Source organism: Lynx rufus, unplaced genomic scaffold, assembly GCF_022079265.1.
Source record: "Lynx rufus isolate CCGP_SWC_20201006 ecotype Redwood Valley unplaced genomic scaffold, mLynRuf1.p SCAF_8, whole genome shotgun sequence".
In the NCBI taxonomy this organism is placed as follows: Eukaryota; Metazoa; Chordata; class Mammalia; order Carnivora; family Felidae; genus Lynx; species Lynx rufus.
The window spans coordinates 16,164,305-16,235,219 of record NW_025814896.1 but is presented as its reverse complement, the minus strand read 5'-3'; the positions used below and the strand labels follow the sequence as shown (position 1 = coordinate 16,235,219).

The following is a 70,915-nucleotide window of genomic DNA, read 5'->3' as shown; positions in this document are numbered from 1 at the left end:
GGCAGAGCTTGGGAGGGGTGGGGGGTAAGGGTGGGTAGGTACGGCAGGGATAAAAGCCCGGGTGGGAAGAAGCAGAGCATACTGGAGGATGAACAAAAAGGTCAGGGTGGCTGGAGAGGGGCAGGAGATGACGTCTGAGAGGTGGGGGGCAGGACCAGGTGGGGCCTTCTAGGCCACGAGAAAGATCTTGGATTTTGTCAAAATGGGAAGATCTTAGAAGCTTTTTAACAGGAAGGTGATGCAATATGACTGTGTTCTTTTTTCTTTTTAAGCTTATTTATTTATTTTGAGAGAGAGAGAGAGAATGAGCAGGGAGGGGCATAGAGAGAGGGGGAGAGAGAGAATCCCAAGCAGGCTCCACGCTGTCAGCACTGAGCCCAACCCAGGGCTCGATCTCACAGACAACAAGGTCATGACCTGAGCCGAAACCAAGTGTCGGACGCTTAACAGACTGAGCCACCCAGGCATCCTGACTGTGTTCTCAAAAGGTCACTCTCTGCTGTGTAAAAAAACAGACAATATGGAACAAGAGCGGAAGCAGAAAAGCCCAGAGGGGCTGTGTGCCGTGGTCCGGGGGAAAGAGGACGCAGCCTGGACTAGACATGGTGTAGGGAGGTGTCTAAGGTGACCTCAAGCCCGTTGCCCCCTGGTCTATACACACTATGTCTCAATTATTCAATCAGAAACTAATCTGGGCACTGCTGTGAAGGGATTTTGCAGATGTGATGGAGGTCCCAAACCAGCTGACTTTGTGATAGGGAGACTATCCTTGGTGGGCCTGCCCTAAACTGCTGAGCCCTTAAAAGGAGCTGCGCTCTTTCTGGAAAATGAAACGAGAGGCGTGAGAGGGATTTGAGGTGGGGGACATTCTCCACGCCGGCTTTGAAGATGGAGGGGGCCCCATGGCAAGGAATGCAGGCACACTCTAGAAGTAGAGAGTAACCCCCAGCTGTCAGCCAGCGGGGAAACGGTGACCTCAATCCTACAACCATGAAGAACTGAATTCAGGCAACAACCTGAATGAGCCTGGAAGGGGATCTTTCCCCACACCCTTCAGGTAGGAACGCAGCTCAGCCCAGGTGGGAACACAATCTTGACTTGGGCTGTGTGAGACCTTGGGCAGAGAACTGTGCCATATGTCGTGCCCAGACTTATGACTGGACACTGAGATAATCAACGAGTGCTGTTTCAAGCCACTAAGTCTGGAATAATGTGTCATGCGGCACTGAGGATGAATACAGGTGGTGGTGGGGAGACGTGGCCAGATTGGAATTCGGGGAAGTGGCACCACCAAGAGCTTGCTAATGGGTGGGATGTGTGAAGAAAGTAAGATAAGCTGTGGTACTGGTGGTCCTGATCATTGAAATGAGGAAGACTGGGGGGGCTGCAGATTTGGGGAGCTATCGAGTTGAGGAGCTATAGGTTTGGGGGAACTATAAATTTGGGGAGCTGCAGAATTGAGGACAGCTATAGATTTGGGGGGGCTATACATTTGGGAGACTGTAGATTTGGGGGAACTGTAGATTTAGGAAGGTGTAGATTTGGGGCTATCGATTTGGGGGAGCTATAGAATTGGGGGGACTATATATTTGGGACTGCAGATTTAGGGACCTCTAGAATTGGGGGGCTGTCGATTTGGAGAACTATAGATTTAGGGAGCTATAGATTTAGGGAACTACAGATGTGGGAGGCTGTAGATCTGGGTTAGAAAACAGAGTTCTGTTGGAGATGTTTTGTTTGAGATGTCACTGACACATCCAAGGAATCATTGGATATAAAAACCTAGAGTTCAGGGCAAAGTTGGGCTGGCGAGAAGTCCAAGTCGTAAGCATAGATGTAATTTAAAAGCCAAGCGGGAATATTGCTCAGTAAGAAAAAGGAGCAAACGGGTGATCCGAGCAAACTGGATCTCAAATGCATCATTCTGAGTGTAAGAAGTCAGGCCCCAAAGTCTACACACAATAGAATCCCATCTATATGATATTCTGGAAAAGACAAAATTCTAGAGTCAGGTACTGTGGTTGCTAGGCGTAAGGGCTGCGGTGGAGGGTTCAATGAATAGGACGGGGCATAGAGGGAGGGGATCGGGTAATGAAAAGTTCTATTTCTCGACTCTGGTGGCGGTTACATGGCTGCACACACTCGGCAAAACTTGCCAAACGATACATGAGAGAGAGTTCAGTTTTAGAATATGGAAATTATACCTTATATAAAAAATGGAAGAAAAACAACCCCTTGTTGGAACTCATTTGAAGAGGGAGTGCAGCCAGCAGCGATTCAGGGGAGGATTTCCCTCTGGACCACTCCACCCTCCGTGGTGAGGGAGAGGGATTCACGCAATGTTGGTTGCAGGCCTACTGCGTGCTAAGTGCACTGACAAGTTCATTGTCTGGTGGAACCACCTCATTGAGGCAGGGAGGCAGCTTAAATCGACTGTCCTTGTTGTACAGACGAGAGGAAGCGACTTGCCCCGGGTCCATACAGAGCATGTAATAGTGGCAAAATGAGATCCATACTGGGGTACCCTGCAGTCAGTTCCCTGTTTGTTGAATGAACGAATGAACAAATAAATATCACTGTGCTCCAGGTGCTGGAGGCATGACCACCAGGTTCAGGCTGAGGATATGAGAACACGGTATTTTTTAGAGAAGTCGGGGCCATAAAACTTGTTCCGTTTCCCGACTTGTGCAACGCCCAGCCCCTCCCCCCATGGCTCTGAAATTGCTCCCCGGCCTTGGGAAGGGATCCCGGGCTTATCTCAGGGGGAGAGTGAAACTGTAAAAGCCTTTATGGCTTGAGATCATGTCTGGCAGGGGCAGTGATTGTTGCCATAAACCTGCACAGCCCTGTGAGGGCGATGCCCTGGGACAGTTGAGCAATGCCTAGGGACAGCCACTACCGAGCTGGGCACATGGGGCCTGTGGTCAAGACTCGTCACACACTTACCATGTTTTATCCCCGCATAAACCCCAGGAGGTTGCAGTTATTGTGATATATTTCTAGGAAGCACCTTTTTTCGCTGAAATTAGGATGTGTCTGCAAGTCAATGGCATCCTGCAATCACTGTTGGTGAGGCGGGTGGCACTCATGACCTGGTTGGTTCTGGTCGTTACTTCCAGTGGCCTGGCTGGACAGCTACACACCCTCTATATTTCATCACAAACAATTTGAGGATCTTTGAGGAAGGGAGCTGAGTCCTGGTCGTTTCCCGAAAACCTTCCATTGGCACCTTCTGATAAGGGCAAGAAAGCACCAGCCTCCAGCTTGCAGAATAGGAGCAAGCAGTTCGAAGAAGATCTTAGAGTCCGCAGTGGGACATTCTTTCAAGAAATGTGTGATACAAGCTTTTCATGGTATGGAGGGTAACACTGTGTGAAAACCTATGGACAAGGAAGATTCCAAGGGGCAAAGTTATCTAGATGAGCTGGATGCTGACCGTGAGGAAGCTTTAGGAGTTCTCTAATTCATTTATCTCACTTATATCTTCCTTTGCATTTATGCACAAGGGTGACATGTGATTTGTAAAACAATCGAAGTAAGTCTCTGAGCTCTTTATTCGTTATAAAATAAAAAAAAAATCCTAAGTCATAAGAAAGCGTTATGTCACAATTTAATTGTCAGTGTGTTTTCCTTCTTAGTGGTATGCCGAATGCCAGTGTCTTTTGCAACAGAAGCATCTTAGGTTAGATTCTACCCATTTCACAGAAGGGAAAACCAAGGACACAGAGCACAGGGCAAGTAAGTGGTGGAGCCAGGATTCTCTTTGACAACAGACTATGTGCTCTTCCTGATACCCAAGTCTGTCTCAGCAACCCCAGCCTGACCAAGCCCGTGACCCCAACCTTCGGGCTCTCTCTAGGACTGTGGTGTATGTGCCCAACACAGCCCCACTTTTATTCACCTGGTCTTGCTCCAAGAAGACTGGACTCTTGCCTCATTTTACAGATGAGGAAACAAAGGCCCAGAGAGGTTGCCTGACTCTCTCAAGGTCACACACAGGTCAATGTCAGGAGAGAGTCTAGAATCCAGGGCTCAAAATCCAGTATTCTTACCAGCCTCTCAGATTTCCTAGATCCAGAAAAGTCAGGCAGAGATGGGAGAGCAAGGCTCTCAGAGTGGGTCAAAAGAAAGGACAATTATGACAAGAAGGATTTCCGAGTTCTGAACACATAGCAAAATAACGTAAAATGTCTTTACCTAGGTCTCGTTAATACCAACAAGTTCTGGGATCGCTGTGCATAGAGGGGCGGCAGAAGCACTGTCTTGCTCAGAGGAGGGAGCCAAACTACACCAGGCACCTCTTCTATCCCTACCAGATCCGACCTCTCCCCCTTAAGACCCTCCAGTGGCTTCCCACCATCCCTAGAACAAAATTCAAACCCTTTACTGGGCCCTCAGGCCCTATATAACGTGGCTCCTGGCCACCCCTCCAAAGTCATCTCCTACCACTCTGCCCCTCTGTCACTTGACTCCAGCCCCCTTCGCCTCCTCCCTGCTCCTCAACACACCAAACCTGTTCTCATTTCACAGGCTTTACCCTGACGTTCCTTTTTTTCTAGAACACTCACTCTTTCCCCAGCTCTTCCCCTGGCTGCTCCCTTCTAATGATTCAAGTCTCTGTTCAAATGTCCCCTTTTGAAGAGGCCTTCCCCGACCAACTTAGCTAAATATAGAAGACTCTATATGGTCTCTGTTGCAACTGCTTAAATCCGTTATAGTGTGAAAGCAGCCATAAACAATACAAAAGTGAATGGGAGTGACTGTGTTCCAATAAAACTTTATTTACAAAAGCAGGCAGCAGGCTAGATTTGGCCAATGACCATTGTTTGCTGACCCCTACTTTAATTTATTGTCTTGTGTGATTTCCTTCATGCTTACAACTATATGAAAGTATCTATTTATTTGTATATTGACTTATTGTCTTCTTCTACCCTTCCCCCTACACTGTTAACTCTAAGAGCATGGACTTTGTCACTACACCACCATGGTAACCAGCCTCCAAGATGGCCTCCAATGAGTCCCACTTCCTGGTATTCACATATTGTGAGGTCTTCTCCCAAATTGAATAGGGCTACCCTGTGTAATCACTAGGATACTATGGAAGTGAAGGAGTGTGATTTTCAAGACCAGGTTAAAAAAAGCATTGTGACTTCCATTTTGCCATCTTGGATCACTTGCTCTGAGAAAGCCAGCAACCGTGTTGTAAGGACACTCAAGCGGGTCCACATGGGGAGGAGCTGAGGCCCCCCTGTCAACTGCTAACGACGTGGACGAGCCCTCTTGGCAGTGGATCTTCCAGCCACAGTGAAGCTTTCGGGTGACCATGGCCTTGATGGACCTTCTGACTGCAACCTCACGAAAGACCCTAAGCCAAACTATCCAGCTAGCCACTCCTGAAGTCCTACCACATAAAAACTGTGACATAATAAATTGTTATTGGTTTAAATCAGGATAATTTGTTACGCAGCCATAGATAAAATACAATTGCCAGCACAGTATCTGTACATTGTATACACAATAAATATTGGCTAATAAATAAGTTGGGTGCTTAATACATATGATAGAGGGACACATTATAAAAATCAACACGTGAAAGACATCAGTGTAATAGTATATACACATATGGAAAAATAGAAATTAAATATACAGAAGAGCACAAGTAGGGCTTTCCTAATCCACTAACAGTCCTTGGACGAGTTGCCTGTACAAGGATTCTTCCAGCCTTGCGATCTTGCTTCAGGGAGTCTCGGTTCATGTTTCTAACGCTCTCTAATTTGATGATTACGTGATTCTGAGATTCAGGTTTTTGCCTCACCAAATCCGTGATTCTCAAATTTGGGGATTCTGTGATTCTAACATATTATGATTTATTTAACAATACATATCTTTTTTCAGCAACTCTTCTCTGCAGGCACACTCCCAGGAGCTACAGGTTCAGGAGAGAAAAGATGACCCCTGTTTCTGCCTTCCTGTAGCTCATGTGGCTGATGGGGACACAGGTAAGCACATGGGCGTATGTGATACATAGTGAGCCCCCGTGTGGGTAGGCACAGGAACCGGGGTGGGGAGGGGCTGGAAGTGGAGAAGGAGGCACAACTCAGCCTCTTTGAGAGGGGCATGAGCAGAAGTGGCTTCCCAGAGGAGACCGGAAGAGAGAGGGAAAATCCCAACCAGAGAAGGGGGCACTGGTGCACGCTGTGGTCCAAGTGGAGGGAACAGCAAGTGCAAAGGTCCAGGGGTTAGGAAAAGGGAGAGAGAGTGGCATATCTGGTAAGATGAGGTCGGTATAGAGTTGGTGGAGGGGTGCTGGAGAGGAGCAGAGTCGCAAGAGACTATGGCCAGGTGACAGAGGACCTAGTAAACCATGTCAAGAAGTTTGAACTTTATCCTGAGGGCAAAGGGAAGCTAGTGAAGGGTTTTAAAGGGAAGAGTGGTACAGTGTGCTTGGAGTTTGGAAAGGTGGCTCAGCTGCTGCGTGCAAGTTTGGAAAGAGGAGAGACCAGAGAGAAGGCTGGACCGAGACCCCAGGTGAGAGAAGAAGAGGCCTAAACAGATGGGAGAGGGCCAGAGAAAGATGTTTTATCTGCAGTGTGTTGAAAGGACGGGGGGTGTGGATTACGGTGGTAACCTGTGAGTGTGGAACTCCTGGACTTGATGACTCTCTGATTCTTAGATCTTGTGCTCAACACTTCACAATTCTTTGTCACAAATTGCTTGTTGATATCACTATACATTTACAATCCCTGACCTCACACTGCCCTGCATCCCTCCTTTCTGAGCCTGTTTCCCCTGTTTGCAAAGCAGGGGATCATCAACACCTTCCTCGAAGAGCAGCCAGGGGAGTGAGAGCTGGTGTGTGGTCAGCACCTGCATGAAGTAGGCGTTTGGTCCCTGGTAGGTATGTTTGCCCTAAGCGCTTAACATATAGGCATTGTCAGGAAAGAACTGGGTCTTGAGAGCACAAGAGAGATCAGAATTGAAGAAAAGAGGCAAGGAAGAGCTTTGTTTTCACTGGCTCCTAGCTGCTCCTTCTTCCCTGCTTCTGGCTGGGCGTCTGGTTCCTGGATTTGGTTATTTGCTTCCAGGCACTGACAGGTGTACCGGTGGGCTGTGGGACTCCCCATATCTGTAGCTTGCTGGCCCTCCAAGCTCCTCCTCCTGGTTCCAAACTCTCCCAAGGGCTGCAGACACCAGCCAGGGGTAGCCAAGAAGGACCTGGTCTTCCCTGGGCCGGTCTGAGCCAGGCCAAGTACTCCCTCACTTGCTCCCAACCCAGCTCACCCTCGAGGCCATACTATAGTGTTCCCTTCTTCCTGACTGTTCTGTTGACTCAAACAAGAGCAGGCCTTTGGAGACAGAAACCTCATTTGTCTCCCCAAAACAACAATATGTAGTCTCTGGAACCACACCCAAGGCTTACGTGTGCTCCCGTCTTACAATGTGTTTCTGGCCAGTGGTTCAGCTTCAATTCAGTTTAATCCATAAAACACAGTTGAACAACACAACTGTAGGCAAACCCCACGTTGGTGGCCGGACCCTTGGAGACTCACTCCTTGCCTGGAGGAGGAAATGGGAAACCACACAAGGTTTAGTGAAGGGTTGAGCTTAGACTCCAAAACCAGAACTCTCCGTCCATTTCTTTACCCACAGTAGGGGTTCCACAAACATCAGTGAAATTAAGTCAAGTTAGAAATTTAAGTGACACACGTCATGTACATTTACCAGCTAGCATTTGCATTAGTAATTCTAGAAGGTGATAAGAGACCTCAGAGAAAGGTGGCCTCTGGGGAGGTGAGCTGGGTAGGTGGGGTCAGGGGGTGGGGGGGGGGAGGAAGACCTACTTTTCATTTTATGCCCTTTTGTACCATTTTGAATGTTTTATTTTCATCCGGTGCTCGTAGATCAGAGTCAATCGATCAAACAAACAATCATTAATTAAATAAACAATTAAGCGAGCCAGGCTCTTTTGTAACTCCATGCCTTTGTACATGCTGTTCCCTCTGGCTGAAATACCCTTTCCCGGTTTGCTCCACCTGGAGAACTCCTATGCCAGTAACAAGACTGAACTCAGTTGCCCAGTGTCTGGGGCCTGTTGCCATGTCCCCGCGATGGTTATTTTCCATTTGCGCATCACCTCCACATGTCCTCATCTGCCCTGCTCTGTGTCCCAACAGGCACCCATGTCTCCTGGCTTCCCACTGGGTCCCTGGATCCCATCAAAGGGAGGACTCAGTATTGGATTAAAGGGCAGGAGGAGAAAGAAGTGGGGGTGTTTACGCTCCCCATCTCGCCCCTGTTTTGCCTTAATCTTAACAGGGACTGCGTTTCTCCAAGGTCCCCACTCTTGTCTTGGTCTGGCTTCTACAGTTCCAGCCGTCTCTGGGAGTGCTAACACTGTTCCCTCTCTTGTTCCTTCAAGCCTTGGGGCGATAACAGCTCCCCACTGTTTCTAGTCCCTGGGTGCCTCCATATTCCTTAAAGTTTCCCTCAGCCTGTTCACGCCTCTGTAAATACGCCCTTCATTAAATTTGCTTCAGTAAAGCCGGTGCTTCTCTACCTGTAATAACGTTGCCCCTAAGAGGACAGTTGGCAATGTCTGGAGACACTTTTGGTTGTCATTGCTAGTATGGAGGTAGCATTCTTGGCATCTAGTGGGTGGAGATCAGGGATGGTGCTGAACATTCTACAGTGCACAGGACGGCCCCCACAGCAGAGAATTGTTCAGCTCCAATTAATGGCGCCAAGTTGAGAAACCCTGATTTACACCTTTGAGATGCCAACTGCTCCCTGCTTGGAGCCTAAGAGTTCATGGCTGGGGGGTCTGGACACCCGCTGCCCGCCCTACACTGTGATCTACTCATTTACGTGCCTGATGTTGGCCTGCTCTCAATGGCAAAGAGATGAAGAGACCCAGGCTTTGTCTTCAAGCTACCTCCTGTACCGTGGGGAGAGAACCTGGTCAGCTGGGTCCCTCACCAGACTCGAGTCCTTGAGGGCAGGGTCTCTGTGTCATTCGCCACATAGCCCCAGCAGTAAGAGACATTTGCTGATTGAATCAAATAATCCTTCAACAATGTCTTAAAACAGGCTCCAGAAGACAAGGGACTAGACTCAATGACTAAACAGGACCCAGGGAACCTGGGTGGTTTTCTCTGTAACAGAAGTTCCAAGGAAACCACAGTTAGGCAAACATATACAGCGTGAATGAATAATGAATGAATGATAGGCCTGGAGACATGGGTGGGTGGGCAGGATAGAAAGCAAGAAGGCAAGAAAGTATCTCATCTCTTAAGTGGGTATCACAGTAGAACCCACCTCCTAAGATGACTGCCAGAATAAAATTAATGGAAAGCACTCAGTGTGTTACTTAGTGCCTGGTGAGCACACACACAAAAAACCCAGTATCTATCAGCTATCTGGAGGAAGTGATGGAGGAGAGGCTTCAAGGTGGGGGCTGGGGAGGAGCGCCACTAAGAGGGGCTCCTTTACACCTCTGGGCATCTATAAGATGGGCAAAATACAGACAAGATTGGTGCTTTGCAGAAACTGTATCCTAAGGGATGCTTTAGGGGTTCCACGACGTGACCCTAATACTATTTTCAAAATCAAATCTATAGGGGCACCCGGGTGGCTTAGTTGGTTGAGCGTCCAACTCTTGGTTTCAGCTCAGGTCATGATGTCACGGTTCGTGAGCTCGAGCCTTTCATCGGGCTCCACGCTGACAGTGTGGAATCTGCTTGGAATTCTCTCCCCTTCTCTTTCTGCCCCTCCCCTGCTCACTCTCTCTGTCTCTCTCTCTCAAAATAAATAAACTTAAAAAATTAAGATAATAAGTAACTAACTTATATTGAATACTTATTATGTGCTCGGTGCTTTCCTAATGACCTTATAAGAATTATCTCATCTACTCTTCATAAGAACCCAGTGAGAGAAATATTATTAGCATCCCTCTTTGTCCAGTGGCACAGAGAGGTTCTGTAATTGCCTGAGGTCACACAGCTCCTGAATAATAGAGCCATGATTTGATTCCAGGTTGTCTGGGCCCAGAGTACCCATATTTAACCATGACCTCTATTACACATATGACTATATTTTAAAAGAGCTTTTGAGATGAGATAATGGCAATAGTAGTAACGATAGGGAGGAAGATGGAAATATACATCTAAAACACTTTTTTGAAACGGTAATAATGGCAATAAATTTTTTGAGCACTCAGATGTGAATTCCAAAGTTCAACCCAGTGGAGACAACTTATATTCTAACCTGGGCTGCCAGATCCACTTATTGTGTGGACCTCACAATAACGAGCCACCTCTGCTGAACTACAGCTGGAGTGGAAGACTCGAATATTTACAGGACCAGCTGGGCTATGTTGGTGGGTGAGGTGGGCCTGGGTGTAGTGCAAAAGGGGGTGGTGGGGACTGTGGCAAAATGGGCATGGAATGCACACAGTGACTGGGAGCAGCCATCCCTCAACTCTGGGCACGTGAAACTGAGGGCCCAGTAATGGCAGACCTTCCAAGAGAAGCCAGACATCCACCGTTCACAGTTCACATGTTTAATGTTTATTTATTTTTTTGGGGGGGGGGAGGGGCAGGGAGAGAGGGAGAGAGAGAATCCGAAGCAGGCTCCAGGCTCTGAGCTGTCAGCACGGAGCCCGACGCGGGGCTTGAACTCATGAACCGCGGGATCATGACCTGAGCCGAAGTCGGACACTTAACCGCCTGAGCCACCCAGGCGCTCCTGTACATTCTAATTTCTATAAAGTTCAACAACAGAGCAAATTCATGGAGGCTGTTAGGAGTCAGGACTGTGATTACTCTTGTCAAGGGTAGTGACCAGCTGAAAGCACAAGCGGGACTTCTAGGGGGCTGGACGGGTTCTAGTCCTTCATCTGGGCGCCGGTGACAAGGTGGTGATGGTGCTCTCTTTGTGATGATTATTGAGCTAACGTGGGCTTTGTGCATTTTAAAAACGTGTATTTTTTAAACGACATAAGAATTTCAAAGCACACATGCACACAGATTGTTACCATTTGGAAATACTTGTCTGGATGGAGCAGGATTGCGTTTTGATACGAAGGAAACCAAATGCTGGAATAGTTGGATTTGGGGGGCTGGCTTCCCTGCAGGAGGCGTCTGCTGGCTCTTTGATGGATAAACGCAAATGAAGCAATCGTCAGGTGTGCCCTGTCTTGAAATTAAGGTGTTTAATAAGACGCCTTTGTTTTTCTCAATGATTGCTTTGTATATCTGTGCTGAGAATCATGTCTGTTTCGATCGTCTGGTTTACCCAAGTTCTCAGGTGTTTGAAGTTATAAAAATAACTTTGTACACATTTTACATATCAGGCTTTCATGGGAAGCTTAAGGTTCTAAAATGCTGCCTCTCAGAAGCAGGCTCCCCAAGGCAGGATGGCTTCGGGGGTGATTCACCCACGGGGATGGGTGGCCCGGGAGTGCCGGCACTTGAGGACGGAGGGAGCACGCAGGAGTCACCGCAGCCATTTCTCCAAGGGCGTGTCTCCGTTTACAAAGGGCCTTTTCATCTTTCGTCATCCCTTCAGCAAACATGTCCAAGTGCCCACTCTGTGCCAGGTTACAGGGTGTAACGTTCATCCAATAATCACAAAGACGGAGCTACCAACAGTGGCAACAGTCGTGAGAGTGCGGGCCGGAGACCCTTGCTGGTCTCCGCCCTGCACCCCAAACCACCCAAACCCGCCCCTTCTCACGACCCCACTTGGCCACCCTGGCCTGGTCTTCACCATCCCCAACTCTGCAGTCGCCACCTCGCTGCTCTCCCTGCCCCACTCGGACCCCTAAGTCCATTCCCCACAGTGTTTTTTTTATAAAGAACAAATCAGAAGACCTCACCTCTACCCTACCCCCAACTCGAGAATTATACCCACCGCCGCACAGAGTGACACATCTCCTCCCCACCAGCCCTGTGTGGGCCCTGATCACCTCGGCTCTCCTCTCTGCCTCCCTCCAGGCATGCGGATCCTGCCTCAGGGCCTTTGCACTTGCCCTTCCCTCTGCCTGGATTCCTCTTCTCCCCCATCTTCAAATGGCTACTGTTTCTCATGATTCAAATGTTGCCACAAATGTCACCCACCCCCAAGCAACTGGCAACATAGGAGCCTCTTTGGCTGGGTGTTGTGTGCTGCCTGAATTTTGTACCATGTGCCTGTTCAAATAAATTGTTAGTTCAAATCCAAATGTCTCCTTGGAGAGGCTTTTCTGGAAAACAATCTTCCCCACTAGAATTTTCCCTTATGAAGTACTAATCGCCTTGGCTTTTTTGTTTTGTTTTGTTCTGTTTTTAATCTCTTTTTAGTTTATTGTCTATTTCCCCTTCATGAGAACATGGACTTTACCTTGTCTTACCTGCTATCCACTATAGTCCTGGCCCATAGTAGGTGCTCAATAAATATTTGTTGAATAAGTGACCAAAAGAAGGGAGGCTGGGAGGGAAGGAAGGATGCCTGCGATGGTAATGGAGATTTAACCCGACAGAGCTGGGGGTGGGAGGCTTGGGCTTAGCTCCAAGCAAGGGGAACGGTTGGCAGTCGGAGGGCTTCGAGAAGGCTGGGCTGATGGGACTGGAGATGAGAAGGCCAGGGTGTAAGGCAGGCAAGATACCTATTTTACAGATCAGGAATCTGAGACTCAGCAAGGGTAAGAGACTTAACCAAGTCATCCAGTAGGCAAGGGTCTGGGTTTAGAATTCAGGTCCCAACTCAAGGTCAAATAAAACCTCACAGTGATTGAACATGTGTATGTACTAACGTATGAGATGGGTACTATTATCATTTCCTCATTTGACTAATGAAGAAACTGAAGCACAGAGAGATTGAGCAACTTGCCCTAGGCCATCCAGCTTGGCAGTAGCCAAGCCTAAGGCCTTTCCCTGGCTCCCAGTGGTTCCCAGTTTCCACCTCCCAATTCTCCCATAGCCTCTGGCCTCACACAAAGTTCCAGTCTGGACACGGAGGGGCTGTGAGTTTAAACACTGACCCTCTCTGGAGCTTGGGGCAAAGCCAGAAACCTTCCAGGACATGGGTTCCCCTAATTCCAAACCAAAAGAGAGTACAACTAGCCCTACCTTCAGGGCTGCTGGGAGAAAAAAAAGTGATAACAAATAATTATAGGACTAGTAAGTGATAAAAATAATTGTAGGGCTCCTGGCAAACAGCCTGAGCTATAGAGATACTGACTAACGATAGCGGGAATTTATGGCCCTGTGGGCCCAGTCTTTTAGAGGCTGGGGTGATAGGAGCCGGGGTCATGAGTGGGGTCATAGGCAGAAAACTCCCAGCAGCCCCTTCCTATCCTAGCAGCCCGGGCAGGGAAGCAGAGGAAGCAGAGATGAGCGCTCAAGAGCACAACTTCTGCAGCCAACACGTCGCAAGCTAGCTGTCAACTCTCTTCTGCCTCAGTTTCTCTAACCCGCCAAAGTGTCCAGCGGCGGCACCTGGCACCCAGGGCTGTGAGGAGCACTAACTGAGGAAACTACTAGAAGGGCACTGATACAGCGCAATTGCTAAGTGATCCTTCTCAGAAAATGCTCCGCATACGCGCACTACACCTGCTTGCGGTTTTAGAGCCTGATTTTTAAATAGACCCAACAAGATATTGTAGGCAGCTTTCCACGTCTGCAAGCTCGTTTCTGAAAGTAAGGTTTTAAGGGCTGAGCAGCTCACTCACTCCAGAGCCCCCTCCTCGCTGCGGATCCACACTGCGCCCTCTAGAGGCTGTTTATTTTCTGCCTGCGTCTGCCCTAAGAGCTTTCTGCAGATCCCTAAGGCAATCCTAAGGCATTGAAACCAGGCCTCGCGGACAGCAAGGCACTCAACCGGGGTCGCAACGCTGGGATTGGCCTCTAACATTTAGACTCCAGGGGCAGAACTCAAGACTGAGAAGCACTGAGAAATTCAAAAGGGTTTGGAGTCAGGGGGACATGACTTTGAATTCCCGTTCTGCCAGTACTGTCACCTTGGGCCAGCGCCTTAATCTCCAAAACATCAGTTTTCTCATCTGTAAAACGGGACTGCTGATAGCCATCACACAGCGTTGCCACAGAGACTGCTCCAATCTGGCAAATAGCTGCTGTTTCTGGAACGGTAATGCGTGTGGGGCTCCGTGTTAGGTGCTTCTCAGACAATATTTCATTTAACTAATAAGCACAGGCAAAGCATCTTGCAGGCAAACAGCAATGTTAGCTCTCCTCGAATGAGCATTTCATAAGGGCAGGGGCTATGGCTGTTTTGCTCCCTGTGTGACTTCAAGGTCTAAAACAGTGCCAGGTGCACAGTAGATACTCAACAAAAATTGTTGAATGAATAGAGGACTCGAATGTAGCCGATATCAGTGACGAAAGGGCTCTGTTACTTACTGGGTAGGTGTAAAGACTCAAGCCTCTACACCTCTGAACTTCAGTTTTCTCCTGGGTCTAATGGGTACAATGACACTGGCAGCTTTATTGAGCACCAACTGTGTGCTGGGCCCTGTTCTAAGTGGCTCATATCTCCAAGTGGTAATACCCCCGTTAAACCTTACAACACTCTTTGAGGTACTGTGATTAGCCCATATTAAAGTTAAACTAGCAGAGGCTCAGGGAGATTGTCACTTGGCTAAGGTCTCATGAATAGAAGAGGTAGAGCTGGAATTCAAATCCCCGAGGCCTCTGATGCACCTGCAGAGTGCACCTGCTGAACACTTCTATAGTGCCTTTCTTTATTATTATTATTATTATTATTTTATTAAAAATTTTTAAGTTTATTTATTTATTTTGAGAAAGAGAGAGAGCAAGCAGGGGATGGGCAGAGAGAGAGGGAGAGAGAGAATCCCAAGCAGGCTCCATGCTGTCAGCACGGAGCCCGATGCAGGGCTCAAATTCATGAACCATGAGATCATGACGAGAGCCAAAACAAAGAGTTTTGACTGAGTCACCCAGGTGCCCCTATAGTGCCTTTCTAAGAGTGAGCCTTCCTCCCCCAGCATCAGTAGAAAGAGTAAATACACGGAGGTATATTCGTAGAGGGGAAATACTACACAGTAATGAAAAAGAGTAAATTACCAGTGACTACAACAACGTGAGGGAATCATACAAGTACGTCGAAAGGAGCCAGCTGCGAAAGATACTAGAGTTGCCAGATAAAATACAAGATATTCAGGTGAATTTTCATTCCAGGTAAACAATTAATTTTTTTTAGCATAAATATTTCCCAGGGGAAATTCCAACTTAATTGGCACTCTGGATTTTTATGTGCTAAACGTGGCAACTCTAATATTATATATGTGTGATTCCACTTATACGAAGTTCAAAAACAAGCAAAAGGAATAAATGGTGATAGAAGTTAGGATAGCAGTTGCCAGGGGCGGAGTAAGTAGAAAGGCTGTAAGAAAAGTTATGTATCAAGGCGCCTGGGTGGCTCAGTTGGTTGAGTGTCCTGCTCTTGATTTCGGCTCAGGTCGTGATCCCACAATTTCTCTCTCTGCCCCTCTCTTGCTCATGCTCTCTTTCAAAATAAATAAATAAACTTAAAACAAAAAAGCTTTTAAAAAAAGCGCTGTATATCTTGATCTGGATGGGAGGTTACCTGTGTATACACACTTGTAACAATTCACCAAGCTGTATACTTAATATTTGTACATTTTACAAGTTTTGTGAATTGTGACTCCTTAAAAAAAAGGTTTAAAAATTTTGAAGAGCAGTACACCCTATTTAAACAATCTTTAGTAAGAGTATCTGATGGGGTGCTCAAAAGGATAAAATGGGATAATATCTTAGCACGTTTTAGGAGCTCATATTAAGAACTCAATGAATGGAAGCCACTGTTAAAAGTGACAACATTCATGTTATTATCACCCCCTTTTGTGATTTTCTCTATTGCAGATTGATTGGAGTGCCCTCAAGTGTCTACATTTTGTCATAGCACCTCAGTTACTGCGAAGAATACCCTTTACCCAAGTTTGGAGTCTCAATTCTGAAGGGCAGTGCTTTGCTTTTGCTCCAGAAAGCAGAAGAAAGTACCCAAATTCACACCAGACCAAGGCTCCCAAGTCCAACTCTAGCCCTGCCCATGGTAGTCCCCTGAAGTTTGTGAGAAGACAGGCAGAAGGGGACGCACAGGGCCCTATATTTCACTGTCGGAGCACAGTTGCAAACATCTTGTTCCCAGGAACTCACATGATCATATTTGAAAGCAGCATTGGACGGGCTACACAAGCTTTCATGTCAACAATCACGGCCGCTTCCACGTGGGTGCTTTCAGTGGGTGCTTCCTATGTGCCAGATACCATGCAAGGAAGGAGATATATGTCCATCTCCCCCCTTTTAATCCTTAAAATGACCTGTGAGGCACAGATTGTTTGTAGCCTTTTTTCCTCTTAAGAGTATGCCTTGGGCATCTTTCCATGTCAATAAATATAGCTGTGGCGGTAAGTACTTGATTCAAAGGCTGAGAAACTTAGTCAGCAGCCACTGCCCAGGTAAAGATCAATAATAGTTAACATTTATTGAGTGCTTTATTACACACCAGGCCCTACGCTAATTGTTTAACACGAACTATCTTTCATTTGATCCTAGAGGCAATCTGGAGGTAGCCTCTAGTATTATTCAGATGAGGAATCTGAAGCTCAAAGAAGTAAAGGAACCATCCAAGGTCAGACAGCTGGTGTAAACGGCAGAGCTGGGATTCAAACCCAGGTGGGTCTGATTCTGGTGCTGGGCTCTCCACCAGCATATGGGAAGGACAATACGGGGGAGAACACAAGGGAAGGTCCCAGAGTGGAGAAAGGAGCCACTGACAAATCCTGAAGGCAGAAAGGCAGTGTAGACCGAGGCCAGGGGAAAGGCAATTTCTGAAAAGCCCTAGATCACCATGGAAAGGATGGAAGGCTTCCTGGAGGTGATATCATTTCGACTGACTCTATGTCTCCAGCCAAGAAAGGAGGGCTTTTAATAACTCCCAGCTCTTCGGTGGTTTCACATCAGACACACATGGCTTCACATACTAATTGTGCCCCTCTCTAGTTGAAACACACACACACACACACACACACACACACACACACACAATATTGAGGTATCATTGATGTACAATAAACAACTCCTATTTAAACTGCATGATTTGGGCCACCTAGGAGGCTTAGTCGGTTAAGCATCTGACTTTTGATTTTGGCTCAGGTCATGATCCCACGATTCGTGGGTTCGAGCCCCACGATGGGCTCCGTGCTGACAGTGCAGAGCCTGCTTGGGATTCTCTCTGGGTTCTTTCTCTCCCTTTCTCTCTCCCTCTCTTTCTGCCCTCCCTCCCCCTCAAAATAAACATTGAAAAATTGCATGATTTGATGGATTTTGCCATACGTACATACCCATGAACCTACCACCACAATCAAGATGATGAGTATCTCCATCACCCCGAAAGTTTTCCGGGGCCCCTGTGTAAGCCATCTCCTCCTAACCACACACACCCCATTCCCATCCCCATGCCACCATGGTAACCATGGAGTACTTTCTTTTCACTCTAGATCACTTTAAATTTTCTGGAATTTTATAGAAATGGAATCATACAACGTGTACTCTTTTCATCTGGCTTCCTTCATTGGGCATCATTATTTTGAGATTCACCCAGGTTGTTACACACATCCATAGTTTGTTCCTCTTCATTGCTCTTTTTACTTATTATATGCATATCAGTTCGTTTACCACATTTCCCTGGGGAAGAACACTGTTTTCCCCAGTTTTGGGCCATTACAGATAAAGCTGCTAAGAACATTCAGGTGCACGTCTCTGAGTGACAGATGCTCTTGTTACCGGAGGGCAAGTGCCAGGGAGTGTCATTGCTGAGTCATGTAAGTGTATGTTTAACTTCTTCAGAAGCCGCTGCAAACCATTCTCCAAAGTAGCTGTGCTGTCCTGTGTCCCCACCAGCAGCGTAAAGAGTCCCAGTTGCCAGGGAGAGTCTTCTCCATCTTAGCCATTCTAGCCAGATGCCCTAGTGTTTCTCAACCTGCAGACCCCACTGGTGGCCCCTCAGCCTTTCTGGAGCCCAGTTTCTTCATCTGTAAAATGGAGGGAATCGTAACAGCGTTGAAAGGCAGTCAAGCTGGCACATAGGCAACACAGCACAGGGACTAGCAGATCGTCCGTGTTTCCTAAAAGCTGGCCATTTTATTAGTTGGCCCCCGGCCATCCCATGGTCTGGGGCCTTACCCCAGGACACACCTTCAAACTGGGTGGTAAAAGCTGCCTCCTTTGTATGGAGTCCATGCTCCCAGCCCGGAGAAAAACCAGAGCAGCAGGGAAGGTTCCAGGCACTATGCTGGTGCTGTGCATGGCTGAGCCTTATAAAGCCTCAAGGTGAGTGGTTGTTTTTTTCTTTTTCTAACTTTACATATGACAAAACTGAGGTGTGGTAACCAGTCGCTGGCCAAGGTCACACAGCACTTAAGTGACTGTGCTGGGATTTGAACCTCGGTCAGTCTGCTTTGGGGGCTAGAAGAATTGCTAATGGCATACCTGACCAGCAAAATGGCCCAGTCACAAAAGTACCTCCTGAGGCTCAGGGCCGTCTTTAGCCAGGTTCTCTGGAAACAGAGTCTGAGGCAGGGACTGAGTGTGTGTGATTTATTTTTTTTTAATTTTTTTAATGTTTATTTATTTTTGAGAGAGAGAGACAGAGCATGAGCAGGGGAGGGGCAGAGAGAGAAGGAGACACAGAATCTGAAGCAGGCTCTAGGCTCTGAGCTGTTGGCACAGCTCACAAGCAGCAAGATCATGACCTGAGCTAAGTCGGACACTTAACCGACTGAGCCACTCAGACACCCCAAGTACATGTGATTTATTAATGGGGGAAACTGTAAGAGAAGGAGGAACGCAGGATAGGAAGGAACCGAGCAAAGTTGTGCTCTCACATAAAGTCCTGTGAGGGGGCTGGCCTGTTGTATGTCTGGACGTCTGTCCGTTGGCTGTGAACCACTCTGTGGGTGAGGAGGGTAACCTGTTGGGTGAGGTGACTTCTGAGGTCATAGTGCTCAGGAGGAGACACAGTAAGGCATTAGACACCAACAACTGAAGCATCTAGGAGGATGGGTGTGCTGGCCCCATAAAGGAAGGGCTCCAGAGGTTCCCAGAGGTACCCACACACTTCTAATGAGCCAAACTCCAGAGCGTTCGGGAACATTCACTTCCAGGCTTGTTTTGGAGAATTGTCCACCTTGCTGTAAGCAGCATGTTGAACAAACCCGACCTGTGACATAATCAAAACACACCTTTCTTTTTGTCTCCCAATGTCCCTTTTAAGATTAATTCAGTGAAGTGACATTTTCTTTGCCACTAGGTGACAATTCATCCCCCGTTACTTTTCTGCTCATTCTCAAGACACAGACAATTCTATAATCACTTTAGGTCACAAACACAGCAGTGATTTAGAAATTAGAATATCCAGTAAAGCCACGAATCAAAACTCCCAGCTTGATTTGGGGTTAAAGCTTCTCCCCTCAGCCAGCTTGACCCTTCTTCGGTCTGGCAGCCTACCCACAGTGGGGGGAAGGCGGGGAAGGTGGCTCCTCTCTTTCTCATCCCCTTCCCCACAGGTGGGGCTGAGGGGGCTGGGGAGAGAAGGTGAGGGGAGAGGATGGGTCTCACTTGACCTGCCACCATCTTGGCTGGCTTTGAGCTCTCTGGTTCTAAGAGACATTTTAAGCTGCCCCTTTTCTGTCATGGGATGCTGTTGTGGGCTCATGGGGATGGTCCAATGCTACAGCCCCTTCTCACCCTTGACCTTGATGGATGCACCTCTCTTCCTAGGGGTCCCTAGAAACTCCTTTCTCAGCCCTAGGAACCTGACATCCAACCCTAGCTTTTCGGTGCTACTACTTCTATGTGCTTCCACAAGGCCCTAGGAGACAGGACCCAAGCTGACCCTGTGCTCATGCTGGTCATGAGGAATACTTGGAGAACCTGGGAGCGTGGGCTGACCTCAGCACCTCCACACTCTCCAGCTCCTTCACCAGTGCAGCTGGGCAGCCCATTTCTCCCAACCTCTAGATGTCCCTGCCCACATCAGACCCCTGGGTCCCCACACAGGGGCCACATATTAAGCTCTTCAAATTGTACCCCCCTCAAGAGCCTCCATCACTCAATTCCACTCTTCTAAGAAGATGGCCACCAAAGGGTCGTTGTCCTCTCTCCCTGCCACGGGAGAACCATGGGTGGATGTCGGGGCAATAATACATATCAGGGTTTTAAGTGGTCATAGCCAAACTTAGCAGCTGTGGGCTTTGGACTGTGCTCTTGAAAAGTTATCGATGGCTGTCACAACAGAGCATTTGAGCTACAGTATACAAGTTACATCCACCTCCCTGGGTCTCTGTTTTCTCCTATCTTCGTGAAGGTGACAATACCTACCCACAGTGTTGTTATGGGGACCGAGTGACATAGTTAATTTATAGTGTTGCCAGTATTAGGGGCACCTGGGTGGCTCAATCTGTTAAGTTTCTGACTTCGGCTCAGGCCATGATCTCATGGTTCGTGGGTTCGAGCCCTGCATCGGGCTCTGTGCTGATGGCTCAGAGTCTGGAGCCTGTGGATTCTCTCTCCCTTTCTCTGCCCCTCCCCTGCTCATGCTCTCTCTCTCTCTCTCTCTCTCAAAAATAAAAACATAAAAAAAATTTATAGTGTTGACAGAACTGACTCTCTAGGATCTCACAGTCAGAGACCTCCAACTCCGTCTCTGAGTGACTGCTGACAAGTGATTTTCCTCTCTTGGCCTCAGTTTTCCCACCTGTCCAATGGTACTCATTAGAGCCCCTATGTGATAGCATCTCCACAAGGTTGGTGCAGTGAATATATATAAAGTGCATAGCACAGTGCCTGGCATTTGGTAAGGACTCAGTACTGCTGGACGTTAATAATACAGTGGAGGGTGGACCGGGTGGACTCTTAAGCTGGTACTTGTGGGGCAGGGGATATGGAGTCTCCACTCTTACTGGTCCCCTACCATTCCAGGCCCTGTTTTGGAAATGCTTCAGCCCAGCTGGGATCTGGGGCCCCTGGGAACAGATAGGACTGCCCGTACCTCCAAGCAGTCATGCTGACTCAGATTTAAAAATCAATGTGTGACCAGAAAAACACAGCTGGGCTCTCACCTCTTGTGGGAAATCTGCACAGCCAGCTGCACGCATGTCTTTATCTCAAGCTCAGAGAGGTGGCCAGCCCTATTCTGGGCCCTGATTCCAAGATTTGTGAGCAAAAAGCCTTGCACACAGAGTAACAGAAGTCTCTGTCTCCTTGAGGCATGCCAGGCCTATGGGTCACAAGCTTCGCATGACCTCGTGGTTGGGGTCAGGCATGTCTGGTGCTTGCCAAGCCCTTGACTTCTCCCAGCCCTGGTCTGGACACTTCTCAAGCCAAGTCAGGGTCTGGACGGCTGGTTGGGCAACCCATGACCTCAGACTGGGTCAGATCCATCAGATGAGCATCTGTTGAAGAGTATGGAACATTTTGTTCTTTAGAATCCCAAGGGCCAAAGAGTATGAACCCTCCCCATCCACAATTTATGCCCCCCCTCCCCCCCACCCCGGCCAACTACCATTTACTCTGGGCAAGTTCCTTTGCCTGAGTCCAATTTTCCCACCTGTCAAATGCAAACCAACAAGTACCTTTGCCTGCCAGGGTTGTTGTGAGATTCAGGTAATGAGTGTCAGGGGGTGGCACACACTGGCAGGCACTTGATGGGGGAAGTTATTCGGGCAAACAGGGACGCTGGACCAGTACGTTATATATGCGGGGTTGGCGGCGGTGGGGGGGGGGGGAGCATGGGCTATGGAGGCAGAGTTCCTGGGTTCAAAACGAGGCTGCTGCACCACCTTCTGCATGACCACAGGTGACTTCTCTGAGTCTCCATTTCTTCTCTGTAAAATGGGAATAAAAATAATAGGGTTATGAGGATGCAGTTAGATGAGATGTACTGGGAACAGTGCCTGGAATGTAATAATCACTTACTACGCATTAACTACTTTTGATGAGTCAGACATGTTGGTAATGGTGCTGAAATCACACCAGTAAGGCTGTTTGACAGGATTAACAGGGAAGAGAACTCATATTCATTGAGTACCTACTATGTACCAGGCCATATCCATATATTCAAACATGTGTATACGGACACACACACACACACACACACACACACACAGAGTGAGGTAGGTAGTTCTGTTTTCATCTTTTAAAAACTTTATGTTATGAAACAAATCACAGATGCGGAAAATCATACAAATTAAATTTGTAGCTTAGTGATTATTTCAGGGGCAAACGCCCTCATAACCAACACCCAGGTCAAGAAATAAAACTTTGCCAGTGACCCCAGGAGCCCCTCCATGTACCCCATCTCAATCATAGCCCTCCCCCCACAAAAGTAATTAGTAGCCTGACTTTAGGGTAATTATTTCCTTGCTTAATCATTTGAGTGTGCATCCCTAAGATACTGTAGTTCAGTTTCGCCCATTAGAAGAAACTAAGCATGTGTTTTAAGCCATAGATTCCCCTTATATCTCTTTCTTTTCCTTGAAATTTATCTGTTATGCTGCTTGACCCATAGAGTTCCTCAAAGTCTGGATTTTGTCTCTCATATCCTCACAGTATACAGTTCAACATGGCCCTTTGACCTCTGCATTACTTGTATATTAGCAGCTGAGTCAGACCCAGTTTCCATCCCTCTGGTGTGATTATAGGTAGTCCTTCTTTTATCAAGAAGCACATACGTGGCTGGAATTTGCTCTTTTTTGATATTACCGGCTACTGGGTACAACAGCTACATACATTAATTCATGGCAGCTGGCAAAATAGCAACATTGTATTATTTTGCCTTCCTGCGTCAATTGTAGTAGTTTTATAAGAAAATGGTTTTATTAATCTATTATTTGGTCACTCAGTGGTACAGTTCCAAATTGGAAAGGTGGGACAAATACTTGACTCTTTTCTTTTATTTACATAGTTTCCAAGAATATAATTTGTTTCTATGCCATCCTCAGAAGACGATCAGTTAGTGTGTTGGCTGAATGTCATATGAACTTATTGGAACGTGTTTGATGCATTTCAATCAATTGCAATTATTAGCTTTGTTGCAGCTGAAATTGTACTATTGGTTTCTAAGTCCATTTGGTAGCCTCGGTGGCTTATGGCTTACAATCAATACTAAAACTGGTTCTAGGAGATTGTCTGAGCTCAGAATCACATGCTCTGAAAACAGTGACAGCTCAGGCATTTCTGGCCGCCTTTAGCACATACCCAATGCCCAGATTTCTTTCTCCGGAGACTGGATGAAGCTTGGAGGGCAGGATGTTTGCAGCCCTCCAAACCAAAATGCAGAGCAAGCTGCCCTCCCTCTGGTGATCTTTCTGCTCTCAAGTGGGGTGGTCATCACAAGTTAACAGACGTGTCATGATCCAATGTACCAGAACTCTGCACATGCCATTCTACTGAATCCTTCTAAGGACCCTCTGGACAATGGGAACCACCTGCCCCCCATTTTACCCATGAGCAAATGGATCTTTTGGAGGGTTGTTCAGTGTGTGTTACTTCTGAGTGTCCAGTGCAGAAAAGTCAAAGACAGAAGTTCAAATCTCAGCTCAACCATGGATTCATCATATAAACATGGGCAATTTCTTCTTCTTCTCTGAGTCTGCTTCCCAGCCTGTAAGAACAAACAGGCAAAGTAACCTCTTAGGCAAAGTAAAGTTGGGGGCTGTGCTGTCATACAGACTTGGGCCCCAAACCAGCTCTTTCATTGACTATCTTGAGCCCCTAGACAAGTGACTTTCCCTTTCTGTAGAGGGGAAATGGAAAGATGTTTCCTCATCTGGACAGAGGAAAATCCTAGCTTGCTGTTCACAGGGTTGTAGTAAGGCATAATTGAAATTGTACAAGCAAATGATTTAGTAGAGTGCCTGGTGTATATAATCCCTCAAAATATGAAAACTCTCTTTTTGTTAAGTATCTGAGACTCTTCTAATCCTGAGATAACTTGGTTCCATGATATGTAACACCAAGAGGAACCAAAAGTAATGGCCCTCAATTGAAGGATGGGGCAGGGACTTCCGGGGCATCTCTGAATCTTGTCCCACCCTTCCCCTGCCCTTGAGACCAGGTTCTAGAACAATATTCTTCTCCTCCTGCTGGCAGTATCTGGGATTGCAACCTGGATGGTACCACCAATGGGTCCGGGATCTGAGTGAAGGGGTTTATCCCAATGACTAGGACAGCATGGTTTGAGTGTATTTATTGGAGAGAGAGAGAGAGAGAGAAAGAGAGAGAGAGAGAGAGAGAGAGAAACAGACTGAGTGGGGGAGGGACAAAGAGGGAGAGACACAATCTCAAGCAGGCTCCGTGCTGTCAGCACAGAGCTTGTTGTGGGGCTCGAACTCACGAACTGTGAGATCATGACCTGAGCCAAGATCAAGAGTCCAATGCTTAACCCACTGAGCCACCACCCCTAGGACAGCATGGTTTGGATAGGATCATCCCTCGCCCTTTGCCACCAGAGCTGTCATTTGTAAAAACACTGTATGCCTGGCAAGGGCCAAGGTGTTTCCTCTTATGATCTTATTTAATACACTTTTTGCTCATGAGGAACCATAGGCTTTGGAAATTTGAGTGACTTGGCTACAGTCACATAGATGGGAACAGGGTTGCCAGATGGTGGTAGGCTGGATAATGGCACCCCAAAGATATTATTGTCCTATTCTCTGGAACCTGTTAATATCTTACCTATGTGACAAAAAGAACATTGAAGATGTGATTAAGTTAATGATCTTGAGATGGGAGATAATCCTAGATTATCTGGGTGGGCCCAATGTAATCACAGGAGTCTTTATAAGAGGGAGGCAGGACACATTGTATCTGTACTCAACAATAATGTATTGTACACTTTAAAAATTGTTAAAAGTATAGATCTCATGTTAAGTGTTCTTACCACAAGAAATATTTTTAAAAATTTCAAAGAGGGGTGCATGAGGATCAGAGTCAGTAGAGATGTGCCAACAAAAAGTAAGGAGTTGAAGTGATTTCAGGAATGAGCTATGAGCTATGGAATGCAAGTAGCCTCTAGAAGCTAAAGAGGCAAAGAAATGGATTCCCTGCTAAAGTCCCCAGAGAGAATGCATCCCTGTCACCACCTTGATTTTAGACTTCCGACCTGCAGAACTGTAATCGAATAAATTTGTGTCGTTTCAAGCCACTATATTTGTAGCAATTTGTTGTAACAGCAACAGGAAACCAATACATAGATGGATGGAGAAAAATAAACCAAACACAAAAAAATCAGGGTGTCCAGTTAAATTGGAAGTTCTGATAGGTAATAAATTTTTTCGTCTAAGTATATCCCAAATGTTGTACAAGACGTACTTACACTTAAAAAGAAATTGTTGCTTATTGGAAATTCAAATTTAACTGAAAGTTTTGTATTTCATCCAGAAGTGGTGGAGCCAGAGCAAGAGTCAAAACTTATGATTCCCAGGCTCCCCCACTTTCCCTAAGAATCTGGGATCTGGCAGAAACTGCCATGCTTTTGTGGCCCTCGTGGATCAGTTCCTATCTCCCTAGAGCTCCTCTTGCCCCTGGGTTGGAGGAAGGAAGAGATTGTATAAGATCATCTCTTGTATACACATTTGGGCTCTCAGTTCTCCCAGGCCACAGAATTTCTCTCTAGTAATGGTTTTGTGTCTTTTCCCACTTGAAAGAGTGACCCAGGATCTTTGTTTCAAAGCTGTAGTTGCATAAAATATATGTTGGTGGTGGTGGTTGCGGGGGGTGGGGGGTGATGGTGCTGGGGGTTTTAATGAACGGGGATGGGGCAGCAAAGCCTTTTTCAAGCTACCACTTTCTGAAGGGCTTTATGAGTCCCAAAGCAGGAAACAAACAATACTCAATAGGGATTTCAAAGCAAGAATCATGTTACAGATGAGGAAACTGAGGCCTGAGGTAACTCAACTTCAGACCGATGTCCTCTAGGCTGGCATCTCCCCCTTTGCAGCAGCCAGTCCTGAAGCAAGAATCCTGGCATGCTAGTCTAAGAGGTCTGGGTTGGAAGCCCTTTACTTCACCAATTGCCAATTCCCCCTCCATGAAATACGGAGATTCCATAAATAGGATAGTAAGACAATGGGTGTAAAACACCAGCTACATGGAGGTATGTTCTCAGAAATGGCAGCTTCCTTCCTTCTTTCTTTGGGCCTCCCTGACCCCGTCTGTACACCCAAAGCGGCTCAGGCTCCCTGACCCTGCCAACTAGCCTCTCCGCAGGCCTGAGTCCTCCAGAGCACAGACTTGGCCGCTAGGTGGGGACAGAGGGCCGGCACTGCGGCGAGACGATGCACATGCGCACTCACGGGCGGCGCCTCGCCTTCCCACGCCCCGCGTACGTCACTTCCGGCGCGAGGGGCCGGGCCGGCCGGGAAGGGAGTGCGGGTCGGTTCTGTGTGCGCTGCCGGACGAGGCTCCCGCCGCCGATTGACCCGCGCTCCGCCCCGTAGCCGGGCCGGTGAGTGCCCGCGAGACCGCCCGTGTGTCATGGGGGTCGGGGAGAGGGACCCCTGAGAGGGAGGGAAAACCGGAAGTGAAGGGACCCGAGGAGAGAGACCCCAGGAAATGGGACACCTGGGGAAGGGGTGACAGCCGGAAGTGGGGGGCCTCAGAAGGTTGTCGACGGGACGTGGGGTCTCTGGGGCTCCAGAAACGATGGCTTCCTGGCCTCCTCTTAGTGGGGTGGGGAGGAAGGCGATGGGTACCAGGTGAGGAAGGTTCCAGGCTTCACCGTAACAAATGGTGTTTGCACCCATCCATACGCCCATCCATCAGTTCATTCTGGAGACTGACTGAGTCCTGCTCTGAGCTTGACACTACCGAGGCCCTGGAGATTAAACAGGAAGCTCCAGGGGGAGGTAGAGCCCAGCGTGGGGCTAGACGCATCCCTGCTCTGCCTCACTAGGTGTGTACCCTCCAGCACATCACTTGACCTCATATCGTCCGCTAATATTTACAGAGCACCGTCATGTGCCAGGCTAGGCCTATAGCCTATGGACACTACAGTCTGTCTTGCAGGTAAGCACTGGATTGAGATTACAGGCATCTGTTGGTGACTCCATGGAAACAGCCCAGGGTGGGTCCTGTGAACCAGGAATGTTGTTTCATTCCTCACTTAGCATTCCTCCGCCAAGCCGATTCCACTCATTCAGCAAATATTTATGGAGCGCAGATTATGTGTCTGACACTTTGTTAGGTGCTGGGTTTAGGGTGATGAACAAGACAGATAATGGATGCTGCCCACAAATTGCCCACGGTTACAACAGAGGGAGAATGCTATGCTAAGGAGCTGGTGGGGAGGCTCCTACCCTGGCCTGGAGTTGAAGAAGTCTTCCTGCTTCAAGCACCATCGTCTCTTCCCTGGGTTACTTCTGTAGCCTCTGAATGGTCTCTTTCTTTGCTTCTGTCCTTATCCCCTTACAATCCATTTGGGAGACAGCCGGGTGATCCTTTAAAATATAAATCAGATCACGTCACTCCACTCAGATAGCCTCCACCACACTCAATAACAGTCAAAGTTCTTACTGGCCCTCAAAGCCCTGTACCTATGGGGCCCTTAGTACCTCTATAAATTCATCTGCTAATATTCTCCACCTGGCTCGTTTGGCTCTAGCCAGACTGGCCTCCTGTCTGTTCTTCGAAAAAGCCAGGTGTGTTCCTGCCTGTGGCTTTGCCCTTATTCTCCAGATACCTACATGGCTTGTTCCCTCATCTGCTTCGTTTTGCTCAAATGTCATTTAGGTGAGGACTTCTCTGACCATCCTATTTAAAATTGCAGCCCCAATTCCCAGGTACCTCCAAGCCCCTTCCCTGCTTTACTTCTCATCATAACACTTTTGTCTGGTGGATTACACAGTTTATTTCACTTATAGCCTGCCTCTCCTGCTAGAATCTAAGTTCAACAAAGGCATTTTTTTTTTTTTTTTTTTTTTTTTTTTTTTTGCTTGTTCACTAGTGTATCTCCAGTGCCCGGAGGAGAGCCTGGTACATAGGAAGTACTCAATCTTTGTTGAGTGAATGAAGTGGCATTTAAGTGGGACTTAAGGATGAATGAGTATTAGGTGAAGAACTGGAGGAAGAGCATGCTGATCACAGAAAACAGGATGTGAACAAGACAAGAAAACCCAGCTTTGGAAGGGAGTGAAAGCAACTGGGTGGGGCTGGAGGTTAGAATGCAAGGGACAGAGCGGGCAGACCTAACATTTAGGGGGAGTTACCTGGTCACCGCCCACATGAAGAGACCCCTGAGATGGTCCTTGCTTTCCTGGTTGAGCTTGGGAGTCAGGGATCGGTGGCAGTCTGTGGACAAGAGCTTGGGCTTTGGAACTGGGCAGCTGCTACCACCTTATTCCTGGAATATCTAAAAACAGCTGTTTTGTTTTTGTTTTTTATTCAATAAATGTATTAGTTCAGATCTTCCAAGAAGCAGACACCAGGATGAGGTGAGGCAGGCAAGAAATGAATTTGAGGCAGTGCCTGTGAAGCATAAAAGGGAGGGGAACTGGAGAAGTCAGGGAGAGCCTTCAGACAATGATCCGAATCTACCCCCTGAGAGGGAGGTTTGGGTAGGAGGTCATGGACTGCAGTCCCACGGAAGTTTCGGCCAGGCTGATCAGGAGTCTTCAAGGCAAAGTTGCCTGTTAGAGGAAGCCCGCGTTTCACTCAGTCACTGGCTGGAGACAGTCTGTGGAAAGTGTGGCATCTACCTGGATGGTGCATCCAGAGGGCTGGCAGCTGGGGTCATTCATCAGTTATGCTCCATCCCAGCGGGAGAGTCCATCAGCATGGTTTCATGGCCATCAGGATAAGTCCTAAGTGTATATGGTAGAAAAGTCAAATGGTACAGTAATAAGTCTCTCTCCTCTTTAAATGTCCAGCTGTCCAGTACTGCTCCCTAGAGAGAACCATTGATAACAGTTTTCTTGTATTTCCTTCCAGAAATTTTAGGTGCATTCACAAGTATATATGAATACATTTTTAAAATATAAATGAGATTATACACATTATTCTTCATCTTGCTTTCTTTTCTGTAGTATGTCATTTATAAAGCCCTGCTTAATTCCTTTTTATGAGTGAATAGTATCCCATTCTTATAGTATTATTTAACCAGTCTCCAACTGGTATGCAGTTACAGTGTTTCCTATCTTTTCCCATTATAATTAGCACTTGAAGTGATCATCCTTGGGTGTCTGTTTTGCACACACATGCAAGTGTATGTCCTAGAAACGGGATGCTGGGCAACAGGTGTGTGGTTTTAAATTGTGGTCCGTATCGACAAGCTGCCCTCCGAAGAGGCTATGCCAGTTTATTCTCTGACCAACAGCAAGCATATCAGCAAAAATATCAAGTATTTTCACCAGTTTCAGACTTGATTCACATTTCCTTAATTACGAGTAGACTGAGCAACCGTCCCTATATCTGTCAGCAAGGCCACGGTGTTTGGTGAGGAGTGTCCGTGCCCTGCTGTAGCTGCCCGGGGGCCTCCGTGGAAATGTGGGCTTCGTTCAGTCTGGGGTTGGACCTGGGCACGTGGTTCAGATCAGTTCCTTGCCCCAGTTGAGAACCACTGCTCTGACAAAAGTGTGCCTGTCCCCCCCCCCCCCCACACACACACACATCGTGCTGCCCTGAAACGAGCAGGGCCGGGCTCTGTTGACTTGGCTTTGGGGTTGGTGTCTTGGCAGACATCCTGGTAGCTAATGTCCGAAGAAAGCGACTCTCCAAGGACCAGCCCCTCCGCGGCCTCACTCTCGGAGAATGAGCTGCCGCCGCCACCTCCTGAGCCCCCGGGCTATGTGTGCTCACTGACAGAAGAACTGGTCACCAAAGCCAGAGAAGAGCTGCAGGAGAAGCCAGAATGGAGACTTCGAGACGTGCAGGCCCTCCGTGACATGGTGCGGAAGGAGTGTCCGAACCTGAGCACGTCCCTGGACGACGCCTTTCTGCTGCGCTTCCTCCGAGCCCGCAAGTTTGATTACGACCGGGCCCTGCAGCTCCTGGTCAACTACCACAGCTGCCGGCGAAGCTGGCCCGAAGTCTTCAATAACCTGAAGCCCTCGGCCGTAAAGGATGTCCTCGCTTCCGGCTTCCTCACCGTGCTGCCCCACACCGACCCCCGCGGCTGCCATATCCTCTGCATCCGCCCAGGTATCGCCCTAGACTCTTCTGGCGCGCGCATCCCGGCCGTTTGCGATGTTGTGTGTCTGGCGCCCTCTCTCCCTTATATTTTCCTGTTTGTTTTCTCCCTGTTACAGCCAAAACTCTTCTGATTACAAATGACAAAGAACTACTCACTGGCTTAGGAAAAAAAAAAGGGGGGGGGGAGGAGTTAGTCTAGAAAGACATGAGCATCCCGAGGAACCAGCGAGCTGAAGGTGTAGCTCTCACTGGGCCCGGCACCCCAGAACCAGGATCCAGTTCATTCCCCCATCGTGAACTAAGCCAGCCATTCTCCCTGTCCTGCCTGTGTCTGTCAGTCTGTGCATCTCTCTGGGCCACACGTTCCTGCTGTCCTGTGCATATCTTCTTCCCCCTTCATTCTGTAGAGTGGCTTTTGCTTCCTCTGTGCACATGGTGAGATCTGGTATCGCTCCACGCACAGTCCCGGTTTCTAGCGATGACAGTCTGGTGGGCTGAGAAGACTGCCCCGGTCACAGGGTACAAAGCAGGGCTGCCAGGAGCCCCCCCGCCCCATCCCTCCTTTGTGAGTAGGTGAGGTAGACATCAGTGGGGGTGGGCAGTCCAGTCTGTCCACCCTGTGCCTCCTCCCGCCCTCTCCTTTCCTCTACTTTGTTAAGCCATCCATGGACTTTAGATTCCGTTTTCCATCTTAGCACTTCGTGGTATTAATCAGGACATCTCGTAACACTCCTCTTAAAGGGACGCCTGAAGGGGAATAGAGACCTCCCTGTGCCTTCCTCTGCCTTGAAGTTCCATGTCACCAGGTGCTTTTGTCATTTACCAAACCCTCTTTGGAGATTAAACCATCCTCTTGAGCCCTTAGTGTGTCCCAGGCACAGTGTTAACTGATTTATCTGCTATTTTAGACACTTGCCAAAACTGGGATTGTTTACCTTATTTTTTATTTTATTTTAAAATAAGCAATGCAGTGGAGATTTTAGGGCACCGGGAGCCCTAGGAACCAGTCAGCTGTGGGTTTTTTTTTGAATTTTTTTTTTTCTGCTACTCCTCTGTACTCAACTCATAAGGATATTACAAAACAGATTAGCACACTGATTTCACCTCTTTGCTTGCGTGGTTTCAACCCTTTGCTTGCGAGGTGGATTTTCCCGATGTGTCTAGAGCAGAGCTAGACCCTTCCCACCAATGCAACTTTTTAGGAAGAGGCATACACAGGAGGTTTTGTTGTCAACTGGCTATTAGCTTTGCCTTTTTATAAGCCCTTTTTGGACATATGTGACTGAAAAGGATGACATCCAGTTATGTAGAAGCAGTTCTAATTGGCAGCAACATAACACAGCAAGCTGGCACAGTTTTTGGACAAAGACTTTTTCCGTAGGAATGTTGTGCATATTTCATATCCCCTTGGTGGTGACAGTCACGTGGAGTTTTATCTTCCTAAGAAAAGGACACACCGGTCTCGGTGGGATTTTCTTGAGAATAGTGGTTAATAGTCAAAAGTTGTCATTTTCATCGTCTTCCCAGAGAAAGGAAGGACTCCTTAAATATATAGGGAATATTAAAGAAGCATCCAGAAAGGGGACTTTGCTCAAACCACAGCACTGGAAAGCTGTCTCTCTCTCTGCCTCCCTTGGTACAGGCTTCAGTGTCAGGCCAGCTCTTGCCTCGTGGGGCCCCTGAGTCTCTGGCTCCTGGCCTCACCACTACCGGAGGGAAGAGAGATCTTTTCTTTCCAAAGGGCCGAGGTCCCAGAATTGAGTCCCTTTGGCTCTGTTTGATCTGGCTTGGATCACATGCTGTGGCTAGGAGGAGGTAAGACCCGCATTGACCAAGCCCACCTCTGCAGTCAGGAGTCAGGTCAGTTTTACCCAAACTGCCCGGCTAGCATGGAAAGAGGTAGCTCAGGGTGGTGGTATAAAAATCTGGGGACACATCTGTTGGCAGAGGCACAGATGTCCATTAAGGTTAGTGTTATTATCCCATTCTGCTGAGGAGATGTGGGCTCAGAATGAGGAAGTAACTCACCCAGGGTCACACAGCTAGTTAGTTGCAAACCCCTGGGTGTGTCTGACTTCAGAGCTGATGCTTTTAACCGCAGCACCCAATGGCATTTCCACTTCACAATGTGCTGCTGTATTTGGAATTAAGAACATCAGCTGTTGCTTAAGGCGTCCCATTTACTAACCTAAACAGAGTCAGGCCAGTAGAATATCTTTCTTTCCATCTTTAAACAAGAGTTCTAGCAAGGAGATCAATCTTAGCCTGTGGGTTACCTGTTTGTATTCATCTCTGTAACATTCTGTCTGTTTCTTATGACCTCAGACAGATGGATACCGAGCAACTATCCAATTACCGAAAACATCCGAGCCATATACTTGACATTAGAAAAACTCATTCAGTCTGAAGAAACCCAGGTGAATGGAATTGTAATTCTTGCAGACTACAAAGGAGTGAGCTTATCAAAAGCATCTCACTTTGGCCCTTTTATAGCCAAAAAGGTGATTGGCATCCTTCAGGTATGGCCCTTGTCTGTTGTGTGCCTGCTCCATGATGGTTTTGGCTTTCCCCAGGGCCTGTCCGTTTACCACAGAGCCCACGTGCTACACAAACCCCACTTCTCCAATGACCTGAAAGATGCAAAAGCATTATGGGAAGAAATGTAGGTGCCCTACTTACCACACACTCTCGTCAGGTTCTCCAGTAGTTTCTGAGGTGCCTTCAGTCTGGGCAAGATCAGCTTTAGGGCAAGAGCCCAAACAACCAGAGAAATGGTTTCTGCACGTTTTGGGAGGGGTTCTTTGCTCCAGAAGACAGAGGAGCACTTTGAACAAATGAAACTGAGAATCTGTGTTTCCGTCTGACTGCCTGTCCTGCCCTCTGGGACCTAGGGCCGGGGAGCCTGTTGGACTGTTTTGGACAGATGCTTTCACATTTCGCGTGTTCTGTATTTCAGGACACAAGTGCCGGGAACCGGAAAGTTCCTCCCATATGTGCACAGTGTTCAACGGTTTGCAATGTGCTTTCATAGTCATTATCTCATTCAGTCCTACAGGGAGTCCTCTGAGATAGACAAGGCAAGAATTTGTGTTCCTTTTTAGTATACGTGCTGCCTAAGCAAGCACGAATTACTTTTCCTTTTAGATGGATGGGGACCCCAAGCCCTCACAGGCGTAGCCTGGCCTGAGTCTCCCAGCTGTAACAGTTTTGGCTCCTCATTCCCCCCAACTAGCTTGTGGGTGCAGTCTCTCATGAGCTGTGGGGCACCAGACATACAACAGTTTCCTCTCTGAATCCCACAATGTGTATAAGCCCCTACTGTTACCAGGCTGATTATTTCGACATCAGTGTTACATTCGGTCGTTATCAGAAATGTGAATTCTGGCAACGAGCTAATACTCTGGCTTTCCTGAGCTCCCACTCTTCTTTTGATCTACTGTGTGGATTCAAGTATCAGCATAATGAGTTTGGATCATATTTTCTAGTCTTGGAAGGTAATCTGGGGGAAAAAAAGTCCCAGGGTTAAATAAGTTTGGGAGGTGCGGTGTAGCATGTCCCTTTCTTGTGAATGTGACTGTAAACATTTGCACGTGAACAGTGTCACATTTAAGGAAACTGTGTGACTCTGTGATCTGCTATTCTCAAACCTACCTACTGTGGAACCTTTTTTCCAATCACACCTAGTACTGTCCTGAGAAATACTCTTTGGGCGACACTGATCCTGAAGGTCTGATGTTTGCTACATTGATCCACAGGCTCTGGCCTTTTTATGCCCCCTCTCGCCCCCCCTCCACCCCTACAAGAGGAGCAGCCCTGCACTTAATTTGCCTAAGTCTAGGTCCCAAGAGAGACTCTTTCTCTGAGGCTTGTCTTCCTGGTTAGCCCCCACGTGGGCCATCTTTGATGAGGCCCTGAGAATCACACCAAACCAATTTGGGGGCCTAATGAAGAAGACTTAAATGAGAAAGGCAGGCTGTGGAAACAGTCTGCAGGCATCCGACCTGTTCTAACACCTCCTTCCCTTCCCTCACAGGATGGCTTCCCCATTCGGATAAAAGCAGTCCATGTAGTGAATGAACCTCGAATATTTAAAGGCATTTTTGCCATCATAAAACCATTTCTGAAGGAGAAGATAGCAAACAGAGTAAGTGATGATTCTGTTAACTTGATACTTTGATTTTTTTTTTGTTTTTGCTCCTTTATTGGTGACATTGATAAACTTCTTTTAGTTTATTATTTTTGCCCTGGAGTGATTAATTTGGAAAGTACAGAGTTACAGATAAACTAAATGAACAGTCCTTTCTGTGAGAAGAAGATAAAATTAATCAGAATATTTGGCAGTGGAGAGAGCAAAGTGGGATTGGTATCGTAAGAGCTTCTCTGCTCTGTAGTCATTTAGACTCTTTAATATCCTGGCCTGGGCACTGCGAACCAACATTGTATTTTGTGTGCAAGAGGGCATGGAAAAGCGTAGTATCAGGCAGATAGTTGAAAAGTTATGGCGATTTCTTACTACAGCTCCTTGGGCTTTAAAAACGCTATTTTTAAGGCCTCCCATTTACCTGATTTGTTGTCTTGCTATATCAAGTTTGTGGAATAATTCAAGGTTTGTGAGATTTGTGAGTTGTAGCTTACCTGTTATTTAACAAAGGATAGATGGTTCTGACCTAGAAGAGCCACGTCTTCTCCCTCAGCCTCTCTGAGGACTGCAATTAAATGTTGTTCGTATTTTTCTCCTTCTTCCCCAGGCCTACGAATATTATGGTCCCTCCAAAGATGGTCTTGAATTTTGTACTCTTTTTCTTTTTTTTATTTAAAAAAAATTCTTTTTTTTTTTTTACATTTACTCATTTTTGAGAGACAGAGACACAGCACAAGTGGGGGAGGGGCAGAGAGAGGAGGAGACACAGAATCCGAAGCAGGCTCCAGGCTCCGAGCTATCAGCACAGAGGCCGACACGGGGCTCGAAATCATGAGCTGTGAGATCATGACCTGAGCCGAAGTCGGACGCCTAACCAACTGAGCCACCCAGGCGCCCCATGTACTCTTTTTCAAAGAGGAAACACATAGAGATAGAATCTCAGGGTTGCAGGGGAAGGAATTTAAAATCCAGACAAGGGGGCACCTTGCTGGCTCAGTCAGTAGAACATGCAACTCTTGAATCTTGGGGTTAGGAGTTCTAGCCCCATGTCGAGTGTAGAGATTACTTAAAAATAAAATTTTAAATAATAGTAATAATAAAATCCAGATTCCGGGACCTTTTTCCTGAAGATTTTAACTCCAGTTTAGGGGTGAAGCCCAAGAGTCTGTGTTTTTAAACTCTACTTAAGGTAATTCTGATGCACAGTTTGGCTTGAGAATTGCTAATTTAGTAGCATACCTGCCTAGTACCTGGAGATACTGTTTGGAACCTTTTTTTTTTTTTTTATTCTATTTAAAATTTTTTTTTAAATGTGTATTCATTTTTGAGACACAGAGCACGAGCGGGAAAGGGGCAGAGAGGGAGGGAGACACAGAATCCAAAGTGGCTCCAATCTGTCAGCACAGAGCCCGACACGGGGCTCGAACTCACGAACCGTGAAATCATGACCTGAGCCAAAGTCAGATGCTTAACCAACTGAGCCACCCAGGCACCCCAGGCTGCCAAAGCAGCCTTTGGAAGAGGCCTTTTATATCTGTGAAATGACCGTATCTGTGGTCCATTATCCTGTTCATTTCATCCTTCATATGCTCATTCACTCATTCAAAAATATGTATCACTTAACTACTATGTACAAGTATGTTCTAGATGAGCAATATAGACCAAAATCTCTGCCCCCTGGGAAGCTTGCATTCTAGAGAGAGACACGGACAGCGGATGTGTATTACCTAGTATTAAAATGTGGTAAGTGCTATGGAGAAAAATTCAGCAGAGAAACGGGATAGTACAGAATGGGAGCAAGGGGTTGTAGCCTTCAACAGGGTGGTTAGAGGTGGCATCGCTGAGAAGCTGGCCTTGAGCAAAGACCTGAGAGAGTGAGCATAAAGATAAGAGAATCAGCAGTGGCACTGCCCTGAGGTGGGAGCACATCCGCGGAGTGAGGAGGGAGACAGAGGAGCAGCAAGGGCAAGACTATGCCAGGCCCTGTGGGCGTGAGGTGGGAGCGTTGGCAGGTTGTACAAAGAGGAGCGGCACCGTCCAGCACCGAGAAGAGCTGAGATTGTAGGACAGGCTGTGAGTAGGAAGGCCAGGTCAGAAGATACCGTGGGAACCCAGGGGAGAAGCCCTAGCGGCATGGTTCCAAAGGGGTCGAATCCCGGATATATTTTGAAGGGCCAGCCAACAGTGCGTGGGTTATAAGGAAGGGAATTAAGGGTCCTCGGGCTTTTTGAGGAACTGGAAGGGCGAAGTTGCCGTCAACTGTTCCTTTATAAGGTCAACAGATGTTTGAGCGCCTACCTATCCTGCAGGCCACCGATCCTGATTAACCTGAGGACACGTGTGTTTCCATCTCATCCCCCCTTTAGTTTTTCCTCCACGGGTCTGACCTGAACTCTCTCCACACAAACCTTCCAAGAAGCATTCTCCCCAAGGAGTATGGGGGCACAGCTGGAGAGCTGGACACCACCGCCTGGAATGCGGTGCTGCTGGCCTCGGAGGAGGACTTTGTGAGAGAGTTCTGCCAACCTGTTCCCGTCTGTGACAGCATCCTGGGCCAGGCCCTGCCGCCCGAGGGGCTGAGCTCAGACGCGCAGTGTGATGATTCCCTGCGGGCCGTGAAGTCACAGCTATACTCCTGCTATTAGCCAGTCCTCTGTGAGTGCCACCATCTTTAAATCCTTTCCTTTTGCTTTGGGGAGGCACAAGGAGAATTTGAGGTGCCACGCAGACAGTCTTGCTCCTTGTCATTGAATTGCATCCTGTGGGGCTCTGAGGGTGAGCCACGGGGTAAGCCCTTGGTTACTCGAATTAATCCACGGAAGACACGGAAAATGTCCTCAGTGATTCCCAAATGTTTGGAATCTCGGTTTGCAACCATTAATCTGGAAGCTCTATCTGGTTCTTACAGATGTCGGAACAAGAAAAACCAGGACCAAAGTCACTTTGGTCCCACATTCAGGAGAAAACAACCTGACTGGCCAGTGGCGACACGCCTGTGAAATAACTTGGCCGAGCCTACCAGGTGGCCACACGTGAGACTCTGGGAATTTGTCTTTCGCATGAACCCTAACTAAAGACCTCTGTTGCGCATCGTGAAATTTCTAGTTTGAGGTCCAGACCCCAGCTGCCATCACTGGGTTTGGAAAGCACCTTAACTCAATCGTGGGAGCATCAGGACATAAGCAGCACTTCATGATCAGATTTGGGAGCGAGACTTCAAAGCACCTCTGGGATTCACTGGTTGACTCTTGCAATAGAAACTGAAGTTTTCCCAAACCCATAAAGCCTTAGCCCTGGTTCTCAATAGAATCATACAGGATCCTAGAGGTATATGATTTTACTCAACCTGAAACGCTGGATGTGAGACCTGAGTAGCTAAAAGAATTCTGGCCCAAGAATTAAGAGACCAGGGCTCCAGCCCCAGATGTGTGACTGTAGACAAGACCTGGGCCTCTGTGGGCCTCACCTTTCTCATCTGTAAAATGAGGCTGGATGAAATGATGCCTAGGGCTTTGGCATGACGTTCTGGGATTTGGTTTAGTTACTGAATGTTAGATGTTGGCTTTCTGCCTAGAAAAATTGGTTTTCTTGCCTCTAGATGCAAGTGGTTGGATCTTGTTTTGTGGTACATCTGGGCCTCTCCAAGAGGCGTATGTCACCATCTGGCCCTGCCTTTAAGGAAACTAGTATGTATATTCTTGGGACCTGGCAATAACGAACTTCCTTCTTGCAGGGAGGATTAAACTTGAAAAGGGCAGGTGAGATGACCAGGGTTTGTATGAATTCCTTCTATCCCTGAGGCTCTGGTGGTACCTTGTAAACCTGGCAGCGGGGAATGGTTAAATGACTTGAGTGGGATTCTTAAATTTTGGTCTCTGGAAATTATTGCAAGGGCAGGTTATTGCTGGATCACTTCTGGGGCCCCCACCCTCGCAGACCGTCTTGAGTCTCTGCCTCTGGTGTGGGTGGACAGACCTTATCCAGCGAGACTGAATGTTAGTTCTGCATTTCAGCACTTTAGACCTTTGCTGTCAAAAATTTAGCCTTAGCCCACGCATCAAATTAAGTGGTTCATTTGGTGGCTTTTGACCTATTTTCTTTTGTATTCATTCCTTGAAAGTCATGGTGTTAAAAAGTGACGAGTACTATGTGTTGTATAAGTACCTTCTCCATGCATTTATTAGACCACCAGGCAAGGGGGACAGCTCAGTTAGGTAGAGAACGGTACTCTGAAATGCAAAGGCCAGTCTATTGTTAATAAGCTCTTCATCGGTATAGTACTGTTTAAAATGTCTGGAGAAGTTGGTGGTGGAAATTATTCACCTCATTAGTGCCAATTCCAGAGAAAGATCCTTTCACCATAGATACTAACCCTGAATCCTCGTGGGACCTGGCAGAGCTGGAAATACCCAAGTGCATACCCCTGGCAGCCTCCGGTTCCATCTGCTGATGACAGTGTGACCAGCATTGCTGAAAAGATCAAAATAGCACAAGTAGGATGACTAAAGTAGATGGTTCAGAACCCAACTGCTTGGAGGTGGGAATTGGTTAGAGGCTTTCTCACATCTCAAAGAGGAAAGAGTTTAAAAAACAAAACCAACAGCAAGCTACAATGAAGGACAAATGAACCATTTGGCCCCACCAGGTTTCCAAAGTTTAAACTCTGCATTGCATTCCTGGCCGGTTTTGCCCGTGTCTATTTGACTACAGAAGTTTATATGTATTTAAGCTCACCTGGACAAGTATGTGAGAGACCGGGATGCTGCCCGTTTCCGAGGCCTCTCCAGTTGGACCAAGGAGCTGTTGCATTCAGCTTCTGAAAGGAGTCAGAGCTAAGATCTGTCTGCCTTCTGCAGCTTCAAAGAGAGATCAAACAGCTTTGACACCTCAGGAGGTTTGAACCAAGCTGTGAAACTGGGACTGCTTGGGTGAAAATCAAGGCAGTTTCTGTGTGGCTTCGCCAGGCATTTGTGTAAAGTTTCCCTGGCAGGGTGAGGGAACAACCAAGGGAGCACCCAGTGAGCCTGACTCGGTAGTGGGGGTACACTGATGGGCCAAATGAGGGAGCATCCGGAGACCTGGGAGTGTCTTCCTTCAGGGAAAAATTCTGGCCCATTTCACCAACACCTGAAAAGTAACTTTTCCCTAAATTCAGGGCACTGTGGTATAGAAAAGGGAAAGGAATGGTGTATCAGGAGACCCGAGTAATGGCTTTATGTTACCGTGGCCTTGGATGAGCCACTGAACACCCCTGAATCACATGATAAAAAGGATCTACACTCAGCTCTGAACCCTCTGTTTTCGGCATCAATTGGCTTTACTGCTACAGGGACATTGTACTCTGCCTTTTGGAAGCCTTTCCTGCCTCCCCCCTCCTCCCCTGCCAATCTGGGTTACTTTATAGGAAATGCAGGTCTGAATGAATCGACATCTGAAGCTGTCAATGCCAAATGACTCTGTAAACTTAGGTAAGATGGGGGTCTTCTTCCTCTTCTTATACAGAATCTGGAAAATTGTGTCTCTTCCTGGAATCCTATTCTGCCTTCACAGGGGGAGGCTGGAAGAAAGCTACAGAAACAACTGTGCACACCTCTGGCTTCTCTGGAGTTTATTTGCTTTTGGCAGAAGTGGCTTTAGCGTCCCCAGACTTCATCTTGCTTTTACAAGGAGCCACATGTCCTTAGAGGTTTACAAACACTTCGGCTTGTTAAGATACTACATTTCTGCCAGAGAGAGAGGACAGCAAGAGGTATTGTCCCTGAACTCCTGTAAGATACTGAGCCTTTCTGAATTCTCCCTGGGTGGGCAGTTTCTTTAAATGCCACGGGATTCTCAAGGTCAGTCATGAGATTACTTTTTCATTTGGGGAGGCAAAAGCTGTAGTACTGTTGTGGCATTATTAGAATACTTCATTTTAAAGTGTTCAGCTTTTAAGGTTTTCTCTTGAAGCCCCCTCTTCCATTTAGGAAGTGAAGTGTTAACCAAGGTCATGGCGTAAGTGTGGCTGTTCTGTGGCATGAGATATGTGGAGACACCAAACAGAAACCTCTCAGCTGTTCGGGAAAGTTGTCAGTTCTGGTGATGCCTCTCAGTATGGGGATCTGTTAATTTCATAAATCCATAAATCCAAAGTAAATTCCTTCCTATTCTCCCGACTCAGCAATGGTTTGCTTGACAGGCCAAGTAACAGGCGTCATCAGATCCAACATTCCTCCTTAACAGATCTTGTTCCACAGGAAGGCCCGGTGTGGCTCACGGATGGAGATGCTAGTGATGAATTTACCGTTTGATGGCTGCTTTTCCTTTGGTCTCCCTGGCCAGCATGTTTAGCTGGGCAGAAACTCAGCTGCCATAGGGGATTCTTGTGGATTCGCTTACAGCTCATGGCAGTGGAATACCCGCAACCTCTCTCCGACACCACTCCGACAGGGCCAGAAGGTGGGCTAATCTTCTGACCAGACTGGGGCACCGTTTCAGCCGCTGGTCACATTCCTCGCTTCAAACTGAAATTCAGTTTAGCTTTGAGTGTATGGACACGTGGTGGTGGATTCATCTACTTCAGTGTTTGTTCTGACCAAAAAGTTTATTTTTCTAGTGCATTTTCTAAGTCAAAGTGGTGAAAACATGTAACTTTAGTATGCATGACTGGGTCTGAAACAATAAAAAAATCCCCGTAGGTTATGCGTGGAGTCCTTTTGCGACAATGACAGCTCGGACAGAGGTTCTGAAGTTTTGTGATTCATGGTACATGGCGGCTTGGGCAGAGCCTCCTTCCACGTCAGATAGGGAGAGGCCCTGTGGCAACACCATGCACCTCTAGACTTGGGGCTGGCCACCTCCGAAGATCGTGCGCACTTAGAAGACCCCAGCATATACAGAGAATGGTGTTCACTGCACACAATGGTAGAGACAACATGCAAATGTTTCAGTTCTTAAGGCCCAGCTGTACTTTCTGGAGGGGGCTCAGATTCTTCCAGGGATAGCTAACAGTTCCTGGTGCCAGTAAGCGCTGGGCATCCATTACGTTAAGTGTTTCACATAGATAACTTCATTTAACCTTTAAGCGTACTTAATTAATAGTACTGCAAGGTACAGAGAAGGAGGTACAGAGGGAGGGAAACGAGGTACAGAGAAGTTAAGCAGCTTGCCCAAGGACACACAGCAAGTCAAGTAGTGGAGCTGGGTTTCAAAACCAGGTAGTCAGACTGGAGCCCAGTTTCTCTTGATGGTTAGAGCCAGGCCGTGCGTGCCTTTTACTGTCTAATCCGATGATTCGAAATACTCTCCTGTTTCAAGTATGATCCAGGGCTTCTTCAACATGCTGACATTATTTATGCTTATGTATAATTCAGCACTCACGTGTACAATTCACTTGAGTCTTGAGTAATACCAGGTTTCCTAGCAACAGGCCAAGTTATTCTTAGAGTACAGCCAAGCAAACAGGGATACTGCTCCCTAATTTTCAAAGGAAATTTGTTATTTCAAATTAATATCAAAGTTATCATCATGAGAAAAAATAAGAACTTTATTGGACTCTGTTACACTTATTTTACAATTTAGTATTGCTTTATTTTGCATTACATAAGGTGGGGGATGTTACACCGTCATGTTTTTGACGTTCGGGACCTTTAAAGGTCTTAATCTGGCTATCCTTGCTATTAAGGAAAAGTGGGGTGTCTGCTTTACACTGGCAAAGCAAAGGGCTAAACCCCCCCTTTTTGCCCCCCAACTCTCTTGCTACTCTATCTCTATACCTTGATATAAAGCACTCTTTTAAAACATGGTGGTTCCAACAATTCCTGGCAAGTGCTGCTTCTCTACCCCATCCCCCAACCTCCATCCCAACTGAGATGGTGCCCTTTGTGTCCTACCTGTTTAGTTCTGTAAGAACACCTTAAATCTGGCCTCCGTCAGACCGTGGCTGAACACCTCTCACCTGTGAATGCTGTCTAGTCTCATTTTAGCCCACGGCCAGACCAGCAGCTACCACTCGAGTGTTTACAATGCACTGAGCACTTTGCAGAGTAACTTTACACTTTTAAACAATCTTATGTACTAGGTACTATTTTTTATTCAAACGAGGAAAATGCTGAGGTTCAGACAGAGTCACACAGATAGTCACCGGCCCAAGGTCATAAAGCATAGTATGTACTCAATAAATATTAGCCGCCCAGTTTGACAGACAGAAATGGCAAAGCTGGATACAAACCCCAACAGTCTGACTTCCAAGCCTACGTTCTTAGCCATTCTTAAGGGACCAACTCCAGCCTTCTGGTACAATTTGTTCCTCTTCTTGTCTCTCACCATATAAATGGAACCCCACGGACTCAGATGATTGAAACCAGCATCACTCCAGAATCTGCCTCTCCCTGTATCTAATCAATTGCCAGTTTTAAAATTTTAATTACTGAGTAGCTCAGCTATCAATTTCTCCCCATCCTCATTTTCACTCCTCTGTTTCAAATGGTCCGTGGCCTGCCCTGGTCTCATCTCTAAATGCCTTCTCTACGTGTCAGCCGCAGTGACTGAAGACCATTTGTTTACGTCACTATGAATATGCTCCCTGCTGCTCTCAATGTAAGGTTCAAACTCTTCAGTGTGGGTTGCGAACTCCTTCGTGACCCAATCCCTGCCTCTTCTCCCCATTCCAGCCTTACCGAATGGGTTTTCATCTCCCTGCCTTTGACGTGCAGTTCTGTCTACCCCTCGGCAATGCCAGCCCACTTCCCCAATTCTCTCTCAGCTAGCTCCTAACAATCCCTGGCCTAGATGCCACTTCTTCCAGGAAGCCTACCAGGACAACCCCCCCCCCATCACCCCAGGCACCTCTCCTTTGGGTTCTCCGCAATTCCTCAATCACAGCACTAATCACACCATGCTGTACACCTGTCAGCTCATTTTCACCCTCCTCTAAACTTTAAGTCCAAGATGGCAGAGCTGGTGTCTGTCACGAGTAAAGTTGTATCCTCGAACCTGACAGAGCCTGGTACGGAACAGACCATTCTATTCTACCTCCTTGTGTGCTACCTCTCCTGAAGAAGTTTCCTGACGGTGCCCGCCTGCCTTGCCTCTCATCTAGGCAAGTGTCTTATCCAGGGAAGATTATTAGTACAATTTTTGGATGAGTTCAAGCCTTTACTTACTAGCCAGACCTTACGTTTTAGAAGGGACAGGCACATTCTGCTCAAAGCTTGATAAACCCGACTGCCCATATAGGTCTAAAAAATATAGGATGGCTGCTAACTCATAAAAGCTGTAAAAAAAAGGGGGGGGGGATCCTTCAAAGCTTAAGTCTCCATTTTAATCAAATAACTTTATAGTGCAAATATAATAAATTCACATGCATTTACTTTTACATACTCATATAACAAGATAAGTACACTGACCTAAAGTCGCACTGTTTTCCCAAGTGAATCTTCATTTTAACCAAACCTACAAAGCGCTTATGGAAAGCACTTCTGGCAAAGCTATAATCGCGCAGCATCAATGCTGTAGTGTAAAACACGAATTGAACAAACTCAAGCTGTAGAAGCAGTAGTCACATCAGCCACCCTGCTCTTCTGGGGAAGGACCCACACACACACTCCTCCCCAAGTACTATGATGCTACACACAGTAGGGGTTTAAGGACCGAACAGAGTGTTTGCATCACACAAGTAAAGACTTCACAGAGGAAACCCGTCATAGAAATGGTGGTTTTTGTGTTCGTTTTTTGCTTTTTAAGGATACTGCAATAGAAATATATTAATGATTGGCCTCAAATATCCAACATTTTTCTTACATTTTAAATCAAAGTTGTAGGATCCTATAGGTCTCAATAAAGAACTCTTCACAGCACAGCTGTGGTTCACTTTAAAACGCAAAATGTTCCCTTTGCGATATATCCTTACAAATAAACATAATATACATATAAATGAAAAGTTCAGATCCTGCATCAAGCATTACTCTATCTTGCCCTCTGATACAAACCTGGATATAGTCAAATTTGCAAACTGTTCACTTAATATTTTAGTTGAAGCAAAAGTAAAATAGATATGGGCTTTCAGCAAAGCAGACCTTTATGAATTCTCAGAGGCTCAGCTGAAGTCACGATTGGTGAGGACGAGTGGAGCCACAAGGGTCCAGACATAAAGGAGGAGGCAGACCCAACTGGAGCTGATCTTGACCCACACGGCTGGCCACTTGCTGGTCATGCTCTGGAACTTTGCATCGGGACTAAGAAAACAGAAGAGAGTCAAGTAAAGGAGCCTGTTATCAGTATCCAGGAGCCCCCTGGCCAAAGCCAAGGAGGAGGCTGACACTACTCTCTAGTAAGGTTCTAGGAGGAACTTGAGAAAGCTGCTATTATTACTTTTTTATAAGCAGGGGACTCTGCCTCTCAAAGAGCTTTTATCTTCTTGCTAGCACGAAGAACTCTGACTACCGTATCCCCTGGGCAAAGTTCTTTAGGAACGTCTAGCTATTCTAGATATTGGCAAAAGTCTACATTGAAATGGCATCCCTCAAACTTGCCTTCTGTATCACATCATTACTTTGACCGGAATACTCTATATGGCCACACATAGAGGAAAATTAGTAAACAAAGATGGGTCAGGCTGCTTTATGTCATGATTTTCTCTCTCAAGTAACTCAAGTCTGGAAGGGGTCTCCATGATTTGTACTGTAAGAACTCCAACTGGATTTTAAATCCAATAGGAGAAAAACTCAAAGGCACTTCAGAAAAGAGCACTGAACACAACTTCATGATATGGGCAAGACAAGGGGGTTCTGGGGTCAAGCAATGGATGGAGATTTTCAAGGGGGCCAAGTGGTCTTCCACCTGGTTAGTCTGTGCCTCCTACCTGTACCAACTGGTCAGGGTCATCATGATGTACAAGGAAGCCAAGGAGAGCATGAAGTGGAATAAGAAGTAGCTGTACTGCACTCCTTCTTTCTCATTGTCCACAGCCCGCCGAGGCTGTCCATCTTCTTCATCACTGCCACCATTGGTGGTTGTATCACGGAGGATCACGCTGTCACTTCCTGACAAGGTCAGCTTACTTACTTGGCTATTGTTGGAAGTGCGGATGCTGGAAAGTGATCCAAAAGAAGACAAATCAGAAAGGGGCTAGGAGGTGAATTGCTGCCATTGGCCTATATACATGACAGTTATTCCTGAACTACTATTTGGGGACTGAAGGCCTTCTGGAGGGCTACCTGTCATCACAAGACAGCAGGGGTGGGGGCACCTGGCTGGCTTACTCAGTAGAGCACGCGACTCTTGATCTCAGGGTTGTGAGTTCAAGACCCACATTCAATGTAGGGATCACTTAAAAATAAAATCTTAAAAAAAAAGAGAGTACTTTTATCAGTTACTACTTGATGGCTTAACTGCTTAGGAGTTTTCACTATGCTCTCAATGTCTGCTTCCATGACTTCACAAGTGCCTCTTCTATGCTTGGAATACACCACCCACAAACCTTCTCCCAGCTAACTTACTTATCCTTCAGTTCTCTATATGTCACATTTTCTAGAAAGCCTTCCCTGATATCAGTTCATCACCAGGCTGGGTTAAAATCCCACAGCTCCTTATGCTTCCCTCTGCTGTAGCACTTACCATGCCTGTCTTTCTTGCTAGTCCTAGAACTCCTCAACAACAACGACCGTAGTCATCTCTGCGTTTCTAACAGCAGATGCTAACTGTAAGTGTGTTAAATGACTGAATAAAAAAAAAAAAAAAGTACATACAACTAAAGGACAAGAACCACACAATCATCTCAACAGACATAGGAAGAGCATTTGACTAAAATCTAATAATGCCTTTTCCTGATAAAAACACTCAACCTAGGAATAGAGAACTTCCTCAAACTGATAAAGGGCATCTATGAAAAACCCAGAGCAGACATGCTTAATAGTGAAAGACTAAAAGCTGTCCTGCTAAGATCAGGAACAAGACAGGTAGTCTACTGTCCCCATTTCTATTCAGCGTGGTACTGGAGGTTCGAGTCAGAGTAATTAGGCAAGAAAAAGATAAAAGGCATCCTGATTGGACAAGTAGTAAAATGATCTCTACTTGCAGATAACTTGACCTTGTGCATGGAAAACCTTAAGGAATACACATACTATTAGAATCAATAAATAATCTTGCAGGACACAAGATCAATATACAACAATTCTATGTCTATACATTAACAATGAACAACCTAAAAGACAAATTAAGAAGACAATCTCCCTATGGGGCATCTGGGTAGCTCAGTTGGTTAAGCGTCCAACTTCAGTTCAGGTCATGATTTCATGGCTTGTGAGTTTGAGCCCTGCATCGGGCTCTGTGCTGACAGCTCAGAGCCTGGAGCCTGCTTCAGATTCTGTGTTTCTTCTCTCTACCCCTCCCCCACTCACGCTCTCTCTCACTCTCTCTCTCTCAAAAATAAACATTAAAAAATTTTTTAAATTAAAAAAAAATCGAACTTCTAATACTTAGAAATGCAAAAAAAAAATGTTTAAGACTTGTATGCTAATAACTCTAAACCACTGATAAGAAACTGAAGACTTAAATGAAACATCCTATGTTATAAACTAGAAGCCTTAATAGTGTTGAGATAGTAATACTCCCCAAGTTGACGAACAGATTCAATGCAATCCTTATTTAAATCTCAATTGAACTGACAAGCTAAACCCAAAATTTACATAGAAATGCAAGGGACTCAGAATATTCAAAACAATCTTGAAAAAGAACAAATTTGGAGGACTCACGCTTCCTGATTTCAGAACTTAGTACAAAGCTACAGTAATCAAAACCGTGTGGTACTAGAATAAGGATAGATACACAGATCGATGAAACAGAATTACAAGTCCAGAAATAAACCATTACATTTATGGTCAATGGATTTTTGACAAGGATACCAAGACAACTCAATGTTGGAAAGAATGGTCTTTTCAACAAAGGGTGCTGAGCCAAGTAGATACCCACACATGACGGAATGAAGCTGGACCCCTTACTCAAGTCATATATAAAAACAATAAAAAGACAAATAACCCAATTTAAGAGTAGGCAAAAGATCTAAACAGACATTTCTTCAGGATATACAAATGGCTAACAAGCACATGAAAAGAATGCTCAATATCATTAGTTGCCGGGAAAACACAAATCAAAACCGTAATGGAATGCCACTTCACATCCTCTAGAATGGCTACAACAAAAAAAAGACAATTACAGTATTTTGATTAAGAACTGATGAAACTGGAAGACTCATACATTGCTGCTGGGACTGTAACATGATGTAGCCACTTTAGACAATACTTTGGCAGCCCGGCCATTCTACAACTAGGTATGTATCCTAGAAAATTTAAAGTGTACATCCACACAAAAAACTTGCACACATATGTTCATAGCAGCATTATTCATGCTAGTCCCACAGTGGAAACAACCCCAAAACGTCCATCAACTGATAAAGGATAAACAAAATGTGGTATATATGCACACAACAGAGTATTATTTCCAACAATAAAAAGGAATTAAGTACTGATATGTCATAACATGGATGAACCTTGAAGACATTATAGTAAGTAAAAAAAACAGTCACAAAAGACCATGTATTTTATGATTCCATATATATGAAACATTGGAATAAGCAAATTTACAGAGACAAAAGGAGATTCATTTCTGCCAAGGACTGGAGAGGGAGGGAATAGAAAGGTGACTGCTAATGAGCATGGTTTCTTTTTGGCAAAATAAAATGTTCTAAAACTGATTGTGGTGATGGTTGCACAATCCTGTGAATAGACTAAAAACCTGAGTAGTATAATTAAAAAGGGTGAATTTTATAGTATGGAAATTATATCTCAAAAGCAATACACAACACGTTAGGCCAAAAGCAAAACAAACAAAAAAGATCAGACAATATAACAAACACATGAGCACAGCTGTGTTCCCATACAACTTTATTCGCAAGAATAGGCAGCCAGCACAAGGGCTATAGTGTGCCAATCTGTATTTTAAGCAAGCATCAAAAAAAAAAAAAAAAAAAAGATAAATCTACACAAAATGTGGAAAGCTGTCCAAATTATAACAACAAAGTTCATATCTGAGAATACTACATGGATTTATATGGTACATTCCTAATTGATTTTAAGTTATTATTTATCAAGTGATATCATGTATATAACTATATATAAAATTGTGTATATTTCTACAGATACAAATAGATTGACAGACACTTAAGTATAAGCAAAGGGGAAAAGTGTGAACTATTATGTACCATATAATGTTAACCATGGAAGAGGTAAATTTGGAGTGAGGATACTTTCATTCTCCACTTTATACTTTTCTCACTTGTCAATTTACATAAATATATCCTTGCCCATTTTTACCTCATATTTTTAATTATTAAAATAACATATGCTATTATGCAGAAAATACCAATAAAAATGGGTAAGAAATGAATCACCTTTTATCTATACATTTGCTTATTCCAATGTTACATATATAGGAGTGCAAAGTGCTAAAATAGGTTATATCTGAGCTCTTGGATTAACTAGAGACTTTAAAATTAGCTATAACAGAATTCTGTAGTTTTGGGGTTTTTTTTAAGTTTATTTATTTTGAGAGAGAGAGAGTGTGCGTGTGCACGCATGGGGGTGGGGGGGGTTGGGGTGAGGGAGAAAGGGAGAGGGAGAGGGTTAGGCAGAGAGAGGGAGGGACAGAAACCCAGGCAGGCTCTGCGCTGACACTGCAGAGCCCGACTTAGGGCTCGAACTCACAAGCTATAAGATCATGACCTGAGATCCAGAGTCAGACACTTAACTGACTTAACTGCCACCCAGGCACCTCTGTAATTGTTTATTTTTTTTACAATGATCAGGAAATAAAGATTTTCTTACAAAAAAATATCAACCAGAGCCATTACTCTAGTTGATCTAGGGTCAGATGAAGACTTTATCCTCTAGTGAAAGAGAAGGTATCTCTATGTCAGTTTGGAAGGAATTATTTGATGAGACAATTTACTGGGCTTTAAGAAATATCCATGGCTGGGTAACTGAGGCAAGTCAAGGGCTTCCCATAAAGAAGAGTTAAATTGTTGTTTTTAATTCCTCACACTGCTTTTTGAAAAGAAAATAGCTTCTTTGCTCTATTATTAACTGTCCTAAGAATCTTGTCCCAAGTACTTTTTAACTTACCTAGAATACAAAAGGCAGAGAACAAAGCCTGTCAGCCCAATAAAATTCTCTAGATCCAGATGATGCCCACTCTTTGAGGGCGGACCAGAGGTAGGGACTACAGCAGTTGAATTTCCAGGAGCCAAAGTTGGTGCGGTCATGTGTGTAACAATGCTGAACAGGCCAGGGTTGCAGGAACGATCTGAAAATGGAAAATTTATTACCCTTAGAACTCTTCTTGTTCCAGGAAACGATTTGAGGGATATGCTCACACATTTATTCAGTCATGATGTATAGCATGAGTCTGCTATACTTAAAAGAACCTGGAAACTTAGACATATTTGTGTTGCAATCAGTGACTTAGTTTTAGAAAAAAAGATGCAACAAAATATTTGTCAAATTTCATAAATGTCAATCTTCATTTTACAGATTTTGAAGTTTACTGGCAAATCTTTTTGCGTCTATAGTTTTACAAAGGCTTTAAGCGCAAGGAATTTTTCCCTAGTTTTGTTTTTACATAGTTAAATAGGAGTACAAAACAATAAGTTGAGTCATCATTGGAAGGTCTGCAGTAACTGTTTTCCTTTAAAACAAGTCCACAGAATACCCTATTGAGTGAGACACAATGCAAAGGAGATTTCTCACAGTCATTTCTTCTAGAGCCTTAACACCAAAGTGAAATTCAATTAAAAAATGCTACAGAGGGCCAAAACAATGTTGCCTTGTCCAACTCTTAACTAGTCTGACTTAGTCTAAGTTCAGGGAAAAGCTTAGACTGTATAAAGGACTGTGGTCCTTCAGGCTATCAGCTATGAACAGCTAAGAACAGACATGAAGAATAAAACTTGAAATGTAAGTATCTGCATCATAGTTAACACTGTACATTGGAGTGAACTTTTTTGTTTGTTCGCCTGTTTAATGTTTGCTCTACCTCTAGTTTTGCACCTGCCAAGAGTAATTTCCTACTTTCTTCTCATCAAATGAATGTGCTATCGACATTCCCTTACCAGGTTCATTGGACATGGCTGACCAGGTGAGGTACATGGTGTACAGGGTGATGAGAGAGGACTGCAAGAGACCAGAACGAGGCTGGTGTTCCTGTGAAATCAAAAAGAAAACAATGCCACAGGAACTGCAAGGGCTGACTTCCTAAAACCCAGTGGATTTCCCTAGGCTCCCCTGAAATACTATTAACTGAGAACCTGCTGATTCTACTTGATAGCTGAAAGATGAAAGGTAACCTGTCAGTCTGAGTTAGCCTGAAAAAGAACCGAGAAAGAGGAACCATGTACTATTGGTTCTCAAGGGATTTCATAGTCCTGGGCTTGATTTACTAGTCCCTTGGTGTAGGAGAATCTAAGCTTAGCTCTGGCCTAACTAGCTACCAGGTGATCCATCATCTCTCTGCAACTTCAGCTTTTTCATTTTTGAAAGGAGAGGCGATGTCTCATATTCTTTTCATATTTCTCATCTACAACTCTACGAATTTTTTAAGTATGGTTTTTAAATGGTGAAACTTGCACACTTGAGTTTTATTTTTAAATACTAAAAGCAATGATTTTCTAGTTTAATATCTTGGCTAAGGTTTCCTAAGAATCACTCGCGATGTAAAGTATTTTATAAGAGCTATAAATTTTCAGGTTACCTAGGGTTTTTTTTTTTTTTAAATGACAGGGAAATTATTCACTCAATGGCACACTTTACAGTTACTAAGTTATAATTATAAAGACTTTATCATAATATGGGAAAATATTTAAGTACATAATCTTAAACATAAACTCACATAAAAGTTTATGTCAGTTAAAGTTTAGCATCAATTAAAAATCTGTCACAGGAGGACGAAGCAGAAGACCATACCTGAATTTTTGGGTGGATGGATATAACAGAAACCACAACGCAAAGGACCAAATTAATACTAATGAAGAACTTGTTCTCCGTGCAGCCATCCGGTTTGGTGTAGTATGCATAGAATAACCCGACAAACACAACTGACAGGATGTAACAGATGCTTGTGACGGAGAGTAAAGCTAGAAAAAGGGAAGCCAACATGAATGCTCATGATTGTAACAAACTTTTCTAATGAAGACCAATTGTCTTCTACTCCATATAAAAATAAAGACACATTATTTTATTGTTAGGGTGGTCAACATCTTACAGGAAAATTACAGGAGACCCAAGGCTGATGTTTCAGACAGCATTAGAGGCAGCTCAATGTTAAATTCAAAAATCCACCAAGCAACTGAATTCACTTCCTAGACTACCTTACTTGATTCCATGGGTTGAAAAACCAGACATGTGATCATTCCAGCTAGAGTAAACTCCAACTGTATGCAAAGTAATGTTCATTGCAAGCCTTTCTTAGGAACCTACAAAACTGCTGGGCCGTCAAACTGGCTGAGGTCCAGTAAGCTAGATGCCAGGGATGGTGTTAGCAGAAAACAATGGACAGGCATCTTTTATGATGTTTGTCCTCTGCAGCTACTGCCACATAAACCTGTTTCCTGTCACTGTGAGACCACATCATTGTGGGAAAGTGGTATATTTGCTCTTTTTAAGTACCTAAAATAATATTCCTTTCTGTTCACATGGACAATCAACAATTAGCTGTGTAACTCTGAAAATTAGAAAACATGACAGAGTAACAGTATGCTCAGACCAACTATAGCAACATTGAGCTCAATTAACTTATACTTAATTCACAGCAGACTTATTTGAGAAAACTAGTTTCCATTTATCATAATCTCCATGGATTTTACATGTTTAAAATTAAATGATGTATATATTACTATCAAATGATAATGTATATTAAATTATTAGCATAGTTCCTAATGTTTTTCCATAAGAACATGCAAGATTTCTCTACTTTTTAGTTACTCCAAAGTATGGCAAATGCTCAGCTCATTATCAAATTCTTCTAAAGTTGAGTGAGTCCAAATGAATTATAAAAAATGGAAGTAAATAGAGGGGCACCTGGGGGGTTCAGTTGGTTAAGTGTCTGACTCTTGATCTCGACTCAGGTCATGATCTCATGATTCGTGAGACTGGTTCATGAGATTGAGGCCCATGCTGGCCTCTGCACTGACAGCATGGAGCCCACTTGGGATTCTCTCTCTCCCTCTCTCTCAAAATAAATAAATAAATAAAAAAAGTCTGGAAAGACATAGACTAATATGTTAACAGTGAGTATTAATTACTGAAGAGTTGGATTATGGGGGAATGTTTTCTTTTGTGATTTTTGGTTTTCCGAGTTCTTGACACAGAGCAGCTATTACTTTTTATTTTTTTAGTGTTTATTTTATTTTTGAGAGAGAGACAGAGTGTGACTGGGGGAGGGGCAGAGAGAGAGGGAGACACAGAATCTGTGCTGTCAGCACAGAGCCTGACGTGGGGCTCAAACCTGAGAACTGTGAGATCATGACCTGAGCCCAAGTCAGACGCTTAACCGGCTGAGCCACCCAGGCGCCTCGCTATTACTTTTATAATGGGTGGAGGGGCAGGAGCTGGGTCCTGGTCCATTTATTTTTTTTAAATGAGGTATGCTGGGTCATTGCCCCTAGTAAGGAGAGAACTCAACTCCCACCCCATTGTTACAAGCTGTATATCCCATTTCCACCCTAGAAATTTTAAGTGCCCTTTTTCTACCAGAAAGCTTTTACAAGGGGTGTGAGTCATATTCTGAATAAAGCAGTAAGGACTGTTCACTTCTATCTGCCTGAGGGATGTGGGCAGATGACCCGTATGTATAACCCACCTGAATCCCCTGTCTATGGCAACAAGGAAATCAAAACCAAAACTACATCACTATATACAACTGTTTTTCTTTATCTAAACACATCTAGTTACATTATAAATCTCAAAATAAATGAATTGAGAGAAGCCAATGATTTATGTTATCTGTGCTTCCTCCTTCTAGTAATGTATACAATTCAGAACTGACTTGGGGCGCCTGGGCGGCTCAGTCGGTTAAGCCTCCGACTTCAGCTCGGGTCATAGTCTCACGGTTCTTGAGTTCGAGCCCTGCGTCGGGCTCTGTGCTAACAAACAGCTCGGAGCCTGGAGCCTGCTTCAGATTCTGTATCTCTCTCTCTCTCCCTCCCTCCCCTGCTCATGCTCTGCCTCTCTCTGTCTCTCAAAAATAAATAAATGTTAAAAAATTAAAAAAAAAAAAAAAAAAGAACTGACTCAACTGGAAAACTGTAGTTTTTAAAAAGCTCTCATTTGGAAGTTTATACATTTAAATCAATGAAGATTTTTACTGCACATCCTATTTATTTTTTTGTTTCAAGTTTTTAGTTATTAACATATATGACAATATATGATAACAACATATATGGTAATTCTAGTAGTAGAATTTAGTGATTCATCATTTACATACAATACCCAGTGCTCAACACAAGTGCTCTCCTTAATGCCCGCCTCCATTTAGCACATTCCCCCACCTACCTCCCCTCCAGCAACCCTCAGTTGGTTCTCTATAGTTAATAGTGTCTAACGTACATTGTGTTTAATGTAGCATAATGCAGTATGGCTCTTATAGGTGAGTTCAGATACTTACCAGCATACCAACACCTTGGATTTCCTTCTTCCATTCGATTTACCCATGATTCATTCACAGAGTGAGCAAAGTCTACCAACAGCACTAGCTGGATGAGGATGAACAAAAAGGCCCCTACCATGCCAACAACAAACCAGGCTACAAAGCAAAAGAACAAAGGTATTCTTAACCACAGGAGTAACATTTCAGAATATCACTGTCCAACATTTTAAAACAATTTCAATTCAAGAGGTGGTAAAGAATATTCTGTCTCCAGCAGCACAGCAAAATTATTCCAAATCCAAACTCAAAGGCATTCTCTGAGAAGTGTTTTGTTGGGTTTCAGACCTTTTAAAACTTGTTCTAGCTTGTGCCAAGGGGAGCCTGGGATCTGACATTCCAAATGGTACAATAAGCATTTTCCTTTATTTTACAAGGGAAAAAAAAAAATCACAGTGGAAATCCACAGAAGTCACTTGATGTTATGGTAAGAAAGCAGATTAAGACAGGGATATGAGCACATATGAGTTCCTACAGGTCCCTATGTTGACAAGCTCTCTGATTAACTTTGTACTGCCAAGTGAGAAGGTAAGCTATATTAAGATACTGGCAAAATATGGTTCCAGCTGAGAAGTGGGCTGAATGCCTCCTGGGTTTATACAATCAATTACTATCTTAATATTAGTACTGAGTCATATAGTTGAATACCACTTCATTCAATTGCCAGTTCTGCAAAACGAGTAATGAAAATGTAGCTTAAACTCCATCATTTGTAGAGTCTGTGTATATTATAATTAACCCCCTTAGTAGCATACCTGTGGCAAAATGGCCCCCAGGGATATAGAAAGAGCCAACCATGATACCAACGATGGCAGCAATTTTGAAGAACCAAAACCTATTAAAATATAAAAAAGTACATTTATGAAATGTTAATTTTTGCTCTTATGCTGAGAAAAGTGAATTTCTGAAATGCAAAAATAAAGACTCAGCATTTCCAACACGATTGTCTGGGCTTATCCCTTCATTTGATATGAAGCTGTTTCACTCAATCTTTCATACAATTTAAAGACAAACATTAGCCCAGAGAACAAATCACTCATAGATGTAAGAGAAAAACACATAACTTAAGAATTTCCCTACATTTAGCAATTAAAGATAGGAATTTTTCTAGAATTCTGGGGCATTCTAAACTAACAATGTTAGCTAAATATGAAGCAACTAATTATTGAATCTAGGAAAAAGTTATCGTCTAATCCTTCTTTCACAATACAGGACCTAAGTGCCTTGTGCCCACAATCACACAGTTCATCACTGGCAAAGCCAGGACCAAAGCTGGCTTTCAGTTCATGATCTTTAAAGACTGCCTTGTATGGCAGAGTGAAAAGAATCAGGCTTTGGAGCTGGACAGACCTGAGTTTCAATCCTACCTCTAACTCTCACTGGCTCAGAAATCTGACACTCCAATCTCTCTGAAGTTCAGTTACTGCATCTATAAAAAGGGGATTATGATACATATAAAGTTTACAGAACTTTCAGTCTTCAAATAAGAATTATTTGAAACCGGGGCGGCTGGGTGGCTCAGTTGGTTTAAGCATCCGAATCTTAATTTCGGCTCAGGTCATGATCTTGCAGTCCAGGGTTCGAGTCCCACTTTGGGCTCTGTGCTGACAAGTGTGGGGCCTACTTGGGATTTTCTCTGTTTCTCTCTCTCTCTCTGCTCCTCCCCCACTTGCGCATTCTCGCTCTCAAAATGAATAAATTAAAAAAAAAAGAATTACTTGAAACTAAGAAGAACTGGGGGCAGTCAGGAATGGAAAACGACAGATGTGTAAATCAGTGATCCAGTTTATTTTTCTGTATACCGTTTAATATATCAGGTACATTTTTCTCTTTTAACAATAAAAAGTGTATGTGTCTGTGTGTGTGCAGTGCCTAGCACAGTGCGTGAACTGTTTTCACGGGTGTTTGATAAAAATCTAGGAACCTGAAACAAAGGTATTAAAAGAAAGGACAAGATTTTCCTCATCCCCTCTACCCTCTCTGTGCTACAGAGCTCCAACTGGAAATAACACTGAAACAACCTCACATGTACAATAGGTCAGAAACAGATCAAAAATATATGTGGACCACCGATTCATACAGTCTACTGCTTCCATCCGAATGGCAACATTAACTGCTCAACAGGAGGATCCACGCCATAATATAGCAAGTAAATAATAAAATAAATCGTACATACCCATTGTGTACTGCTGCTCTGGGATCTTTACTTGTTTTTACTTTTAACATGAGCAGAGAGAAGACAAAGAAAAAGATGGCCAAGGCAAAGTTGATCCGATATACAGCTTTATAACCAACCAGCACGTCGCAATCTTGATCTGCCTTTATATCAGCCACCTTGATTTTAAACCCCCCTTCACAGAATCCAGGGATCTGGAAAAAGCAATTGCAATGTTATGGCAATATCCACATTTAAACGAAGATTCTATCCCATCACAAAAAAAGCCTCGATTTCTAAAACTGACTGCTTCAACAACTGCAAGACTGTCCTGTGGGACTTCACTTTTTGCCTTCCAATTCACTTGCAACCTTATCACCGAACAGTAGAAACAACTTGTATTTTGCAAATAAAAGTGAAGTGCTCTTTTCTTATTGATGAGGTTATCTCCCATTTTGCCACAAATTTTCATGGCAACTGACTCCTTCCACAGGTGAAGGTCGAGTCTAGGTAAATGTTTAAATCTGAAACATACATGGAAAGATAATGTTTTCGTGTCACTTTTAATATCTTTCTCTGAGTTGTGACATGAGACTCTGAAGATGTTCGTTCTGACGACCTTTATTTCTGGAAAAGGACTAACCCTTTCATAGTCTATGTCTTGACTATACCCAAAAGTAATTTAAAAACCCAACAATTACAATGAACTTGACTGAGTTTTATAATGGTGAAAAGTTGGGACGTTAATCACAACTAAAATTGTGCCAACTGTAAAAATAATACAAATAACCAGCACATTAAGGCCACTGTTACTTCTCCTTACCTTCTTCAGCTGAGACTCCATCCCTTCTGTCAGCATGATACAGGACACAGCAGCGCCCAGGAAGAGAATGAAGGCGTAGATGAGGCGGGTCACCGTGGAATTCTTACTATTGGGGCAGCAGCTACACAGCAGACATGACGCACCACTGCAAAGGCACGGAACCTGCGACAAGCACACCACAGCCACGTGAGACCTCTTTCAGTGGACCTCTTCGTGTCGTAAGTGTCACAGAGCAGAAGATGAGGAGTTCGGCCAGGTTTTCACAGCTTTACCTGAGACAGTTATAGCTGGGAGGAGGAAGTGATTAAAAGCACGGATTCTGGAGTCAATATTATTTCTGTCACTCTACCTCAGCAAGTTACATAAGCTAAGCTTATTTCTCCCTCTGTAAAATAGACTCAATAACAGAATCTTCCTCCCCCACACATTGCTGTATGAAATGAGTACTCAACACAGGCCTAAAACATGGAAGGAGCCCAGTACATGTTAGTTATATTCACACAGAGAGTATACTTTATTGAAAAACAGTATATATTAATACTGAGAAGAATAGGGGCTCCTGGGTGGCTCAGTCGGTTGAGCATCCAACTTCGACTCAGGTCATGATTTCACAGTTCGTGAGTTCAGGCCCCACGTCGGGCTCTGTGCTGACAGCTCAGAGCCTGGAGCCTGCTTTGGGTTCCGTGTCTCCCTCTCTCTCCCATCACCACCCCCCCCCCCCACAACTTGTGCTCCTCCTCTCTCTCTCTCTCTCAAAAATGAATAAACGTTAAAAAAAATTTTTTTTTAAATACTGAGAAAAATAAAAACCTAACTCCACTTGCTATTTAAGGAACCTAGTTACCAAATCTGGTATTATAACATAAAGCAACATTACATGGAAATCATCATAAATAAGGTTAGCAAGAGCCATTTAGCTCCTTTCGAGAGTAACCTGGAGAGTCCTTACAGAATCACCATTTGACCCAGCAATTCCAGTCCTAAATAGATACCCAAAAGAACCGAAACAGGTATTCAAACAAAAGCCTGTACACGAATGTTCAAAGCAGCACTATTTACAGTTGCCAAAGACAACCCAATGTCTATCAACTGATGAATGGATACATAAAATGTGGTATATCCACACAATGGAATATTACTCAGTCATAAAAATGAACAAAGTACTGATATATGGTACGACATGGGTGAACCTAGAAAACATCATGCTAAGTGAAAGAAGCCAGACACAAAAGGTCACATACTGTATTTCATTTATCTGAAATATCTGGAATAAATAAATCCAGAGATGGAAAGCATTAGTTTCCAGAGGCTGGGTGGGGGTGTGAAGAAATGGGGAATGACTTCTTAATGAGAATCGAGCTTCTCCTTTGGGGAAGGAAAATGTTCTACACTAGACAGATGTGATGACAGTACAACACTGTGAATGTACTAAATACCACAAAATTACACACTTTAAAATGGTTAGTTTTATATTCTGTGAATTTTACCTCAATTGAAAAAAAGAAAAGTAACCTGGATCTCTGGTGAGCATTCCAGAGGAAGGCATAATTTGAGTCATTTTTATGTAGGCTTAATTAGGAAAGTGCTTGAATTGCTTTCACAGGTGACATTAAGTCACATCACAAGGGCAGGCTAAAGTCAGAATCATCAGCAGAAGCAGGAGATGTAAATTGTAGAGGACACAGGGCGCCTGGGTGGCTCAGTCGGTTAAGCGTCCGACTTCGGCTCAGGTCATGATCTCATGGCTCGTGAGCTCAAGCCCCGAGTCGGGCTCTGTGCTGACAGCTCAGAGCCTGGAGCCTGTTTCAGATTCTGTGTCTCCCTCTCTCTCTCTGACCCTCCCCCGTTCATGCTCTGACTCTCTCTGTCTCAAAAGTAAATAAACGTTAAAAAAAAAAAATTGTAGAGGATGCTGGTCTCACAGTATGGTCCCAGTCTTTACTTTTTATAGATGGTACCTTGCGTGGCCTTTATCATGGTTTTGTGTGATCTGGAGCAAGACGTTAAGCTTCTTAAAAGCCCAGTTTTCTCATCTGTAAAAATGGGCATTAACACCACCTACCCAAACAGTTACTGTGTGAAGAATGAGCTAGTATCAGGAATATCCAGCAAGTAGCATAATGCCTGACACAGCAGGGGCTCAATATTATCACGGTAGCCATTAACATGTGTTACTACAACAACCATGGGAAATTGATCACCCATATTCAGTATCCAATTCTTAACTATAATCTGGGCCAAAAGACCCAGAGGTCTGTAGCTAGCCAGCGACTGGAACAGAGGTTTTACAGTCAACAACGACACTAATCGCTTCAGGTTTATTTTGTCTGCATCCACACACTCCTGACTCTCTGTAGTTATTTATTTTCTGGCCCATAAAATAATCTCATAATAACTGCCTACTGTTTGTTATGGGTTGAACTGTGTGAAATTAGTATGTCGAAGTCCTGATCCCCAGTACTGGAGAATGTGACCTAATTTGGAAACAGAGTCACTGCAGATGTAATTAGCTAAAATGATGTTATGCTGGAGAAGAGTGGGCACCTAATTAAACATGATTAGTGTCATAAAAAGGAGAATTTGAGCACAGACATGCAGCATGGGAAGAATACCAACTGAAGACGAAGGCAGAGATCTACAAGCCAAGGAATATCAAAGACTGATACAAACCACCCGGAGCTGGGAAAAAGGCATGGAATAGATTCTCTCTCATCACCCTCAGAAGGAGCCAACCCTGTCGACACCTTAATCTCAGACTTCTAGCCTCCAGGAACAGAGAGACAATAAATTTCTGTTGCTTAAGCCGCCTAGTTTGTGGTATTTTGTTATCGAGCCCTAGCAAACTAACATACCCACTTACTTGTTTATAAATGTCAGGAGACTTTAAGTACCTTTAGGAGGGACCACCTACTGTTTGTCTCCTGTATCTTTACACAGTAGGTACTCAATCTGTGGAACAAAGCTGTCCTACTGTTATTATCATTTCCCTATCTCAGTAATATGACAACTCTATTCTTCCTGTTACTCAGGCCAAAAACCGTGGAGTCATCCTTGATGCCTTCTTTTTTTTCCAAAACCATCACCCAATCTGTGAGCACATCAGCTTTATCCTCAGAATATATATCCAGAATCTTTTTTTTTTTTTTTAGTTTTTATTTATTTATTTTGAGAGAGAGAGAGAGAGAGAGAGAGAGAGAGAGAGAGAGAGAGAGAATATTCCAAGCAGGCTCTGCACTGTCAGCACAGAGCCCAACGCAGGGCTGAAACTCATGAACTGGAACTCATGAACCGTGAGGTCATGACCTGAGCTGAATTGAGGGTCAGATGCTTAACCGATGGAGCCACCCAGGTGCCCCTATATCCAGAATCTGATCACTTCTTAGCATCCTTAACTATCATGTTGGTCTGAGCCACTACTATCATCACTCACCTGGATTAATTGCAATGGCTCCTGTCTCACTGCTGAAGTGACCCATTCAGAAGCCAGAGTTGGTATAGGTTATTTTAAGATGAAGACATTTGAGATTCAACAGACATGGGAAAAAGCCTTCTTGGAGCTTTCTTCATCTAACTAAAAGCAGCAACTTCTAGGACATGAAGCTGCCATAAACTCTCTCTCCAAGAGTTTTATGGCCATGAAAAAGATAAAAGACCTCTGCACCTACACAAACAAGTATTATCACAAACTTCCTTATCTCCTGTTTGTTCTAAAAACCCACCTGTCTTCTCTAAAGAAACCTATCCTATAAAAGCCCTTTTCTTCTCCCCTATTAAGTTAGGTATATAATAAGCCATATTTTCTAACTACCCTTTTGAGTTATTAATCACTGAATGATGAAAAACATCCTGTGTATATGTGTGTTGCATGTGTACATAGCTCTTTTTTCTTGTGCTAATCTGTCTTTTGTCAGTTTAATTCACAGACCCCCAACCACTAACCTCACAGAGGATGCAAAGAACGTTTTTTCTCCTTTACATTGCTCTCCTCTTTCTTTTCTACCATCTGTTCTCCACACAACCACCTTGTTAAAACACAGATCAGATCCCATCATTCCTCTTTTCTATAATGGATCCCTCTGTCACTTTAAGAGTAAAAGCCAAAGTCCTTAAGTTATCCTACAAGACCAAACAATAGGTTATCTACAGGATTTGGCTGGCTCCCTGCTACCTTTCTGACTTTATTTCCTATTATTCTTCCCTTCCCTCATTCCATTCTCTGGTACACTGCACTTCTTGCTATTCCTGTTGAACAAAAGGGATTAATAAAATATAAAAGCAACTTATAGAGAGAAATGCTTTGATGGCATCAATTCAAATCTTAACTTTACAACAAAGCCAAAATGTGTTGCACGTTGTTAGGATTAAAAAAAAAAAGACATCTTTGTTTCAAATTACAAATCACTCCTTAATTAATTACCTTCTTAACTATATTTCTTCCTAAATCTATTTTGCAAATAGCCTGACCCACTAGTGGATCATAAAATTCAACCAGGATTTGTTTTAATGTGAAAGAAAAATTGTACAGCAGATGGTAAAGGTAAAATTTATTTCATGAAACTTGGGTCTAATTGGGCATATTAAATCGACTACATAAAATTTATTTCTTATTTTGGGTCAAGGTCAAAAAATTGGAAGACCGCTGCTCTCAAGGAACCTGCAAATGACTAAACACCCTTCCGATTTAAGGTCAACAGCCTTAAAGAATGGAAGGGCGCCAGGCTGGCTCAGTCAGAGGAGCATGTGACTCTTGATCTCAGGGTTGTGAGATGGAGCTCTACTAGGTGTAAAGATTACTTAAAATCTTTTAAAAAAATGGAAAATACACTTTGTCCCTAAGAAATGGTAGTATAATGAGTTGAGATTGAGTCCTTGATCAACAAAATCAGCTGGGAAGTTATGAAACAAAAAAATGATTTTAAAGAATCATGATCCTCAGGGTCAAGTATATGAGGAAACTCACCATATTCTCGTCCCTAGATCCTAAACTTTCCTTTTTAAAATAGGCCGTTTACAACCTACAAAGTGATTCAACCCAATTTATTCACTTTATCCTCACAGCAGCTCTCGAGGTGAGGAACGCTGGAGTGATTATCCTCATGTTACAGGAAGCCAGAGATAAATGCCTTGGACAAGGTCTCAAAATGTTCACGCCATGGCTTCCAATTTTGAATAATAATCCACCAGGCTTTCTTTCCTTTGCACCAGAACTGCATACAGGCCTTGGTTAAAATCCCAGCTCTGCCACATACTCTGTAGCATTGGCAAATCCATGCTATGGGATAAATATATCATTTAAGCCACCCAAAATTAAACGACGCCACCTTATGAAGGTACTTCGAAAAGAAGCAGAGCGCCCTCGCCCCGGAACTGTCATTCCGCGGTTCAGGTCCCAGCTCCAGAGGAACCCAGAGGCCTGAAGGCTCACGGGGGCGGGGCAATCGAAATTGTAAACAATGACGGCCTGGCCTCCTACGTTCCCCCTACAAACCCGGAAGGCGAGCCGCGTGATCCCAATCTCCAGGGGCAATCACGGATTTTGATTTGGGCCCCCGGATACTCTGTGCAGCCCGGGGCCTGTGCCCCCCCACTCCCGGCCAAGGACCGACAGAGTCTGGGCCTGGGACTCCCTGTTGCCCTCCCCCAAACTACACGTCCAACGGAGAGATCAGACCCTGGACTCACCCAGCTGGCGAGGGAGAAGACGCCCAGCACAGCCCCCATGGTGACGCCCGGTGATGGAAGCGGCGGGTCGGCAGGCTTCTTGCGCGGTGGTAACTGCCAGTCGAGGCGTCTCCCCAGAAACGCGACGTTTTCTCAGGCCGGAAACGCGCGAGTTGCGTCATTGCGCGACCCCGCCCACCGCCCTCAGCCGCTGCTGCCCGAGAGAGCCTCTGTCATTGGTAGAGGGAGAAGGCGGAGCTAAATCGACCTGGCCGTATACGGGAGGCGGGGCTAAACCAAGCCAGAGGGGAGGGAGGAGGCGGGGCTAACCTGACCCGTCGCTGAGGGAGGGGGCGGGGCTAACCCGGCCTTCGGTGAGGGAGGAGGCGGGGCTAAACCGGCCTGGAGCTAAGGAAGAAGGCGGGGTTAACGCCGCCTGGAGCTGAGGTGGGAGATGGGGCGAAAAGCAGCCCAGAGCGGCAGGAGGTGTGAAGGCTTTATTCCTTCACCTCACTTGTATTCACTGGGAGCCCGTTATGTGTCGAGATCTGAGGTACAAAAACACACAGGAATTTATGGCCTACTTAAGAGCCTGACACCGAACATAAATGCACTGTGACACACGGTGATGAGTACTCTGAAGAAGTAGTATGAGGAAATGTCCTTTCAATAAAAGCTTATTTATTAACGCTTACTATGTGAGGGGAGAATAATGTGGTTGGGGGTGTGTTTTAATCCGTTAAAATTACACACACTGGAAGGATGTTCTGAGGAATTTGTATTTAATCTGAGAACCGAAAGATGAGTCCAAGCTAATCGGGGAAAAATGAGCGTTGTTTCTTAAAATGCGGAATCTATATACCACTTGGGGTAAATGGGAGGGTCTTGGGTGCATGAACACATTAGGTAACGCTGAAAAAGGCAGAGTGAGCAAGTCCGGTTTCAAACCAAAGAGGAAAGTTCGTTCGCCGCTAGTACCTAACAGGTTTCTAACATTCGCTTGCCTCCATTTTTGACAGAGCGAAGCCTTCATTTTCCAGGTCCCTCCAAAAGGTAAGCCCATCTCCAGGTAAGGAACGTTGTTTTGTTTTAGGATCAGTGTGTGTGCTTGCAGAAATCCGTTCATTTGTAGCAAGCCGTGTTCCCCAACCCCACGTTCGGCTGCCCGTGGCTCCAAAGGCCAATACTCAAGAGGTGAGTTTTGCTTGGAAAGGAATATGAATTTTATTCAGGAGGCTGGCCACCTGAGGAGAAGGCAGACTCTTCTCCAAATGCCGACTCCGCCGAGGTTTCTGCCTGGCCCAGGGATTTTTCAAGGGATTCAGGGCAGGTCATCGGTACAGGGAATGCAGTGGTCCCAACATTTCTCGATTATGTGCAGACTTGCTCGTGCCAGCTAGAGACGTTATCACTGCTCTGGGAGATTGTGCAAGGGGGTCTGGTTCCTTAGTGCCTGGGGATTGCTGCAAGGGGTTCTGGTTTCTGTTTCGTGACTTGCAGAAGTGCTGTCCTTTCTAGAAAGAGTGCATGATCTCTATACCAAAAAAGGTGAGTCAGCCAATCAGTGGGACTGAGGGTGTTTGCTGAAGTTTAGATTACTAGGTTGGCCACACAGGCCGAGGCCGCTTCAGCAACGCTGGTTGTCCATTTAAGAAGTGATGTAAATTTTGCTGGGTAAATTTAAGTTAAAACTGGGAGTCTATTTTAAGAAAAAAAAATTGGGAACTGTTTCACTTATATATATAACAGTGCAGGTGGTATGCAGATATGGCAACAACGATGAGAGGAGAGTGTCATACAAATGACTAAGTAGGGGAACATTTACCTGGGAATATAAGAACCTGTAGAGTTTGGCATCCTAAAATATTTAGATTGGAAGACGCCTTAGAAATATCTGAATCTGTTTTTTTACAGAAATGGAAAAAGGCTCAAAGTGAAATGGTTTACCCAAGGCCACAGAAAAGGTTGATGGCAGAGGAAGGAGAATTACTTAAGCTTTCCTAATTCCTACCTGAGCTCTTCACCTGACCCCCACCCTTACCACTCAATACCTGCCCAAGTGGAGTTGCCTCATGGTCACTGAACCTTTCAGGTAACCCTTAAATCCTTACTTCTTCCTGTTCGGGTACTGCTGGACTGGCCTAAAGAAAGCGAAGACTGTAATGAAGTCCGTGGTCAAATCCCCTCAGGGACATACCTATACTCAAAAAAATACCAGATTTATTTAGTGTGTACAGCAAAGGAGAATTCACATCAGAGAAAACATGAGGTATCTCTCTAAGAGGGAATTGGGAAGACCTTATTGTAGGATTTGGGTTTGTGCTGCATATCTGTAAGGAGGGTTTAAGCAAGTGGGGAACAGTTTTGAATTGGATACAGTTGAGAAGCAGGGGCCATTGGATGGTTAGGTATCTCATTGGTTTACCCAGGAGGTGGGAGGATTAGAGCAGAGCCAGAGTTATGATTGAGAAGGAAGCAGGACCCACTCGTGGTAGAAGAGGAGAATATTATCATATTTGTGATTCCACAGCGGCCTTGTCTGCTATTTGTTTACATTCTGTGAGCGCTGCTGTGTACATTCAGCGAGGAACACCGGGTCTACCTGGCAGCTGAAGACTTTTCATTTTCTCATCTACCCAACTGTGGGATCTTGCCAGTCTCTCAGTGTTTCTGACCCTAGTGATTAAGTGTACCTCATCTAGGTGGCAAACATGGGGAAAGCCGATCATCTGCCCCAATTTCCCACGTCATGCAGGAACCCCTTGCATTTCCTCTAGGTTGGGGAGCTCACTGCTGCCCTAAGGCAGCCCCTCCTGTCTTTACATGTTGATTGTCAAAACTAGGTTGTTTCTTCCCTTGTAAGGGAGGAAGTTTTTCCTCTACCCTCTGGATTCACTGATTGGGCAGGGGAGGCCTGGAGGTTTGTATACCATTCTGACAAAGGATGATACATTTTAAATTTGTAGAGAAGTTCTAAGACAATGAAAAGCAGTTTAGGCTATTAGGAAGGTAAAGCAGGAGAATAGTGGAAGGATTGTTTTAGTAAGGTTTATTATGTAGATCCCTCTCTTGATAAAAGTCCAGAGTTATCTCCTGTTTAACTTCTGCTCTTCCTGATGGGGAGGGTGGGGGTAACATCTTCACAAAGGGAAATTCATAAGGATGAGGGCAGAGAGCTTTTCTGTGTCCACTTCTCAGTTGTTTTCGGCTTGAAATAATTCTTATTTCAAAGTGGCATGTTCTGGGGTGGCATATTCTAGTCCCACACATTCTTATTTATTGTTCGAAAAGATACTATGGGTACTTGGTTTTTAAAAATACTGCATAAAAGTACAGTGAAAATGTATTACCTTACCCCCTCACCTCCCAGATCTCTTTCCAGAGTTTATAGATGCATATGCCATGATTATATGTATTATCTATCATTCCCTTTTTACACATGGTAGCATTCCAACCACATAGTGGTGCATATTGCTTTTTTCACTTAACTTATTCATTTATTCAGTAAATATTTACCATGCTCTTACTATGTGCCAGGCAGTTCTCAGTGATGAGAAAACAGCAGGGAACAAAACAAAATGCCTGCCTTTTAAAGAGCTTATGCTGTAGTAAAAAGAGACAAGTAATAAACAAATATAGGGGTGTCTGGGTGGCTCAGTTGGTTAAGTGTCTGACATCGGCTCAGGTCATGACCTCAGGGTTCGTGGGTTCGAGCCCCGCGTGGGGCTCTGTGCTGACGGCTCAGAGCCTGGAACCTGCTTTGGATTCAGTGTCTCCCTCTCTCTCTGCCCCTCCCCTGCCTGTGCTCTGTCTCACTCTCTCTCAAAAATAAATAGATGTAAAAATATATATGTATTTTTAAATAAACAAATAGAAAATGTCAGATACTGACAAGAGCTGGGAAGAAAAATAATAAAACAGGCAAGGAGAACACAAGAGTTGGTGGGGGTCTGCTATTTTAAATAGTCAGGGCAGGTGTTTTTGAAGACCTGACATTTGAACAGAGATACTAAAGAAATGAGGAAGCAAACCGCAGAGGAAGAGTGGTCCCGACATGGAATAGCAAGAGGAAAGGCCGTGAAACAGAAGCATGTGTTAAGTAACAAAATTCAACCCAGTAAATTTGAAGATGTAGTTGGTTTTTTTAAGTGATTCATAATTGAGTGTTACTCCTCTAGCAAGTAGAGAGGCACTCCTTGAAGTTCTACAAAATGGAAGCTTTTACAGAAGGAGAGTGGGGGCAAAAGTTATTAGAAGAAAAGGATTGTCGTAGACAAGGCCACTTTCTAGGGGAAAAGCAAGTTGTCTTATGCAGATTACCTCATCCTTCTTTGGGGTGTGGAGAGGGACCAGGTGGCAGACTCTTTGGTGAGGATTAAAAAATTCCTGGCTGACTGGCTAAGACTACATGCCTGGGGGAGGTTGAAACTGCAATTAGACTACATATTGAGCACACGTTTGGGAATTCTGTCTAAGCGACGCCCTTTTGGGCCTGTGTGTGTGTGTGTGTGTGTGTTTAAAAACATGATTTACTTAAAAACAAGGCCAATGTGGCTGGAGCATGAACAAGAGGGGAGATGGTGAGAGATGAAGCTGAACATGGTGAACAATTCCGGATTTTATTCCAAATATGATGGGAAGGTTGTTGAAAGGTTTTGAACAGGGGAAGGACATGATCATGTTTACATTTTAAAAAGGACATTTTGGCTTCAGTGTGGAGAATAGACTGGGGCAAGGTTGGTAAGTTGGAAGTAATAGTAGATACAAAGACAGGACTAGTTTGGAGACCATTGGTGTAAGCAGAGCTTGAAGACAGGTCTTTATCTAGACTTTATTTACGTCTTTATTTCGGTCTCTCTTAATTCTTGCTGTAGAAATTCATTTTATGGGTGCATCTACTGATGGATATTTAGACTGGTCTCAACCAGTTTGCTTTTACAAACAGTGGAGCAATGAATATCCGTTGTGCCCATGTTTCAGTATATTTGCAGGGTTATTTCAAGAAATATAATTGCTGATCAGAAGCTAAATTTGCCATATTAAAATGCAATCTGATGATCTAATTCTCACCTTGAGCCCAAAGAAACAAGTTTATTCATTCTTTGCCACACCACCCCTTCTGAGATTAAAGGGAAACGCATCTGCCACTCCTCCCACATCAGTTTTCTCGTCTTTAAATATTCCCAGTCTAGCAAGCTTCCGCCTATGGCCCCGTTCTCTCCTCCAACTGTCCCCGTATCTGGTTACAGAGAGATAAACCGAGGCAAAGGCGGGATCCGAGGTACAAGTCCCCACCCCTCCCCCGCCTTACTGTTTCCCTTTCCCTCAGCATTTCTTTCCTTTCCTTTTCTCCTGGGGCCTAGTTTCGGGCTGCCAAACCCCACCCTGGTCCCTCACGGCTCAGGACCCCAACTCCCACTCCCTTTCCCTCCTCTGGCGGCTCTGGGGCCGCGGAAGGGGACGCGAACCGTCCCGGTCCCTTCCGAGCCGCCGTAGCGCCCGCCGCGGGAGTTCGGCAGCTCCGGTCGCCAAGGCAACGCGCTCCGCTGCGCGCTGCGGGCGCCAAGCAGCCCGGCGGAGGCGCAGCGGGCCGGCGGCGGCCCCGGCTCAGCGAGGCGGCGGGACTGCAGGTGAGCAGGGCCGGGCGGGCAGTCGCGACCCAAACACGCCGCTTCGGCGTCGACTCGTCGCAGCAGACCTGGGGCTGGAGCGCGGGGGACCCCCGGGAAGAAGGCTGGGGCCAGACCTTAATCCCCTGCGCCGCGCCCGGGCGGCACCCCCTCCTGCCCTGCAACCCCACTTGGCGCTGGCTTGGAGTGCGCTTTTGGCTGTTTACTGTATTTTGGGCCCATTGCTCCTCCTGACCTGCAAGTTTCTGAGAAAAAGAAAACCCCTCTTATTTGGGTGTTGGGGAATAACTCAAAACTGCGGAAAATGTGTGCCGGTGCGACTCTCCTGGGGCCAGAGAGGATTGACTTCATTGTAAATCAGTTTTCCCATCTGCAAAATGGGCATAATAATAGCTGTCTTATAAGGCAAACTAAATTTATATTTAAAACCCTTGCAGGTAAGTTCTCAATATCTTGGAGCTTTTATCAGTGCTACTACTACAAGGATGTCCATCACTGAGCATGTATTGTGTGCCGGGGCCTGGGCTGATCGCCACGCCACGGGTGGAGTGAATGAGACGTCTTGTCCTCAGGGAACTCCACGGTTTTACCGTATAAACAGGAATGCATTGTGATTCAAGCTATGGTTTTGGACATACAGGGGACCGTGAATGCCTAGAGAAGGCAGTTAACTTAGATTTCAGGAAATGAGGCTAGGGAAGGTGGTCAAAGAAGATGACTTCCAAAATTAGACATGAAGGCTGCCTTTGTATTGGCCAGATGAGCATTGTGAAGTGCACAATGTTCTAGGCAGAGAGAGCTGCATGTGCAAAGCCCCAGAGCTAGAGTGCAGCCTTTTTGGGCATCTGCAAGGATTTCATAGGCTGGCTAGAGACAGATTCCAAGAAGTGGAAGTGGTCTGGCTAGATGATGTTTGAGAGAAAAGCAGGTGCTGCTTCAGAAAGACTTTCCTTGTATCTCCTTTGTAACTTCTGAAGAATTTGGATTTTAGCTTGGGGGCATTGGGGAGCCATCAAAGGATTTTAAGCATGCAGTAAGTGTGTGTTCTATGTTGCATGTGTTTGATCAGAGGTATGGTTTCAGAAAGATGGGGAGAGTTGTGCTCCTTCTCGGTCTTCATTCCTCTTATCTGTTTTTCACATTGCAGCCATTCATTTATGGCAATTCAAAGAATATTTATCAAGTGTCTGTTATGCACCAAGCATTGTGGGGGCAGTAAGGACGCAGATTCCTGCCCTCACAGCATGCATTCCAAACATGTTCCAAGGTACACTTATGGGGTATAGTACACGAATCCAGTACAACTGGAAACTTAACATTGGAAGAGAACCATCAAGAGAGATTTGAAAAAAAGAAAGAAAGAAAGGCCTAGATCATTTGAGGCCACTGTGTTGTACACTCTTGGAAGAAGGGTTCATTTAGACTATACTAGGAAGGAATGGCCAGAGAAGTAGAAGGAAAACAGGAGAATGCAGTCATGAAAGCCAAAGGAGAGGTTAATTTTGCAGAATCCTGCTTAGGTTTCAAGTAAGATAAGTTAAACATTAAAATGTGTCCTTCGGATGAATAAATATAGAGGTCACTGGGGACCTAATTGAGCAGATTTGGTGAAATGATGGGGGTGGAATCTAGAATATCGGCAGCTTCCAAAGGTTCAATGTAATATATCAGTGGGATGAGGAGAGAGTGGGATGTGAGAAAATAAAGACAAAGTGTAGGCAGCTCACAGAGTTTGGCTGTGAAGGGAGAGAGGGGAGAGAGAGAAGGCTGGAGAGCGATTGGGGAATAAGGTGAAGTTTTAAGCATGAGAGAGACGTGAGCAGATTTAAATGCTGATGGCAAAGAGCCAAGTACTGAGGAGAGAGGCTGAGAAAATACAGGAGATGAAAGGGGAAACGGATGGCACTACTTTCCCAAAAAGGTAAGAGTGGATAACATCCACAGCACAGATCTTTACGAGGAGTCTGACAGCTTCTACTTTTTTGAAGAAGTGAAAAGCAAGGCAGTTGATGACAAGGAGTATGTCAGTGTAATTCAACAACAACAAAAAATAAAAGGCATAGTGTGGAGTGAGTTATATTTTCATTATTGTCCTGTATTAGACATTTATTGAACTAGTAAGTGTTGAGCACTTTTCATGCACTAGCCTCAATTAATGATGTAATCTTGAGAACAATCCTGTGAGATAGCCTTTATTATGATTCCCAGTCTGTGGATGAGGAAATTGAGGTAAAATGCTTCCCCAAGGTCATACAGGATTTGAATCCAACTCTTTTTTTTTTTTTGAAAGAGAGCCAAGGGAGCAGGGGAGAGGGAGAAAGAATCTCAAGCAGGCTCCACGCTCAGCACAGAATCCTACACAGGGCTGGATCCTACCACCCTAGGATCATGATCAGAGCCAAAATCAAGAGTCAGATGCTCAACGGGACTGAGCCACCTAGAGCTTTTGCTCTTAGTCACTATGCAGACAGTATGACTGTCTACCTACGTATGATACAATGACCTGCTGAGAAGATTCAAGAGAATTAAGTAAAAATAATTAGGTAAAATAAG

General features: G+C 45.0%; 2 protein-coding genes across 12 annotated transcripts; one reads left to right on the top strand and one right to left on the bottom strand.

The window, feature by feature from the left end:
- Positions 1 to 26,459: 26,459 nt before the first annotated feature.
- On the top strand, positions 26,460 to 41,041 carry TTPAL (alpha tocopherol transfer protein like). 8 transcript variants are annotated; one of them, XR_006960349.1, is made up of 6 exons: positions 26,460 to 27,104; positions 29,771 to 30,233; positions 32,550 to 32,743; positions 34,258 to 34,368; positions 36,732 to 40,114; positions 40,602 to 41,041. XR_006960349.1 is itself a non-coding variant. In XM_047069643.1 (6 exons), exons 3-6 carry the CDS (start codon positions 29,786 to 29,788, stop codon positions 37,008 to 37,010), a joined length of 1,032 nt encoding a protein of 343 aa, XP_046925599.1. In that variant the 5' UTR covers positions 26,460 to 26,544; positions 27,046 to 27,104; positions 29,771 to 29,785; the 3' UTR covers positions 37,011 to 41,041. The 8 variants fall into 8 exon arrangements, 7 of the variants coding, with proteins under 7 accessions (XP_046925599.1, XP_046925598.1, XP_046925601.1 ...); XM_047069643.1 differs by having other exon boundaries at positions 26,460 to 26,544; positions 27,046 to 27,104; positions 36,732 to 41,041; XM_047069642.1 differs by having other exon boundaries at positions 26,460 to 26,544; positions 26,992 to 27,104; positions 36,732 to 41,041.
- On the bottom strand, positions 27,260 to 62,890 carry SERINC3 (serine incorporator 3). Of its 4 annotated transcripts, XR_006960347.1 has the most exons (12): positions 62,754 to 62,890; positions 57,072 to 57,233; positions 56,270 to 56,463; positions 54,849 to 54,928; positions 54,055 to 54,192; positions 51,357 to 51,526; positions 50,507 to 50,597; positions 49,521 to 49,701; positions 45,206 to 45,433; positions 44,421 to 44,579; positions 28,304 to 28,897; positions 27,260 to 27,535 (listed from the first exon to the last, which is right to left on the bottom strand). XR_006960347.1 is itself a non-coding variant. In XM_047069638.1 (11 exons), the coding sequence occupies exons 1-10, from the start codon at positions 62,790 to 62,792 to the stop codon at positions 44,441 to 44,443; spliced, it is 1,422 nt and encodes a 473-aa protein (XP_046925594.1). In that variant the 5' UTR covers positions 62,793 to 62,890; the 3' UTR covers positions 28,100 to 28,897; positions 44,421 to 44,440. The 4 variants fall into 4 exon arrangements, 3 of the variants coding, with proteins under 3 accessions (XP_046925594.1, XP_046925595.1, XP_046925593.1); XM_047069638.1 differs by lacking the exon at positions 27,260 to 27,535 and having other exon boundaries at positions 28,100 to 28,897; XM_047069639.1 differs by lacking the exons at positions 27,260 to 27,535; positions 28,304 to 28,897 and adding an exon at positions 40,930 to 41,820.
- Positions 62,891 to 70,915: the final 8,025 nt, after the last annotated feature.

Excerpts from the sequence above, each read along its gene's own strand:
- TTPAL (XM_047069644.1), top strand. The coding sequence starts at position 29,786 with ATGTCCGAAGAAAGCGACTCTCCAAGGACCAGCCCCTCCGCGGCCTCA. Across the intron at positions 30,234-32,549 it reads TATCCTCTGCATCCGCCCAG|ACAGATGGATACCGAGCAAC; the intron begins GTATCGCCCTAG and ends TTATGACCTCAG. Across the intron at positions 32,744-34,257 it reads AGGTGATTGGCATCCTTCAG|GATGGCTTCCCCATTCGGAT; the intron begins GTATGGCCCTTG and ends CTTCCCTCACAG.
- SERINC3 (XM_047069638.1), bottom strand. The coding sequence starts at position 62,792 with ATGGGGGCTGTGCTGGGCGTCTTCTCCCTCGCCAGCTGG. Across the intron at positions 50,598-51,356 it reads CCATCCACCCAAAAATTCAG|GAACACCAGCCTCGTTCTGG; the intron begins GTATGGTCTTCT and ends TTGATTTCACAG. Across the intron at positions 45,434-49,520 it reads CTCTGCCTTTTGTATTCTAG|CATCCGCACTTCCAACAATA; the intron begins GTAAGTTAAAAA and ends ATCACTTTCCAG.